This window comes from Thermobia domestica, chromosome 3 (assembly GCF_964235325.1).
Source record: "Thermobia domestica chromosome 3, izTheDome1.hap1.1, whole genome shotgun sequence".
Taxonomy (NCBI): Eukaryota; Metazoa; Arthropoda; class Insecta; order Zygentoma; family Lepismatidae; genus Thermobia; species Thermobia domestica.
Window position 1 is genome coordinate 250,809,216 of NC_137456.1, and position 72,089 is coordinate 250,881,304.

At 35.2% G+C, this 72,089-nt stretch overlaps 1 protein-coding gene across 1 annotated transcript; it reads left to right on the forward strand.

The window, feature by feature from the left end:
* Window positions 1–22,491: 22,491 nt before the first annotated feature.
* Window positions 22,492–42,482, forward strand: LOC145682191 (uncharacterized). Its single transcript, XM_081753775.1, has 4 exons — window positions 22,492–22,611; window positions 38,461–39,906; window positions 40,444–41,024; window positions 41,921–42,482. The coding sequence occupies exons 1-4, from the start codon at window positions 22,492–22,494 to the stop codon at window positions 42,480–42,482; spliced, it is 2,709 nt and encodes a 902-aa protein (XP_081609901.1).
* Window positions 42,483–72,089: the final 29,607 nt, after the last annotated feature.

Genomic DNA, 72,089 nt, shown 5'->3' on the forward strand with positions numbered 1-72,089 from the left:
ATTATATAAAATAATTACATTAAAATACGTCAGTTGTATATATATATATATATAACATACAATCATTGCAGAACAAAGTGATTATTATGTTTAAAATATAACAGGTGTTCACAGTACGTTGGTATTCTATGATATATGTGAATGTTAAATACAAATTAAGAAAATAATATCATCGCAATAAATAAATTATGTAGTGTATTTATTTGCAGCTATTTGTCATATAGGGGTTACTTCTGAACATTCATATTACAGCATGTCATTGATATTTTTGAAAAATTATCCGAGGCATAAAAAGAGGGTATAAACAGAGAATCCAAAGTCGGAACGCCCGCAAGAAATTCATGAACCCCAAAGGTCACGTGAGCAGACTGGAATTGTCCTTATGAAGCATGCCACAGCAGAAGGTCTTTACATAGATTTTCAATTCAATACCTGATATATGCTTTTGCAATGTGGAAGTGGTGATGCCTTTGGTCGCTCTCTCTCACTTTCTCGCTCGCTCACTCTGTATTTATATATATGAATGTGGATGTATGTGTGTGTTTCGACATAATTCTGATATGTCTAGAGCAATTTTAACCATATTTCTTACAATCTGGAAAAGAGTACTGTCGGGATATATATAAAAAATCCTAGAAAAGGATCGATATTAGTATCGAATCCATAGTTTCGTGGTCGCTTAGGTAAACAGTTCTACTTTCAATTCAAGTCCAATTGCAGCTCCCATTAGCACCCAGGGTGGTTACGTAGCGACAAAAAAATATCGTAATCAACCAATATTAGAGTCGAAGCGTAAGTTTTCAGTGCCGCATTTCCCATTAGTCCAACTAGGCCCATGCCTAGAGGGCAACATATTTGAAGAGCGCAAAGTTTAAAATTTTAATTTTTTTCGTATGAAAAAGTTAAAAAAAATCGAGAGCAAATATACTATTTCATGAGCAGTCCTCTTTTACTATTCTAATATATTTAATGATAGCGTAAGAAATCTGAAAATAATTCAGAACATGTTTCCCATTTATTTTTTGTTACGTAATTGTAGCTGTAGCATCTAGTGAGTTGTATTTAACTGCAATAAATTCACTAATTAAGCATATTCGAATTAAGTTTTATTTGTAAGTTAGGGATGAAGGGACGGAGAAATGTGTAGTTATTGGGGGCGCCGAGAGCAAAAGTGCGTAGGGACGCCCAGCTTCTAAATGCAGCACTGTTCGCTAAATTAATTGGTAGAAATTTTAATGCCATTTAAGACCAAATTTAGTCCTAGCAGTGGCAGTATCCGTTTGCTGTCCTAGGAGGAATGAAAGGGACTGACATCAAAATTATAAAAAATGACCTACATTAGTGTCGAATCCATAATTTTGGGGGTCTCTTAGGTAAAGATTGGAACTTCAGATGCCATGTAAGTTAAGCCCTCATTAACACAATGAAGGAGTTTGTGAAATTTGTGACATGTAGAAATAATTGAAAATAACCAATGTTAGTATACAACCCATATCTTTCGCAGCCGCCAAGTTCATTGGGAGCAGTTCTGATGACCTTTAAGTTTAAGTTCAACTTTCAGTAAGAGTAAGATCCCCCAGCACATCTAATAGAGAAAGCGTAGTTCTGGAATGTCTGGGACAACCTTTCCCAAACTTGGGGGACATATTACTTTCAATCTAAGAAGAAAATATTGTGGTAGTATGAAGTTATGGAAGTTGGAAGGTGTGACATGTAAAAATAATGTAAAACGACAGATCTTAGTGTTTTATCCATAATTCTCTCGGTCGTTGAGATGGATAGTGATGCTCCCAATGGAGGTTACATCCAAATTCATCCCCATCTTCACAGGATGATGGCGTGGGAGAGCTAGAAATAAAATCTCAAAAATTACTTAAATATTTTTCGAATTCATAGTTTTCGGGGTGAGAAAGCGTTTCTAATAACTTTGGAAGGTAATTTGTACCTACGTCAAGATGGGCTTTTTAATCATATCAATTTCTCACCTTAAGAAGAAATTACCGTTACAATTATGATATTAAGCCAACCTTCGCAATCGATGAAAAAATTATGTGGATGTATGTTTCGTCTTTTAAATGAAACAAGACATGTTAAAATCAAAGATGGAGTGGGTCAGTGGGTCGGTTGGTAAGTGGGTGAAATGGGTCAATATTTGTGAGTGGATCAGTGGATCGTGGGTCGAAAGGACGTGACCTACTACGAAACACCGTGACTCACACTGGCCCACCCGGTGGCCACCCTTTTAGTCCAAAGATATTTCGTCCAAAGAACATTTCGTCCAGAGATATTTAATCCAAAGACATTTGGTCCAAAGGACAATTCGTCCAAATGACATTTCGTCCAAAATACAATTGGTCCAAAGGACATTTCGTCCAAAGGAGAATTGGTCCAAAGGACATTTCGTCCAAAGAACATTTGGTCCGGTAACGCTTGGGGGTCAAGGGTTTGTTTCTATTAGAAGAGTAAAAGTGATTCATATAACATTATGACTCAGTAGCTTCTTATTTCTAAAGGAAATTTGAAATAGAGATTTATTCCGCAATTTTCATTTTGATAGAACAAATAATGCTGAGATATTCAGAAAAACGTAAACGCCTGAAAACAACATGGCCGAACAACAGGAGTGAGGGAAAGGTTGTAGTGTGAAGTATGTTGTTGTAATAACTGCTAACATGACATCTAAAATTTTCATGTTGTGAATGAAATAGTTCAAAATAAGTACCGGTAACTAAAATTAATGGAGTTTAAATTTGAGTAAGTTAAATATTAGGTATTCAAACCCTTGTGTTAGAAAAGTGAAAAATTATGTGTGAAGTATCTTTGAAGAAATACTGAGAATAGGAAAATACATATGTGTGAAATATATTCTTAGTGACCAAAGATAATACTCTTAAACCGTCACATTCTTGGCTGCAACATTGTGAAAAGTGATTGACAAATATAAGATGAAAGTTGGAACATTTCGTGTAGAATATACGTATCTTTTCAGGTTAACCACAAGTCTGGTTTCTATTTGTAGACTATTGATAGTGTGTAACTTCGGCAGACGTTTCTACATAATTAGTGAGTTGTATGACAAACCAGAATTGTTAACTTGTCTTGTATTTTTATTTCAGTGTTACTCCTTATGCAAATATAGTATATACTTTTGCTTTCATATTAATTTTCTCGGTACAGCACAGTACATTTAAGATATCCATTGCAAAGTCTCAAACCAAATACAAGATTCGCATGACCATGCGGAGGCAATGTTGTCCGCAAACGAAGAGGGAGTATGCTCTTCAAAGGGTTGTTTATCATTTTGGGAGGTGAATTCCTTAACCAACGAAGCTACAACTGTATTTCTGCGAAGCTAAAACTGTATTTTTGTAAAATTATTAATGAAAGCAAAGAAAGGTGGCCATTTAGTTTTCAGGCGTTTACGTTTTTTCTGAATATCTCAACATATATTTGTTTTATCGAAAAGAAAATTGCGGAATAAATCTCTGTTTCAAAATTTCCTTTAGAAATAAGAAGCTACACAAGTAACACTTCCCAAGTGTAACACTTCAATTTTGATAAAAATTTGGCAGGCAGATACTACACATAAAATAAGTAAATACCTGTTTTTTAATTTTCTGCGGAAAAACGGTTTTAGTGGGAAAAAGCCCTCACCCAAAATTTTGAAAGTTGTCGCCCGAAAGGCAAGAAGAAGTGGACCGAAATGAATGAAATCGTGCACAAATATTGTAGACGAAAAATGAGGGAATACGGGTTTCGTGTTTTTCTAGAAAGAATGGTTGGGTGGGGCGCGGACCCCTCCAAACCTTTGCTCATGAAATATCAAAAGTGCTAGTAACAGTATGTCAGAAGTGCCTAAATTTACATGAAAATTGCAACGAAACTTTGTGAATGGACAATATGCAAAAAAAATAAATGAACACTGCGAAAAAAATTTCTGCGAAAAAAAGGGTTATAGGGTGCAAAAACTCCCACCCAAAGTTTTGAAAGTTGAAGCCCGAAAGCCAAGAAAAAGTGGACCGAAGTAAATGAAATTGTATGTAGATATTGGATACGCAAAATAAGGTCTTTCGTGTTTCACAAGTGTCTCCATCTGATTTCCTCAAATTTGGCAGATCAACAAGCACAAACAGTATAGTGTATTTTATAGCATTTCAGGAGGCACCTTTAACCCTTACAATGTTTTTCCGCATAAACAAAAACACGTGTCGATTAATTTCCTGTTTGCTGTTGATGTGCCAAATTTGAAGCACAACGGATAGGGATACTTCAGAAACACGAAAAACCTTATTTTACATAGGGTCTCTAAAATGTCTACCCACAATTTTTTTTTTAATATTTTATTTTAGTCAAATTTTTTAACACATTTTGATATAATTTTACATATGCTATATTACATTTTTCAGTAGGGTTTCATATAATCTCAAAAATATTGTACATAATTGATTATTAGAAAACAAATTTTGTTTTAATTCTAACAGTCAAATTTAATTTTTTTCCTAATCATTGTATTATAAACAATTTCACTTGCTTTGGTCCACTACTTCCTGCGCTATTACGGTAATATTTACTTTTTTTCGGAGAAGGCCTAGGTCCCAACACTGTTTTCCGCACAAATTAAAACACGTTTCGTTTATTGTTTTGCGAATTGTCCCTATACGAGGTTTCGTTGCAATTCTCCATACTCTTTAAGAACCTCTGACGTATAATTATTTGCACTTTTGACATTTCGTAATCAACAGTTTAAAAGGTCCGTGTTATACGCAACCGTTTTTTTAAAGGAAAATACGAAACCCAATTACCTCAATTTACGTCTACAATATCTGTGCACAGTTTCATTCAATTCTGTACACTTCTTCTTGCCTTTTAGGCCTCAAATTTCAAAATTTTTGGTGGGAAGTTTTGTCCCTTAAAACCGTTTTTCCTCAGAAAATAAACTCGCATTCGTTTATTTTTTTGCGTATTGTCCCTACACAATGTGTCTTTCCAATTCTTCATGTTTCACGATCAAAGTTTTGTAGGGGTCTGTGTCCCACCCAAACCTTTTTCTTTTTTTCAGGAAAATACGAAACAAGTATTTCCTCATTTTATGTCTACAATATCTCTGCACAATTTCATTCACTTTGGTTCATTTCTTGTGACCTTTCGAGCCTCAAGTTTCAAATTTTTGGATGGGGGCTTTTGCCCCCTAAAACCGTTCTTTCGCAGAAAATAAAAAAACGTATTTATTTATTTTTTGCGTATTGTCCCTACTCAAAGTTTCGTTGCAATTCTTCATGTTCTTTACACACATCTGACATACTGTTATTAGTACTTTTGATATTTCGTGATCAAAGGTTTGGAAGGGTCTGTGCCCCACGTAACCATTTTTTCCAGGAAAATACGAAACACGTATTCCCTCATTTTACGTCTGCAATATCTGTGCACAATTTCGTTCACTTCGGTCCACCTCTTCTTGCCTTTCGGGTGTCAACTTTCAAAATTTTGAGTAGGGGCTTTTGCCCCCCCTAAAACCATTTTTCCGCAGAAGAACAAGTATTCGTTTATTTTGTGTGTAGTATCTACCTGCCTATTTTTTCAAAATCGGAGTGTTACACTTGGGAGGCATTACTTGTGAGTCATAATGTTATATGCATCACTTTTACTCTTCTAATAGAAGCAAACCCTTGACCCCCAAGCGTTACCGGACCAAATGTTCTTTGGACGAAATGTGCTTTGAACTAAACATCCCTGGACGAAATGTCCCTTGGACCAATTTTCTTTTGGACGAAATGCCCTTTGGACCAAATATCTTTTGGACCAATTGTGTTTTGGACGAAATGTCCTTTGGACCAATTGTCTTTTGCACCAATTGTGTTTTGGACGAAATGTCCCTGGACCAAATGTGTGTTTGGACTAAATGTGTTTGGACTAAATGTCTCTGGACGAAAATCCTTTGGACGAAATGTTCTTTGGACCAATTGGCTTTTGGACGAAATGTCCTTTGGACCAATTGGCTTTTGGACGAAATGTCCTTTGGACGAAATGTTCTTTAAACCAATTGTGTTTTGGACGAAATGTCCTTTGGACCAAATTTCTTTTGGACGAAATGTTCTTTGGACCAATGTCTTTTCGACAAAATGTTCTTTGGAGAAATTGCCCTTTGGACCAAATGTCCCTGGACCAAATGTGTTTGGGCTAAATGTCTCTGGACGAAAATTCTTTGGACGAAACGACCCCCAACTACCCACCGTCCCATTCTGTTCTGCGCATTGTAGACAGAATCTTCTGAACACTGGTGAGCTTGTCTACGTTTTACTTTCAATATCTCCATTTTTCTTCTTCTGAATCTCCATTTCTAATGAAAAAGCTCAGGCATTTTTGGATTTTGATATTTGCAATTGTAAGAGTGGCAATAGCAATAGGAGTTCAATTTTGAGATACAGCTTGTGAGCTTTTAGAGGAGCTAACTGCTGGAAAAAATTTTTGAATCACCTGTAATATATGAATTATTATACCTAGTATAAAAAACTGAAAGTAACTATGTCTGCGTGATTATCACGGTCAAATTGCAAAGTCAAATGAAATGACATTTGGTATATAATTAGGCCCCAATCCCAGCTGGGAAGTTATCATACGCATATCACTTTCATTATAACACATATCCTTATTGGGGAGTAGGTGTCCGAATTTTTGCGAAAAACTGAGTATCTTACAAGCCGTTCAACTTAGAGAGCTTAAATTCAGTATATAACTCTTTACTAAAAATAAACAGAACGTGTCCTGGTATTTTTAAAAATGTGTTTTATGAGCGGGGGGGATTTTCTATATATTGGAAATTGGTAGTGGGTTGATTTGTAAAAATTATCGAAAACGATTGATATTAGTTGAGAAACTAACTGAGGAATGAAAACTACAGTCCTTTGCATTTTATACCCACTGCTTTCTAATATAATAATTGCTGAAGCTGGTGTTTAATATATGGATCGTTCAGAGCATAAGGCAATCAAACCATAAAGTTGTGAGAAAAATAGACATAACATTTGTATTCCAAGTTTAATTTCATGAGCATTTTAAATTAGTACGGCATGCTTAATTATATGGAAAACTAGTTTTTCTTTCTTTTCTTCTTACGTTGGTCTACTTTATCTTGATTTGATACTTTCAAATTTCATCCTGTTTTCTACTGAAATGTATATGTAAGCCAAGAAAGAAATAATTATATATGATAAATTTAAATTCATCTTAATTTGGAAGATGAGAAACACTTTACCATTGTATATCGTAAAGGTCAGATCCACCGGTATTGTAACAGAGCGGTGCTTGAGCGATTGACGGTAGGAATTCAAACTCCGATAAGTGAAAATTTCACAGTCTTGTTTTATTTCAAGTGTAACCTCTTTAGTCAATGTAGAGAAAGACGTGGATCATGGATCAGAGTTGATTACGTTGGTGGGTCGGAGTTGGTCACAATGGTTCAGAGTGGTTCATAGTTGGTTGTGGGTCAATTCTGTATTCTACCATTAATTTCATAATTCGCAATCACCCTGTCCTTTAGCTTAAAGACACAATCGTGGAACGTAGAATTTAATATTAGTGATGTAATAAACCCATAATGGGTCGCTTCTTGTTTTACCTTGGTGCATTATACTTTTGCAATGGTAAGACAAGTGTTTACCTCTTCTGGGTAGTTTCACAGTTTCACATTTGTAGAGGTGGTCAAGGAGTTTTCAATGAAGGATTTATTACCATCTTGAACGCTCGCTATTTTGCACAAGTTAGCAGAAAGACTCGGGACTCTTACCATTTTTTTTAAATTGTAGTAATACTTTTAAATGACATACTACTTGATTCCCCTTACCATTTTCAAATTTTGAGTTGCACCCCTCCTGACAAGTAAACCTTACGTTTGGGTGAATCGAGTTGCTGACTGAGACACATATGAAAAAGTAGTAGTAAATGTGGTCAGTATTTCAGTCAAGTTTTAGGTGCGAAGCTCCAGGGGTTTAGGAGATACAGCTACCAGAACATCACATGGAAGTGCAGAATAGTCTTCATACAGTTGGAGGTAAAAGCTCTGTAAGACCTCTTGTAACGACAAAAGGTAAATAACAAATATATGGGTACATATTAGGACTAGGGGGAAGTCATATAGTAAGGGTATACCTGACGGCGGCCATCTTGAAATCCGCCATTTTGAATTAAGGTTAAGTTTTTAAAATAGGAATAGGGTCATATGATATATGATTTAAGGCGCAAATTTAATCAGAAGAACAATGGTGACGTTAATTTTGATTTGCGCGCAATTGGTAAAAAGTTACAGGGAAATTAAATATTGTTGCAGCATATGTATTAGTCCTTTACCCCACCTTGTAAATTTTGTGTTAATGATAATAATTAAATAAAAAGCAGATGGATAAATATTAGGTCTATGGTAAGAGTTGCCTTGATGGCGGCCATGTTCAAATCCGCCATTTTGAATCAGACAAAAGTTTTAAACAAAACGCATAACAGTGACACCTTATTAATAGCAAATTTTACCATTACTCGAACGGTATAACCATTTTTGCTTTATCATTAACCAGCACAAAATTAAATGGATCGCTCCTTACGACTACTGCTTTGACGGAATTGTTAACGACAAATGTGTCAAGTGTAACTCGATTGCCTTTGTCAGGTGTGCTCACTGTGAGCAGAGCATTTGTGCAAGTCATGCACTCTTTTCTGAACTACATATTGATTGTACTAATTGAGGACTTTTCTGGAAGAAAGACTCAAGTTCAATTATGACTCAATTCCACTTTGGTCATTTTTCCTTAAATTAACAACTTGTTTATGCGATAACAAGTGCTGGTTAATGATAAAGCAAAAATTATTATACCCTTGGATTTATGGTAAAAATGGCTATTAATAAGCTGTCACTGTTATGCGTTTTGTTTAAAACTTTTGTCTGGTTCAAAATGGCGGATTTGAACAGGGCCGCCATCAAGGCAACTCTTACCATAGACCTAATATTTATCCATCTGCTTTTTATTATCATTAACACGAAATTTACAAGGTGAGGTAAAGGACTAATACATATGCAGCAACAATATTTAATTTCCCTGTAACTTTTTACCAATTGCGCGTAAATCAAAATTAATGTCACCATTGTTCTTCTGATTAAATTTGCGCCTTAAATCATGTATCATATGACCCTATTCCTATTTTAAAAACTTAACCTTAATTCAAAATGGCGGATTTCAAGATGGCCGCCGTCAGGTATACCCTTACTATATGACTTCCCCCTAGTCCTAATATGTACCCATATTTTTGTTATTCATCTTTTGTCGTTATTAGAGGTCGTACAGAGCTTTTACCTCCAACTGTATGGAGACTATTCTGTACTTCCATGTGATGTTCTGGTAACTGTATCTCCTAAACCCCTGGAGCTTCGCACCTAAAACTTCACTGAAATACTGACCACATTTAGTACTACTTTCTCATATGTGTCTCAGTCAGCAACTCGATTCACCCAAACGTAAGGTTTACTTGTGAGACCCACCGGGGAACCTTGGGGCAAATCTTTTTCCTCGACACGGGGTACCTTTGAAATTATAAAATACATTTTTTTCCGGTGTTGACATCTGTTTCATCGTTTCAGACTTTTATTAGTGTCAACGGGCTTCATGGATACCATGCTTCTTTATTCTATTAGTTTTCAGATACAAGCCCCCATGTCGTAAGCGTCAGTGGACCACCGATGCGCAACTGGCGACATTTCGCCAAAAGTTGGTGATCCCGCAGCTACGATCCATGGTGGCCCCACTTCGGTTTTGAAAATTATACCACCAGCGGCAGAGACTCAACGAAACGCCAACGAACCACAAAATTTCTCCCCCAAAATATGTTAAATCGCCCATATGCTTGATTTGTTTATATTCAGATGAGTGTAAAAAAACACTAGGGGGAAAAAAGCAAGTATCCCAAGGTGGGCGCGACCTTCAAACTTAAGTTTACTTGCCGCATATTCTTCTGACTTCGCCACGGAAACGATGAAGAAAATCTCGCTTGTAGAAGGATAAATTATTGAGGTCTTAATTTAGCCAATCAAACAAATCCCTCTATCACGAATAGTACTTCTAGCGATATATAACGGTATTTAAGATAATAATTACATTCATATCCACTGCAAACGCTGTTTTTGTTCTACTTTGACTTTTATTTTAGTACTCAGGAGAGAATAATGTTCTATGTCTTAACTTTCACCATTCTTTTACATATGGAAAGATTCGTTTACGTATCTAAATATTCCATTAAGTATGGAGAGCAAAATGACAAACAAGCATGTGCTGGCATTAATACAGTTTCGAAATATTGTATCATTAAGTATTTCAATCAATGTTGCTTTTTTATATATATAATTGGTAACAAGTCTTATTATATTTAAAAGAAGAAAAACACATCTGCAAGATTTTTCCCGATTGCAAAGGTTGGCTTCGAGGTTCGAACCTAATTTACTTTTTCCCGAAGATACCCGAAGTTGGACTTAGAAAATTTTTGCCTCGAAACAGCAATAAAGAATGCGCTCAACCTTTTTGAGACAAGGTGTACATGTTAGCTACTGGATCTACAAGAGTACCACCACATAATCACTGGCAACGATAAATGAGTGTGCTGTTCGAAACAACGACAAAAAAGCCCACAACACATGCTCCCGGATTTGGGAGATATTTCATATTGCACGTACGCACACAAGATAAATCGCGCGTCCACATCATTGTGGGTGTGGGCTACCCTTGGCTTAGGCCCCGAGTTAATTCTGCAAAGGCATCGGCTGTCGTTTGCCAGGGCATGGCTTGCACGTACCCTCCCGGCATTCGCTTGGTGTGACTAGACACCCTCGCACCATCTGACTTTCACCTAATAATGCGACCGTGTTGCTGCCAACGAGGGAGAAATATGCCAATGTGTTTCCCCTCGACGTTTCTCCCGTTGGACACAACCAACCCTTGTTTCCATGTCAAATTTTGCAGATGACTCCCGTTGGAGATATTCACGATACGCCACTCTGTCGCTACTATTTTTATTGACGTCTACACATACGATTTGGTAGTTCAATTGTTTGTTTGACGGCTCTATGTGCATTATTAGCTGAGATAAAGGCCTGCTACGGCTAGTCAGATACAAGTCTGCAACAACGCCTCTAGCGGCTAAATGGGAAAGGATATGACAAAGTTTGTCCTCTAAAATTTGCATGACATTTAATGTCCTTGCGGAGGATTCCAACAGTTATACCACTTTCCATTTCAAATTTTCAAGTTGCCCCCCGTTGGAGGTATTCACGAGACGCTACTGGTCTCGCTACCATTTTTATTGCATTCTACACATACGATTTGGTAATGCAATTTTTTGTTTGAAGGCTCTACATGTAGTATTAGCTGTGATATAGGCCTGGTACGTTCTTATTGAAAATTTATTGAATGACCCGATATATATATATATATATATATATATATATATATATATATATATATATATATATATATATATATATATATATATATATACACCAGGCTTCGATGAATTAGGTGGCGAAAGAAATAGCCAATCAGAGAATGAGAGTGCCCTTAATTTTTTAAAAGTGGTATTTTTGATTAACTGCCATATGTTTACCGTCCTTTCGATTAATTGCTTAATGGAAGTGAACTATTATGAGAGAACTGATGAAATGGGAATGTGGGTCGAAGCGGAAGAACACCGAGAAAACGCGAACATTAAATTGTCCACTGCAAACTCAAATCACCTGATATCGAACCAGGGAACCATCGCACCAGACGTGAGCGATATACCGCTAAGACTAGCATATCTAACACCTGACTAGTGAACAGATTTTTATGTTTTAGTCATTGTTTTATAAAGGCTATACTGACTGAAAACTAAGTAATTTTACGAGAACTAACAATTACCGAAAACTATACAATCACAAATGTATGCAACATTCTCATATATATATATATATATATATATATATATATATATATATATATATATATATATATATATATGGTAACAAAATTGTCACTACAGAAATATATTCATATGAACCTTGTATAATGTATGATAAAATTGTGCAATCGAATGTATGCAGATTATGTATGCATGCTAAAAGTACTGTTTGCGTACTAAAATTAAATGAAACGGGTTTTAATTAAATCTGAAGTGTGGAAAACTGGAAAAGAACTTTCAGTCGATGGTGGAAAGTGAATATGAATTGGCAATAATAGATTGTGAATGCAATACAGTAAACGGCAATTGAACGGCAGTTGAATTGCGGATTCTCCTCTACATATTGAAGTGAATGCGCCCGTACAATTTTAAAAAATAAATAAAATATGACCAAGCTGCGTGATGCATGATAAAAGATCATTTACTTTTGGTTCTCGCTAGTATCAAGTGAATATTCAAATACAATCTTTGTTCGCATGCAACACTGTTTCCTTATATCCCTACACTTTGATCCACACATCCCGTTCAGGTGAAATTTCACTGGGTTTACTGTACTACGTAATAACTCGCTGTATTATTAACAACTAAGGACTCATATAATCACTTATGCATTAACACAACAAAATGTGCATAACCCAAATACGCTTAATTTAGGAACTAATGTCATCTAAGCGCGCTGAAAGATCGAGTTCAAAAAACAACGAGAGTGCAGTGCACAGTATGAGATGCAGACTAGCTTACCTTACTCGCTGCCTAATTACAACCTCTGAACATATCGTCTCTAATACTTCTTTCTGTACAATTTATAAATGCAACTAAAATAAAGCTTTCATTACTTTGTTAAACCGAAAATTGAATTCATCAACATGTAGTTAGTAAATACAGGAGTACACAAAAAATCTAAAAACACTTCATACAGGACACGTAAGTTTGGCCCTCCAATGTACACACACAATTCCACACACCACAATTCAGGAGCTGTATACGTCCATTCCACGTTGGATCCAAGCTGTTAAGGACGCAAAAGCAGGCCCCACACTATACTAGGTATGATTTTCACACTTTTGCAAAGGTTTTAGAATTTTTGTCCAATCCCAGTATATAGTTCGAACATAAACATACTCCAAACATGGTCTTAAAACCTTTATAACCTTTCCTGATATTCAAAATAATGAAACACCACGATATCGACACTTCAATGAAATATCTGTAAGATAAGCACGCAATGAGAAAAATAAACATATCTATATAAAATTGCAAGTGATTTTCCCCTATTTGACATTTAGCTACATTTTTAACCAATAGAACTCATAATTTTTATCCCTTATAAAAAAAAAACTGTTTCAAGACAATTTTTGCAAATATTCAGAAGTTCCATTTCAAAATATAATAAACTATATACATACTTTTCCATAATTCGTGTAATATTCAAGAGCACTGGAAGAGATGAACTTTCCACACTATTAATGTGAAATATGGCATTCTTATTGAAAAATGTCTGAATTTTTTAAATTTTGAAACTTCTTTTGGCGCGCAAACACAAAAGTTAATTTTCCTTATGAGAGATTCAATGTTAAATTTTGGAAGCAATTTTATCCAATAATTATTGCTAAGAATTTCGTTGCAAATGAGTATTATTTGTTACAAAATGCAATAATACTCATCCGCAATGCTAGTGCAGTTGTCTCAAACAATATTACGGGTAAGGCCCCCTCTTTGGGGGAGCAAGGGGCGTAAAAAGGAAGAGGATGGAGTATTACCAAAATCCAAAACCTTAGTTTGGAATCGGCTGTAAGCGTCAGATTGATCACAAATGTCACAGAATTAATATTCCGATGCTACTTGTATGTGCCAGTGACAGATATGAGGGCTACAGCCCCCTCCTAAAATCACATTAAACATTCAGCATACATATTCTTAGAAGAGATATACCGGAAAAAGCTTCTTTTTCATCAATTAACGTGAAATTTGGTGTTATTGTAGTAAAATGCTACGTCCTTTTTTATATAGGATGTTATTTTGGTAACGCACCATCTTAGGGGGGCACAGAGGGCGAAGTATAAGATAGTGGATATTTATTTAAAAATCCACATTTTACTCTGAAAATGTCAGTGAGAGCCAGAGTAATGACAAATGTCACAGAATTAATATTCTGATGCTCATCGCATATACCAGTGACTGATATGGTGCTACAGTTCCCTTCCAAAAATCACATAAAAACCAGTATAAATATTCTTAACTGGGACATACGGGAAGAAACCTCTTTTTCGTCAATTAATGTAAAATTGGGTTATTGTAGTAAAAGGTATGTGATTTTAATATGGCATGTTATTTTTTAACGGACCGCCTTAGGGGAAACACAAGGGACAAAGCGCATGATAGTGGATGTTTATAATAATTTCAAATTTTACTCTCGAAATTACAGTGAGCGTCACGTTAGTGACAAATGTCACAGAATCAATATTCCCATACCCTTTGCATGTGCCAGTGGCTGATATAGGGCTACAGCCCCCTAACAAAAAATCATAAAAAAATACGATAAATATCCTTAGCAGGGAGATACAGGAAGAAGCAATTTTGTATATCAATTAATTTGTGTGTCATTGTAGTAAAAATGTATGGGTTTTGAAATCTGGAATGCTAGTTTGGTAATATATCGCCTTAGAGGAACCCCGGGGGGGATACCACAAGAATTTGGGGCTTGATAAAAATTCCAAATTTTATTCTGGAAATGCCAGTGAGCGTCAGATTAATCACAAATGTTCCAGAGTTAATATTCTGATGCTCCTTATGTGTACCAGTGGTTGATGGAGCTATAGCCCCCTTCCAAAAATCACAAAAGTTTCACCATGCATATCCATAGCAGGGACATACCGGAAGAAGATTTTTTATTGGTCAATTAATGAGAAATCTGGCGTTATTGAAGTAAAACGGTACGAGTTTTTCAAATCTATAATGCTATTTTGGTGACAGGGGGCATAGAGCGCAGAGGGTAATTTTGTGGCTTTGGAGGGCACAGTGGCGGGGCAATAACAATTAGGAATTTTAATTTGGAAGTGCCAATGAGCGTGAAATTAATCACAAGGTTTACAGAATTAGTGCGTCTATGCTATTTTCATGTACTAGTGACTGATATGGGGCTAAAGCCAACTTTCAAAAGAAGAATATAAATCATGATGAATGTTCCTACCCAAGGATCTAGTGGCAGAAGCTAAATAGTTTTCATGCTTAATGTGAAATTGGACATTTATGTTGAAAAAAATGTTTGATTAGAAAAAAAACGTTGAAGCGAGAATAGGATAATGCGTGGATCTCTTTTAGGGACGTGAACTGAAAATTTCATTGGTCTAATTGGAGTTTCAATATGAAATGTGGAAAGCAATTTTCCCTAATTATTTATAAGAATTTTGCTGTAAATTAGCAGTTTTAGTTAGAAAATACTATAACATTCTATTCCTTGTTGCTCTCATTCTTTCTGTGATGGTACATATCTCTCTAATTTTACTATAACCACTCCTCCGTATTGGGGAACAAAGGAGGCAAGAAAAGTTCAAACTTTTCTTTATTTCCCATGTGCGTAAAAATAATTGGAAATTTCACAAAAGTAATGCTCAGAAGCTACTTCCATGTGCTAAGAGCCATTTTGCCTCTTCAGTTATTCCTCCTTGGTCCCAAAATCACTTTAAAAACTACATAACCTTTTCTTATTTTCTTCTATTCTTCTCTTGGCCCATTCAAAATGAGTCTAAGATTCGTGTGTTTAACAAGTATTGGAACACTCAATTTCCATGTGCGAATCATACGTTGAGGTCCCACTGTAAATTGATTGCAAGCAATGTCAACCATCCTTTGCTTTGTAAAACACACTTTAATTCATGACTCAACTTCTTGTTCATCTGGACTGACAACAGTTTCATACCTTTTCTTATCGCAACGTACCAGCGATTTACGACTTACGTGTTGACAGTTCAATAGGAGTTCTTGTCTCTAACCAACACCTGGATTAGATCGACTTCTTCCAAATGCACATTACATAGCACACGAATCTAGGAGGCAGACTAACTTAATCGTTTGTGAATTATTTGTCATTTCCACTACATTCCGCGACAAATTTAGGTCAAACTTTGATCGCTTAAATTTAGGTCAAACTGATTAATTATGGATCATGCAAGATAAAGTACCGCCACATTGCGAAAATAGGACTGTAAATCTTTTGAGAGAGAATTTGGGAAAACTTATTTCCATTGTGTGAAGTATCGAATGGCCACCAAGAAGTCGCGATAAAATTTGGAATATTTATAGACATCCATCACTTTATGCTTCGCCACCTGTGCTCTCCTAAGGCGCTTCGTTAAAAAAATGATATTCCATGTGTATTAATTCTACTTTTCCCATATTTTCCTTTCTATCGACGGAAATTAAGTACAAATTCATCACGATGAGCTACTTTGAACTTTTGACAAGTTAGAATGAGGCATGTCACATGGATATACTTGTCAGAATACATGTTTTGAGAATATGCTGTAAACAACGTGCATGATATAACTATACATATTCCTCGACAACAATTCTTGTGTTGCCCTAACTAAACATTTGTCTTAATATAATACAAACCTAGTTCGCATCGTCAAAATTAGCATTTCCATCTTGCTTTATAGTAAACTATTAAAATGTTTAGGGTCTACGTTATAAAGAATCGTAAAATCAATGAAAACACGGAAAGAATACTTTGAGTGGGTTCGAACCATGCTCCTTCAGATTTATAGTCCGCTACTTGACCCATTAACTACTTCACCCTAGATGCGTTGTCATTTGTCTCTTTACGGCATTTGAATTGTTCAAACTTCGATTCTTTTATTGCGATTTTCTTTGTTTCATAGATTCTTTCATATTTATGTTATGTTGCCGTCATTTATATACACTATGCATTATTTGTATTTACCTAATGTATTCCAGACCTTCATATTGCCTTAACACAAAATTCTAACTTTGACTAATTTATTTCTTATATTCCTCAAACCAGTTAGTACAGGAATCCCAGACTTACAAACCGGTATATGTTTGCTTCCTTGCCGGATAGTAACGTTTCCGAATCAACGGCAATTTATAAGCAAACATATGTGTTTCAGTGAAATTAAATAAATTATAACTTCTATATTTATAACAGGAACTAGGGAGCTGTTATAGGAAGAGATCAGAAGGGAGCAAGAATAAGTAAAGTAGTAAAGTAAGCAGTGGCGGCTAATGTTAGTGTTGCAGCGTTGCGCAACGACCAAAGTATTTCAAGAAAAAAAATATTATTAATAGTAGTAAAGAACAGAAAAATACTTTTTAATACTCGCATATATACACTTTAAATAACATATTTTTTTACTTCTGTAACTGTCCGTTCCGTTAATCCGTTTTAAAAATAATCCATCACAGAGTCTCTAATTTATATTGTGTTGCAGCGAGCATGCAACGACCAGATTCCTTCAGCGCGGCAATTGGAGCAAATGTTAAGTCTCCTTTCTCCTATCTCGGAAGTTAAAGGGACTCTTCGTTGCAGTGCTTCTGCAACACAGCACGGTTTCCAGTGAACGAGAAGGTTTTCCGCGCTAAATAAGATTTCTGAATTTTCTTTCACTAGCAATTAACAAATGAAATTTGTTTTTATGCATTCATATTTTTAAATTACGGGACTATACTGAAGCAAATCAATATAATGACAATTAAAGAAGTGATTGCAGAATTACAAAATAAGAAAGAAAATATCTACTAGAGGAGAAAACAGTTTACAAGTTAATTCTTAGTTTATATTGATAATGAAGGCTTCTTCTACAGTAATTTGTGAATCAAACATTAATAAGTCAGTATGTAGAATCGCTCCCCCCTCCCCTATGGGGACAGTATTTTAGTATAAACATATTTCTTTTATAAAATAATTGTATTTTATAATCTTGATAACTTTCCACACAAAACTGTTTGATGGGGAACGCCAGATTGAATTTGGGACTAGTTAGCAATGCTCAGGGGCGTAGCCACGAGGGGGGTCCACCGGCTCCGGACCTCCCCAAAATTTCGAAACTCGACTAACATTTGTAGACTTTCTTAACGAACTATACTTGTTTAATAGAGAAATGATTGATGTACGATAAATATTTTATTTTACACCTCATCATGTACCCTTTCTTTTCTTATAAAAATAATCATTCTATCATTTTTTCTAAAAATATACGTGACAGTAAGTAAGAATTACTTATAGTCTTTTGGGGTGCAGTATAAGACAGGTTCCATATTATGTAGACGTATTGGACCTCCTTCAAATACTTTGGACCCCTCCCAGTTAACATTTCTGGGCGTAGAACTGGCACAGGTGTTTGTTTTGACGTTCTTTGATTTTTGGCGGGGGCTCAGTGGTAGAGCGTTCACCTCCGGTGCTTGGGGTCCCTGGTTCAATCCCAGCTCGCGCCGTGTGGGCTTTGTGGTGGACAAACACCGTGCTCGTGGGTTTTCTCAGGGTTCTCCCGTTTCCTCCCACTTTCTTCATTCCACCATTTCACTCATCTCTCATCATGACCGTCTTCTTTAGCCTACCGGCATAAGCGTGGGACGTAAAACTTAAAAGATTTCATTTTATTTTATTTTTATTTTTTTAAAAATTATTTTTGGCTTCTGTTACATGCTGATCCTTCATCTGGCGGGTTTTCGAGGTTTCCTTTCCAGAACATATCACATTTAATCCAGCAGCTAGGAAAGTCCTGTTGGGAGTTTGAGAGCCAGAAGGTTTGTTTGTTTTATCGAGTTCTACTATCTTTAGTGTTTAAAAAAAAATTGGTCACATGTTCTGAATCATGGTCATTATTGCGCAATGGCCGCCATCTTGAATATTCCTTTCGTATTCACTACATTTTTCTTAAATACATCTAGCTCAAGCTGTAATTGTCGCAAAGTTATCAGTTATACCTCATTCGATTTGCAATAGTATAGGCTTTTATGTAACGTTATTCACTTGTCAGTAATACACACAAGAGGGAAGTAAAGAAGGGAAATTTTGAAAATTTCCCTCAAAATTTTCCCTTTTACCGATTTTTTGCTATTGTTATATGGCAACGCTGACTTCTAGACGAGAAAGAAAAATTACATACGTTTCCTGTAATGTGATAAATATATGCTGAAAGTTTTGTCTTGGTTGGTTCACTAGCAGAGGAGTAATAAAATATTTTGTTAGAGCGACCAAAATCATAAAATACAATCTTTGGATTTAATGAAAGTACTTTTGTCACATAGAAAGACCTCCAGCTCAGACTGTAATTGCCGCAGAGATACAAATAATATCAAGATCTACTTTTAACGATATAGGCCTTTAGGTGGCTTGCCAGAAGTGCGTATGGGAAGGATCAAAAAATGTGGAAAATACGCTTAAAAGTTTCTATTTTTCTCTGTAGCACAGTAAATACAAGAGGAAATTTCTCTTGCGTAGGTTGGCAGCACTGTTGGACTCTTGACTATGATTAAAAGTCGAGGTTAACGTCGAAGCCATCAATAGAGCGAAGATTAATGATTTAAAGGTAAGTGATTCAAGATTTTCTTCCTAAGCTGCAGTTATGATGATGTACTATGCTGCAGTTATGATGACGTAGTATGATGATGTAGTACGTCAAGATCAAATGCTAGCAAATAGGACTATTATTAGGGCTAAAGGACACCGTGTTCCCATACCTCCATCAATAAAACCCAACATTCCTGTTCGAGGTGCTATGGACAATTTCGACAGAGAAGAAGCTACATTTTTAGGAATACATGGAACACACGACACAGTACTTGTCTTGTTTCAAGACCTTCATCTGAGTGATAAACGTAACGTCTCGTTAGAAGAACCTGATAGTCCAGAGAGATACCTGGGAACGTTTGGCATTGATGTCACTTCATGAACTCTCACTAAAGATATAGATGCCCAAAAACTATTGTACTACACAAAGCCAAAAACAAGGTGCAGTATCCTCAGTACTTTCGTTCCTAGCAATGACCTAATTACAGCAAATGAAATAAAACAGCCAGACAGAAATTTAGATCTCATATGGTTTCTTTCAAGATATTTTAAAAAATCCAACGTACCTCAATTAGATTTCCCTCAGGAAGTTGAGATTCCCTCTAGAAACGCTTTTATGAGTGCACTATCTGAACATCCATCTCACAGAACCATTACGGGATATACTCCAATACTACCCTATCCTGCAACTCAGTATGACTCTATTTATACAACAATGTGTAATTTCCAAGATATCTTGCACCAGTTAAATGTCGAAGAGAGTTCACTGTGGTGTGACGAAGGCGTATATCATATAGCTAAAGAAATTCAGCTCCTTCAACCCGGAAAGTTTTCCAACATATTTCTTGGCCTTGGAGGATTTCATGTTCAGAAAGTCGTGCTTGCATGTATTGGTCTATACCTCAAGAGCAGTGGAGCTTTGTAAATTCTTGTTCAGACTGAAACCATGGGTCCACACACTGCTGAAAGCGCTTTAAAAGGAAACCACTATAGCAGGGGAGTTAGAGCAATAGGAATGCTTTGTGAAGTAATGGAAACACTGGAGTGGAAGGCGTTCATGGAACAGATTAACATAACTAAATACTCCGAATTGTTCTCAATAGTAAAACGCATACAGTTATCAGTGTATGAAGAACAAAGTTTATCTAAAGAAACTAAATGTGCTATAGAAAACCTGAGTGCCATCAGAATGGACTTTGAGAAATTTAGAGAAAGTGGAGCACAAAAAAGTGAAATGTTTGCTTATTGGGATCAGTTTGTCTACACACTTACTCCTCTTCTCCGAGACTTAATTCGAGCGGACAGAGAAAATAACTGGGATTTGCATGTGTGCAGCCTAAGAGAGTGTTTGCCACTTTTCTTCTCATTTGACAGAACAAATTGTGCACGGTGGTGTACTCTATATTACCACGATTGCTTAAAACTAGAACAAGAACATCCTCTGATCTATAATGAGTTTAAGAACGGTCATTTCACAGTTCAACATAGTAACAATAGATTTAGCAGCGTTGCATTGGATCAAACACTAGAGCAACACTACAATAAGCCAGCCAAGTGATCTGGAGGCATAATCGGAGTAACCAGACGAAAAGAAGCCGTGACAAAACACGATCTTATCAAACATGAGCAAGAAAATATAACATACTTTTTGAGACGGTTTTGTGGCCTTAATGAAGACGATGAATATGCTCTTCATCATGAGTTTTCGAAGTCTTTAACAATTCAAGAGCAGCAAAATATTTCAGAGATGATAACTCTTGTGCTTGAGAGAGGAAATCCCTTTTTGAAAGTTGATAGTTGTGGAATTTCTAACATTATAAGTGGAACAAAAATTGATCAAGTAATAGCTGAGTACTTACTCTCTATACAAGGAAAAGGAAAACTAGCTACAAAAACTTCGTTCAAGAAAGGCTTATTGACAAATCCAAAGGTATTTTAGATCCCATACATAAACAATTTCCAAAGACAAAGAAAGACATTTATGCAACCGAGACGGCACTCCAAGAAGCAAATAATGCTATTCGGTTCATAGAAATAGCATGTTCAAGAAATTTCGATATTGAGACAGTACTAAAATACGAGCTTACATCTACATCGTATTATCTAACAGATGATGGGTTCTTAAAGAAAGCAGATAAAGCACAACTCAGCGAAGAACTTGAAAAACACTTTTTAAGTAAGAATGATGTAGTTAGTCATCTACCAACGCAGGAAACGAGAGCAGCAATGGTGATTGACTTTATGGTATACGCGCGAAAAGTCTATGTCAAACGACTTATGTGTAAGACGTTTGGAGACTACTTTGACTATTTGGAAAATATTTTTAAAACTTTCCGAAGGTTATTTGCGCACTGACATAGTGTTTGACTTGTATCAAGATAAAAGTATCAAAAACTGGGAGCGACTGAGGCGACAAAAAAATGTTGATCCTATTGATGTGATTCCTAGTAACCCAAATGCACCCCTTCCTGTCAACATGCATACTTTTTGGGCTTCAAGCCAAAACAAAGCACGTTTGCAAGAACTCTTCATTGAGTGGATTGTCGATCAAGGAAATTCTATAAAATCTTTGTATTTGGGAGGAGGTCACGAACGTAACCCAAAGCTATGCCTGAAATTAACCGAAGAATCTGTTAGTTTGGTACCAGATCTTTACTGTGAATGTGAGGAAGCTGATAATAGAATCATGAAACACATCCAACACATGGTCGAAACTGATTCCATTGAAAGAGTTATGATTGCCTCAGTAGATACAGATGTTATGATTTCCGCACTATATCATTTCAAAAAGAGTTATAAAAAATGTGGCCTGAAAGAACTGTGGGTTGTCAAAGACACACGACCCACGACCATCTATGAGGTACATACCACTTCACAAAATGACGGAGAACATGGATGACACACTTTTATATGTTCTTCCTGCTGTTCCCAGTTTAACTGGTTGCGATACCACAGGTAAGGTTGGGACAAAACTTATGGCACTTAAAACAGCAATGACATCAGGAACCCTGTTGAAAAATTTTGGGGTTGCTCCATTGGATGAAGGAATGATACAAAATGCCGAGCTTTTTATCACAAAAGTAGTTGGTTCATCAAAAACAAACTGTGATATGGTACGATTTTAACAATACCACAAAGCAAAAGCTATCAACTTTTCTCAACTATGTCCACCATCATCAACGATAGTCTTTCATATAAAGCGTGCATATTTTCAGTGCTACATATGGATGACTCTGCAGGATGAAGCCCAACCACTGAATCCACTAGAGTATGGTTACATAGAAGAAGCAGGATATCATAAGCCAATAATAACGATTGGATATTTCAGACCTCCTGAATTTCTCTCTCCTTGTATGTGCAAGACATGTGCAAAAGTTAATGTTTGTCCTTGCAGAGTGAAACAAATAGCGTGTTGTCCATTCTGTAAATGTAAAGTGAAGAATATGTGTGTAAATGTGGGATGAAAGTGTCAGTTTATCAGACATTTGTGGACTGTTATGTAAGAAGAAGAATAAATTGCTGTTTGAAAATATCACTTGATATCAAATTTGGAACACATTTCTTAATTACGAAACATGAAATGTTACGATTTTTTTTAAATCTATGTCTTCACTTGTGAATTAAATATTGGGTATTAATGTTTAGTGAATTTCTAGTACTTCCACTTCTATCTTTTAGTGTTTCCACATCATTAAAGGAAAATATTTCGTATGAATTTTATTTTTATTTCCCTTATACTTCCTTGTCATAAGTTATAATGGCACATATGTTAGATTAATCCACACCATTTGTTACTCTAATCAAACAAATTATAAAACGAAATATTATTTGTACCTCTGTGGCAATTCCAGTCTGAGCTGAAGGTCATTCTATGTGACAAAAGTACTTTCATTAAATCCAAAGATTGTATTTTATGATTTTGGTCGCTCTAACAAAATATTTTATTACTCCTCTGCTAGTGAACCAATCAAGACAAAACTTTTAGCATATATTTATCACATTACAGGAAATATATGCAATTTTTCTTTCTCGTCTAGAACTCAGCGTTGCCATATAACAATAGCAAAAAATCGGTAAAAGGGAAAATTTTGAGGGAAATTTTCAAAATTTCCCTTCTTTACTTCCCTCTTGTGTGTATTACTGACAAGTGAATAACGTCACATAAAAGCCTATACTATTGCAAATCGAACGAGGTATAACTGATAACTTTGCGACAATTACAGCTTGAGCTAGATGTATTTAAGAAAAATGTAGTGAATACGAAAGGAATATTCAACATGGCGGCCATTGCGCAATAATGACCATGATTCAGAACATGTGACCAATTTTTTTTTAAACACTAAAGATAGTAGAACTTGGTAAAACAAACAAACCTTCTGGCTCTCAAACTCCCAACAGGACTCTCCTAGCTGCTAGACTAATTGGTAAGCATTGTTTCGCCTCATGTGGAAGTATATTGTGTTCATCGTGCATTGCGTAACAACCAAGACGGATGATTTGGAATGTAGTTTATTCTTTTACGCACATGTGTGTGTGTTGATGTATGAATATGTGACATTCGGAATTCATATACCAGTACCACTTTCGTATCAGCTGTTTTGTTTTTTAATTATTAGGTTTAATTTTATTGTGTGTGCTTTAATTCTGTAAATAACCTACAAATTCTGAATAAATTGTATACCATGACTTCTGTAAATCACTTACAAAAAACATTGACTAGCTTTCAACTGAGGAAAAATTTGCAATTAAGGCTTAGACAAAACAAGCAAAGGGCAATTCAGGAGAGTGTTCGAAAAAAAAAATCCAGTTTAAATTTACAGGATATCTTATGGCAGTAATGTTGTTTGCACCAGATACATTTCCTCAATTTATTTTAAATTTTCCTGGATAAAGTGTGAAGAAAGTGTGTTCAATGTACATTTTTTTTATAACACTAATCTCTGCTACGAACTCTCTTCAGTCAACACTGAAGAGAAATTCGGATCACTGTCAGGGACTGAGTTTGCAAGAATGAATCATTCGCAATAATCTAGAAAAAAATATTTATGAATCTACAAAGCTTCTGAAATTAATATTAACTGTATCTATGGTTTCGGTAAAAGAAGAAAAGTTTTTTTTTCCACATCAAAAAGAATTGACACTTTCAAGAAATTGAATGTCCCAAGAAAAATTATCACCATTGGTTATGCTTTCCATCGAAAAATAAGAATACTAGAGTTCAACCAGCATGTATTAGACAGATTTGCTCCAATCAAAGAGAGGAGAATGAACTTACTAATTAATTAAGGTGATTAATCTGGTAAAATGTTCTGATGTGATTGATCGGATAAAATCCGAGGTGATTAATCGGATTTTTAAACACAGAATTTTATTTAATTTAACATGTCACATATAGCATTTGCATCTAAAGTTATGCTGATTAGTCAATGAGTCAACTTTATATCTTCTGTCTCTTATCGTTTGTACTGCAACACCCGAAACCACAATCCACCGGCCGCCACTGAAAGTAAGGATGTGGACTTCTGCCTCTCCTGTTCAACGTCTATATAGAAGAGACTATGAAAAAATTCTTTGATAAAAATGAGATAGCCTAAAAGTAAATGGACAGGTTTTCAGCACAATAAGATTTGCTGATGGCATAGCAGTGATACCAGAGAACGAAAAGGACTTGTAGGAAGCACTTTCAAACTTGAACGACCAACTGAAGAAAACATGCAAAATGAAGACAAATAAGAAGAGAACCAAGTTAAAACGTTCTCCTATTTAGGAAGTTTATCTATGAAGTCTAGTACGGACGAAGTGAAAAAGATGTTAGGTCAAGCATAGTGCAGGATAAACAAGTATTCAATAGGAAGAAAGGACTGATAACATCAAGAAATGTGTCGTCGGGCGCTCGAAAACGATTTATTAAGACTCCGGTGTGGAGCGTGGCGCTTTACAGATTAGAGACGTGGACATTGAGAAAAGCTAAAATATTCAAGCTGGAAGCATTTGAAATGTGGTGTTGTGCAGAATACTGGGCATATCATGAACCGAAAGGAAAAGGATTGAAGACTTAATAAAGGAAACTAATGAAGGACGACAGATCATGAAGATATTAGGAAAAAAAAGAAATAGCATCTTGGTCATCTTATTCAGCACTCCGATTGGATCACGGTGTTGATAGAGGGAAAGGCAGAAGCAAAACCAGGAAGAGGAAGACCAAGGATAGAATATCTAGAGGCAGTTACGAAGAAGAGACCTTATGAAAGTATAAAACAGCTCTCTTAAAGGAGATAAAAATTTTGAAATTTCGATGTTGCCCATCAACCTATGGTTGAGGAGAGAAAAAAGAAGATACTTATGCCGCCACCAATCCAGATATCCTTTGTGTTTCATCGAGATTTCTTAACATCACTAATATATAATATTCCAAATTGTATTTTGATCTCTTCTGCGTCTGGTGTTGTAGAGTCACTGTCATGGTTCAATCATCTTGTGAGAGTACTTACTATATGTTGTAACTCAATACCTATAAACAGGGGCCGCGGTGGCTCAGTGGTAGAACGTTCACATCTTGTGCTTGTGGTCCCTGGTTCAATCCCAGCTCACGCTAAGTGAACTTTGTGGTGAACACACACCCCGTGCGTAAGTTTCCTCGGGGTCCCCGTTTCCTCCCACTTTCTTCATTCTCCCATATCATCGGCGCAAATCTGTCTTCAGCATTGGGGGGACGGGTAAGACCGTTCCCATATTTTATATATATAAGCGATGTTCAAAATATTTATGAAGTTGAAAAACAATGCTGTGGAGGATAAGGGGAGCAGAATCGTCTTCAGTGGCGTATTTAGGGGGCTATCGGGCTCAAGGTCCCCCTAAATAAATTTGTTAGTTTCTCGCATTCCACGTACAACAATACTCCTTCTTACCATTTCTAAGAATGTCATTGACTTTCCATTTTCTTATGCTTTTTGTTCAAAAATAATACTGTATTTGTCAAATTTCATTCCATGTAAGAACTACATTCTTTTGTTCTTTCTTTCGTCCTTTCTACTTTTCTGTTTCTTTTTCTTGATGTTACTTTCTTTCGTTTTGTGTATCATACTTTATCGACCGTTGTTAGTTGTGATTCAAATTGGCCGTCATCAGTAACACTAAAACTAAGAGGATTTGATAAGCGTAACTGGTGTTCCACACCAACTTGCACGGATATCAATATGGCGGGACTTTAGTTATTATACAAAAAGAAAAATTATATTGTTTAGTTATTTTTAAAAGAAGGAAATGTTTGAATTAAAGAAAACCAAAACGGGGGAATAATTAGTGTGGCGATGTGCAGGTCTCTTTCTGTTTACGAAGCTCGTTAAATTCCACATTCATTAGAGAACTGCTCACGCTAATTCTTTAGCGGTTGTCACAAAAGAAACATAATTAAATTACACCATGATTTTCATGGGAAAAGTGGATTAATCTAGGGGAATGACAACATAATTTATAAAAAGTAAGTTTATTACATAACTAAAATTGTTATTATACAACAACATTTTAATTCAGTGATTCAACAAGAATTATTTTTTATCTGACAGTTTAATTGATAGTTTGATACTTTAGTATAGATCGATTAATAGACAAAATATTGAGATAATTACATCATTGGAGATGAATGATAGAATGCAAGTATGCGACAACAGTTCTTAATCTTGAAAGTTTTACTGTAGGTACACAGGACATTTTGAGGTACTGCATGACATTTCTAAACTTGAAATTGCTGTTGTAAGAAGTGCTCATACATACCTTGCAGTAGTAGTCTTGTAACTCTTAGAAATTTTGACGATGATGCTGTCAGCTCACAACCGACGACTCGAATATCTAGAATCTCTGAACCTCTCAACCTCTGCGCGTCTGAACTTCTGAACTTCTGAACAACCGTTTGAGTCCTTGAGGTCCTTTTATATTAATTTCGAGGGACACACCCAAGCCTCGTATCAGTCAGTTCATCCGTTAGCATTAGATCCACAAATATGGATACTTATTGCTCTTATGCATTCTGATTGGCTCTTAGAGACTGCCCCACCCAGGATACATGGCGTAACACACATGCAAACACGTGTACTGTCACAGCCGGAAGAATTCAATAGCATGATTTCTAGACTTATTAATCGATTCTTAACTATTTGCCAATTTCCGCACATTAATGCAGGGTCACGTTGTCAAAATCATGATTGTGTATCCTGTATGATGAGTAGTATAACCTTCAAGAAGTAAACTTCCTACAAAAATTGCGCAGTAAAAGTAACATTAGTCACTTTCAGAAAGTTTTACGCATTTCCTTTCTCTGTTGCTAACTTGTGGCAAGTCAAGAGAGAAAGATGTCTTTTAAAATGCATATTGATCCATAATAATCTTTTCAATTCCTTCAATAAAGAGCAATGTAACCATATTTTTGGACCCAGCGTCACATTAGCCCGGAAAATTAGGTAGGCCAAGATCATGCTTCCTTTTTGTTGTATGAATAGAATAAAGATTTAGATTTGGATTCACTCCTAAATTTTTGTATCATATCATATTGGATTTATCAGTCTGCAATTCTTACCATTATAGATTCAATTTATGCATAAATTAAAATATATTTTATTCTCAAACTCAGGTGGGCAATTGGCCACTTCCTTTCCTGTGTTGGGCATAGCCCCTCGAAACAAAATCCTAAATACGCCATTGGTTTTCTTCAACATTGGGAGGTGGGCAGATTTGAGGCTTATTCTAGGGAAGTGAGATGAAACTCATATTACGGTAGATGAATCTGAGATTTCTGAGGTGAACCTGTTGTAGAGTATATTATATATTACGCATGTAGATGAAGTAGTAGTACATATCAGTATTACAAATCACTGCCGTGAACACATTCTGAAATCTGAATACATGCATATTTATAACTGGTATGTTTCTAATTAGACATCAACAAAGATACGCGTTAACATTGTTTTATAATAATACAATAATATAAATAATGACTTCCCCAAAGCTATGAAGAAAGAATATCAATTATGGATGACACAACAATACTCTCATTTGAGCAAAATGATGATAATCTCAATAGCATTACAGGAATCTTTAGAAAAATCTGACGCATGTCATATACTCTTTACTTAACAGATGTAACCTTAAAATTATGGAGAAAAATATTCCTGCAATTAAATTCTTTTCTTTGCTTACGAAGCACCCTCTCTCAAAAACATTTGGAACACGCGGAAATACGTAAGAACGAACTATGGTTCGACCATGAATTCATTAAACTAACAGAGAAGAGAAAACAGGCAAATTACGTTGGCTACAAAATCCGAATGAAATAACTACACAAAATTTCGTAGACATCAGGCAGGAAACTTCCAAAAATTTTAAAACAAAGAAATGCAACTTTTTGAAAGCTAAAATTAAGGAACTTGAAGATAATAGTAGAAATAAAAACATTCGAGACATGTATAAAGGGATCAACGAATTTAAGAAAGGGTAAAAACCTCGTGCTTATAGTAAAGAAAGCTGACGGAACAGTTCTCACTGATACAGATAGCATATTAAATAGATGGAAAGATTTCTTTGACGATTTGCTGAACACGTAGCCAAAAACTAATGTACGTGGAGAAAGGGAGATACACATCGCAGAACCGCATATTCCAGAACCCAACCAAATAGAAGTAGAAATCGCTATAAAGAAATAATTAAAGAAACACAAATCTCAGGGTGTAGACGAAATTCCGGCTGAGTTAATTTTAGCGGGAGGCGAAAAATTGTGGAACAAGATACACAAACACATCCTCCTTATCTGGAACAAGGAAGAATTGCCATAACAATGGAAAGAATCAATCATTGCTCCAATCAACAAGCAAGGCGACAAAACTGACTGTAATAATTATCGAGGCATCTCTCTTCTGTCAACATCCCATAAAATCCTTTCAAACATTCTATTATCAAGATTGACCCCAAAAGCAGATGAATTTATTGTGGATTATCAGTGCGGATTTAGACAAAATCGATCAACTATCGACCAAGTACTCGAAAAGAAGTGGGTAATACAATACCCAGGTACATCAACTATTTATTGATTTTAGAAAGAATTACGACTCGGTTAGGAGAGAAACATTATACAACGTTCTTACAGAATTTGGAATACCGTAAGAGCTAATTAGATTAATTAAGGCATGTTTAAATGAATCCCAAAGTAAAGTCCGAGCAGGAAAATTTTTGTCCACGAGCTTTCACGTCGAGAATGCCCTAAAACAAGGAGATGCGTTGCCGCCATTGTTATTCAATTTTGTCTGGAATACGCTATAAAAAAATCAAAGATAACAACCAGGACCTTGAGTTGAACGGTCTTTACCAGGTTACGTCGTACGCTGATGATGTAAATTTAATAGGGGATGATAGGAGAACAATAGAAAGAAATGCAGAAGTCTTATTAAACGCTTGCAGGGACATGGGTTTAGAAGCAAATGCAGAGAAAACTAAATACATGGAAGTGCGTCGGGACCGTAACAGGGCAAATTATGGATGCGTCAAAATAATAAACAATACTTTTGATAAAGTGGATACTTTCAAATATTTAGGTTCAATATTAACAAACGAAAATCATATTCAAGAAGAAATTAAATGTCGACTAAAACAGGAAATTCATGTTATTATTCAGTTCAAAATCTCTTGTCGCTAATTCTGTAGAGGAATTTGAAGCTTAAAATATATAAAACGGTAATCATGCCTGTTGTTCTGTATGATTTCGAAACATGATCTCTTACTCTGAGGGAAGAACATAGACAAAGTATTTGAGAACAAGATGCTCAGACGAATATTCGGACCGAAGAGGAACGGGAATGGGGAATGGTGGAAACTTCACAACGAGGAACTACATAATTTATACGGATTACCAAACGTTGTTAGGGTCATCAAGTCTCGGAGGCTTAGGTGGGCAGGTCATGTAGCTAGTATGGAAGAAAGTTGAAACGTTTTTAAAGCCTTGACTGGAAGACCAAAAGGAAAACGACCATTAGGAAGACCAAAGAGCAGATGGGAGGACAATATTAAGATGGATCTCGCAGAAATAGGAATCCAAATTAGAAATTGGATCCAGTTGGCTAAAGATAGAAGTCAATAGAGAGCTTTTGTGAACGCGGCATTGAACCTCCGGGTTCCATAGGCCATAGAGTTAGCTTACGAAGCATGAATAGATGCCTAGGCTGATACTACAAATGGATGAAATGCGCATTTACTGAAAAGATGGGTTCTACTGACATTGAGTAGTTTATATACTCTTCGTATGCTAGGGCCTAGGGGAGAGGAGGAGATAAGATTTCACATGAAGTTATGTCACGCATACTCGCATACCTTCATTTTCATTAAAAGTAGAAAAACCAAGAGAACCCAATTTCATCTCACTTTCCTTTGTGGCAGTCCGACACAAGTCATCATACTGATCAGCAAAAAGCACTTTTCAAATCGGATTATTGGGATAACCTCCAGTTCCAATGTTGGGGGGACATGTCCCCTATTTCCCCGGAATTTGTGCCTGTGCCTACAGCTGAGACATCTTTCCAGCATGAGGAAATGAGCATATCATCCTCGGGCATTTATTGCAATTTGTGTCCAAGTAGCGGAAGTGGAATTAATACATATTGATGAGACTACTAAACTCACTACAGCGAGAAGTTCAGTTTGAAAGATGGAAAAGCTAGGAGTAATCAATTTCATCTTATATTCCTTTGTGGTAGTCGAACACATATCATCACACTTATCCCAAAAAGCACTTTTCACTTCAGATTATTGGGGGAACAGTCCCCCTCGTCCCCCGGGATTTGCGCCAGTGTCCCATATAATTCATTTCTCATCATCACCGTCTCCTTTACCCTAGTCGGCATAATTGTGGGACGTAAAACTCAAAGATTTCAATTCATTTAATTTATTTCAATACCTGTAAACAACCAACTGCATGTACGTATAGCTATTTTCTGGTGTTACACTATTTGCTTTTACACTGGCTAGCTCTGCTACAAAATTTTCCGATCTGCAACTTACATTTGGTGGTTCTTTTTTCCGGAGTATGCCATATTTCCTTTCAAAGATTTGGGTTGTGGTGTGAGAGGACACTGTCCGAGGCAGGATTGCCTTTATGTTCCAACTTCAAGCAATCCAAATCACTTTCTGCGTTCTGTAGTGATTTGGAATCATTATCATTATTTTCAATGGCTTTATCAACTTTTGGAAACATATCTACTCCAGAATGTCATTATCTGAAGTTTAAAGAATCTACCTAGCTTCCACCTCTGTATGTGTACATCAAAGTACAAAGTATCCAGGAAGTTGATTAAAAATAGTAATAGACGCAAGTATAGTAAATATTTTCCACAGATGACAATATTTTTTCAACGAATTGTAATCGCTCAAGTGAACAATGTAGGAAAAAGAAACAAACAAGTCACATATCATACGATTTCTCTTGAAAGTAAGGAAGTTTCTAGGAACTTGTCGCACAGTAGCCACAAGTGGTATCATCCCGGCAAAAATTTACTGTGTGCAGGTAAATATTGAGTGGCTTCATATGGAGTGGATTAATCTTTAATTTTCTTTCCTCGAAGTTACAAATGCTTGGTTATGCTAGAAGGAAACTATAATCTATATATTTTTGCTAGTAACAAATCAGTTTTGTTATAAGTACATATGTACAATTCGAAATTAAATGTGAAGTTTTGCTGTGAACGTTAACAATAAGTTATTTGATAATAAAGAATCCGTCACTTTGTTGCAGAAAAGAGATTTTCGTTAAATTACTTAAACATGTGTTATCTTGATGCTTCACTTTTTCCTGAATGTAAGTCATAATGGACAGGACTCCTGTAAAGCCTTTATAAATGTAGAACGGTTAAGACTACTTAAAATTTAGTTTTCTTTCTTATCATTCTGTTATTGTAAAAGAAAAGGAATTATATGATTATATACCCGTGCTGTTTATTTACAAGAGTATATAGAAACTTTATAAAGAGGAACTTTTTGTTTTCTAGTTTCGTTTTGTCAAAAAAAGACACATATTATTTTTATAAAAATAGAAATAAATTATGTACTTGTTTCTATCCTGAATTCATATACTTAAACAAGAATTGAGTTAGCTTCCCGTGTTTTCTGTCGTTTATCTGTTTTTCTCACGATAGCTCGTGTACGTTTTCCAACATTCGATCATTTAACCATTTATTATCTGGGATCTAATCTTTCTGCATGCATTATATATCAATTTATCTCATAATCATATATTTTTTGACCAACCAAACATCTAACACTTTATTATTCAATCATTGATCCATTTATCATCCAATCATTCTCCATCTATCATCTGCTATTCACCCATTTATAATGCAAAAACTCACCATCCGATCATGCTATATAATCCTCAATACTGAAATTAAGAGATTGATTTATATGAAATTTATTTGAGAATTTAAAAAATGCTTCTTTGGAGGTTGAGTCTACAATGTCTTGTGCTCAGTAAGATGTGAAGAATGGAAATATCATGTATTTAAGCAATTTAACGGAAGCCGCTCTTCTATAACCAAAGTTCCAGATCCTTTCTTATATATCATAATAATAATAGGAACATTACATGTAAAATGACTTCAAATATTGATTGCTGAATGCAATTTGTGAGTAACTCGAGTGGTAAATTATTATAAAATATCTAGTGCAAATTGCAATCCTACTGAAACCACTAGGAATCTTCAATAAATTACCATTTATTTATGCATGTCTTGCAAGGTGTATACTTACATCTCCAAACATGAACATGTGTTCCTTCTACTGTATATCTATCATGGAATATATACTGTGAGTTCATAATTTTCATCCCCAATTTTCAAATAGCTGTCTCTTAATTTAAGATCTTTCCTTGATGTATATAAGACTTATGATTTTCTTTAAGGAATTGAACCATAGACGGCGGGGAAGACGTGTATGGTTACCTTTCGTATACAGTAGTGGGCCAATGATAGGGTTGATGCCATTCAATGATGGTTTTCTTTCAAATATCCAATACAGTGGTGATGTTGAGCTAAATACTAATGTAAATCGTATCAGTATTTTGAATTGTTCTAATTAATTCCCAAATATATTTAACAATCATAAAAGAGAGTCAAATCATATATTTACCAATGATGAGAGAGATTCACTCTTTATGTTTAATGTTATCAACTGGCTGTAGAACGATTATCATTTCCAATTTTATATTCTTTCTTCATTCTACGCATTCAGTATTATTATTGATATATTAAGCCGTAAAATATGCCGTAAAATGAAAAGTGGTAACACGAAAATGTTCGCCATGTTTTAATCATGTACTATGAAGCTATTACTAATTCTGTACTGAACAGACATAAAATATATAGCATTAAGACAATAATATTAAGATTAATAGTAAAGAAAGCGTTCCAAGAATTGATTACTTGAGGAAAATGAAAAAGCAGAAGCTATGACGTACTGAATGAAACAAATATATATAATTATATATTGTGTTTATTATTTATCACATTTAAGTCTACAATTATAAATTAATTATTTTCGAATTGTATTTCATAACATTATTTCTATTCACGTTATGAACGCATATATAAGTTAATACATTATACAGTAATCAGGTTAAAGAGAACTATTTTTTTGGTAACTTCTTTATGCTGAGTACTTATTCATTTATAATTACGATTGCTATAATGTGGTTCTGCTTAGATCAGGGAGCAAAATTTCAAAGTCAGTGGCAATCGCCAATCCAAAAATGATGATCGCTAGTATTTCTCACGTACAAATTACGAGAGGTCCCCCCACCCACGGAGACAAACCATTTCAATTGAGGGTGGGAAAGGATGGTCGAATTACAACGTTGTATAGGCTTCATATTCTGCGTTTTCTCTTTCTCAGTGACAATTATTTTCGTGCGGAACAGAAACTGCGATGCCCTGTGAGTTTAGACAGAAACCATTCCTACTAAACACTGGTCGCCAGGTCTAAATTTCTAGTCACCAATGGCGACCTGGCGACCATAATTTTGCGCCCTGGCTTAGATAATACTAAAATATAAAGTACATTAACTGTAATATTTAAGAATGATTTTGAAGACAGTGCTCATTTTTCATTACCATTGCGAGATTATTAATTTTGTCAGTATTTCGTTTAATATGGAAATATATATTAAAATAACTAAAAATGTATACCTACAATATAAATGCATTCTCTTTTGTTTGGACCTTATATACAACACTATTAAAAAACTAAGATTAATTTTATTAGTCTCTGTAAGTAGTTTAATGCTAATTGTTGGAAGTTTTCCCTGGCTATTACCTTCGGTATGAACATTGTTTTGGAAAACTTACACTTTATTAGATTTACGCAGTACGAAAATAATTTAATAAAGTAAATTTAACATACATACAGTATGTGCTTCCGTTTGCAATTCACGTCACAATACAAATATATTGAAGAAACACGAAATAGAACGTTCCATCGATAAGTGGTGTTTCATTTGGAAATTTACTGTACATTAAAGTATGTGGTTTTCGCTTTTCCGAAAAGGTAATATTAACAACTAAAGTATATTAGTTAAGACTTCTTACCTATGATCATAAAATAACATGGAAATAACACTTTCTAAATGTTAAATCGTAACATACGTAGCATCGTATTACTTAAAGAGACTACAATGGACAAAAGCTTACTTAGACTTTTCAGTTACTTTGAAATTACTTTCAATAACAATTTACAATTTATAAAATTATACTTTAACGTCTAAGTAATTCACGTTAAAGAATCCTGCCGAGTATAAGTTATATTTAAAATTATATATATTACGAAATTTAAGTTTAAAACTTAATAGTAAAGGAGGTTATGAAAGTGAAAACTAGACTTAACTCTTTGTCCACTATGGCCGATATTTATATTGATGTCTATTGCAGAAAATCATTTTGTCACTTTATCAACAGTTACTTTACGATCCCTAGATCATCTGTTGCAAAGATTTAGTGGAATAGACAGTAGATAATAAAATAGATTTTCATATAAAAAATTTTCTTAAGTATTTGCACATTTACAGAATTAATATTATGTCTTAACAAACAAACACAAACACATACACACGTACACGTACATACATCTACATAATTGGACAATATACTTATCTAAACACTTTTCTGACATAAAGCTATCTGGAACAGATAAAGCCATTTGGGTAATTATAGCGTTCTTTCACTTGGCGTTGTAATTGTTGTAGAACCCTCCAGAATCCGCTTTTTTCTACGTTTGTGATACTTTAGCCTCCTTAATTTGCAACACTGTGTAATATTTCTGATATTGTGTGTTTTTAATTTTATATGTAGATTTGAAATCTGTAATAACCTCATAAAGCGTCGTTTGAAAATATGGAACTTGATAGTGTGTTGTTAACAATGTTAATCTGTTTGTATAGTAGAGCATACCAAATCATGCTCCCCTCTCATTGCATGGTAAGAAATTTCAGCGTTCTGCATCTATTATTTTAAAAAGTTAGAAGGGTGTATCAAGATAAATGATCCGCCCTGTATATAAATGTATATTTAAATAATTAATATTTATCTGACCAGAGTATTCACTTCTTTATTAAAAATAAAGTATATGTATCTTCCTCAGAAATAGTCTCTTATTACCCACATTAATATGAACATACATATTATCGTCTTAGGTAGACAGTATTACGTTATGGAAGCTGTTACGAAATACTATATTTTTAATAGAGAAGTGAATACTCTGGTCAGAAAAATATTAATTGTTTAAATAATAATTCCAAAGTCAACATGGAGGAAGTTATAAATGTATATATTTGGGAACCCTTAATATTCAACTTCAGAGTTTGGATAAGCTTGCATATGTGCATTATTTTTATTCATATTAGTTTCATTTTTTTGTATATAGTTTAATGGTTTTAGTGAATTCTTTGTGTTTCTTTTAGTGATTTTTGGTGAGTTTTTTAGTGAGTTGTGTTTGCATTGGCTGGCAACAGTGCCTTCAGTGTGCTATTCAAGTTGTGTCTGTGCATCGACAATGTGCCGTGAAGTGCAACTAGGCAAGGATATTCATTCATAGTTTCAGAAAAGCATATTTATTCATAGGTTTTAGAGAAACACTCATGTTCATTAATAGACAAGATTTACATGTTCTTAACGGTGTTTTAGAGTGTCAGTTTATGTGTGACCGAAGACAAAGTATGATGGTAGCAAGCAGCCATGTGGTTTAGCAGCAAGCAAGCAACAATTACTGCAGAAACAAGTTAAGATAAGTAATTCATTGTACTAATATTTAAGTATTATATCATTATATTAACATATGAACAAAGCATGTCATATTTATCATTATTAACACATGTATCTTTAAATAAGAATTGAAGCAAGTAACATCTAAAATATTCGTCAAGTCTTATTTCTCGTTTCTCCATGATATCTGGGTGAATCAGTAATATGGGTTTAATCATACAGTTCATTAGCTGTGGTTGTGATATGCGTGATTTGTAAATAAGTACATAAACATATCACCCCTTCATAAGCATCATTTTTTTTGGTCCTCCGTCCACCGGATATCAGAACGAGAAACGTGACTGCATTCTTCGTTCTCGTGTGTGTTTGTGTGGGTGCTGGCTGTCATAGGCAGGACAGAACTGTTCATATAAGTACATTGGTGTGTGTGCATTCAACCCAGCTGAATTCAAGGTTACACGTTTGTAGGTCATTCAGAAGTAAAAAAAAAGAAAAATATATTGTCAGCGCTTTGTGTAGTTAAAAAAGAAGGACTGAAACAATGGCAGAAGTGCAGTTGGGTCAATTAATTAAGAAACGTGCTTCGGTCAAAGGTCAGGCAACAAGAATAAAGACATTTCTTCAAAAGCTACAGAATGAAAATAAACCTAGCATACAAGAAGCAAGAACAAGGCTAGTTGCACTTGAAGGGGTTTTTATTAAGTTTGATGAGATACAGTCAGAAATAGAGCTCTTGGATGAGACGGGTGAACAAGAAACGCACAGAATTACATTCGAGGAACTGTATTATGATTCAAAGGTTAAGTTACAAGAATTTATTGATAGTTTTGAACAACAAACGGATTCAGGGACAGCAAATAACAAAGCTACAAATTCTAGCAATTCAGTACAGTTGCCTAAAATTTCTTTGCCCATATTTTGCGGTAAATACGAGGAGTGGACATTTTCATTTCCATTTTCATTTCCCTTATTCACAATAACGAATCATTAAGTACAGTTTGTAAATTTTAATATTTGCGCACATCGCTCAAGGGAGAAGCGTTTACATTAATAGCAAATATGCCAACGGTAGAAGTAAATTACGAAATTGCATGGAAGCTTCTTGTTGAACGCTACGAAAACAAATGGTTGATAGCTTCGACGTATGTACGAGGGTTGCTCAATATCAAGCCAGTAATGAAAGAAAACGCTAAAGACACGTAGTAATTTTCAAGCCCTTGAAGCATTGAATTTGGACAAACCTTTGCATGACGTACTACTAACACAACATTTAGTAGAAAAACTTGATTCGGTAAGCAAAAGGGAATGGGAAGCTGAGCAAAGTAGTGACTCCTTTCCATCGTTATCAGAATTATTTTCATTTTTAGAAGGTCGTTGTCAAATGTTAGAAAACATTCGTCCTACTCAATCTGAAAGTACTTATGACAACAAAAGTGTAGATTCCAAAGCAAAAAGAAAGAATAACAGTCAAGTGAATGCGTTTGTTACTGTGCTTCCAAATGCATGTAATATTTGCCGTAGCAAAGAAACGCATGCTGTTTTCGCTGCCCAGAATTTCTGATTGCCAACATTAATCAAAGAAAGGAGCTCGTGAAGCAAAATAAATTATGTTTTAATTGCTTAGGTAATAAACATCAAGTAAAGGCATGCAAATCAAGTACTTGTAAGAAATGTAATTTTAAGCATAACACACTGTTGCATGAAGATACTACTCAAGAGGCTACTAACAAAGACAGTTCAAGCAAAACAAATAACAATAATACTAACGTACCTAAAGTTAAGGAACAGAAGCAGGTTAAAATTCAACCACAGGACTCTTATTGCTCATTTAAGATTAATTATGGTCAGCAAATCTTATTAGCAACAGCGTTAGTTAACGTAACAGACACTAAAGGTCGTTTTCAACAATGCAGAGTGTTATTAGATGCAGCGTCTCAATCGAATTTTGTAAGCGAAGCTTTAGTTCATAGATTAGGTCTCAAGAAAACGAAAAATCGTGTTCCCATTAGAGGTATCAATTCTGTAACCTCCGAAGCTCAGTACAGTGTTGAAGTTCATATTTATTCAAGAACATGTGATTTTAATGCAGTGGTCGATTGTTTAGTATTGCCAAACATTACAGGTTGCATACCTTCTAAGGATGTTGATTACAGTAATTGGAACTTGCCAAAGGATATTTGCTTAGCCGATCCAAATTTTAATCGCTCGTCGTCAGTGGGCATGCTTATTGGTGCGGGGTTATTCTACAGTCTCCTTGAGCCAGGCCAGAGGACTAGAAAAGGACATTATCCAGTTTTGCAGGAAACGAAGCTAGGATACGTTGTCGTCGGAAATATGCCTTCAATACCCGAAGAAGCCAACCAGTCGGTAATTTCATGTTTTGCTCAGATGGAGACAGACTTGGATACACAATTGAGAAAATTCTGGGAACTCGAAGATCTTCAGACTAAGATTTACACGCCGGAAGAAGAAAATTGTGAGAAGCATTTTTTACAAAATACAACCAGAAATGAAGACGGAAGATTTATTGTCAAATTACCAAAGAAGGAAGAGAATGCAGTTTTAGGAGAGTCTTACAACATGGCACTACAAAGATTTAAGCAGCTTGAAAGAAGATTGCTACAAAATCCTGAGTTTCATAAACAATATGCCGCCTTCATGGATGAATATTTAAGTTTGGGTCACATGCGAAAAGTTACAGAAGAAGACGTGAACAGCAGCAGCAGTTGTTATCTTGCACATCATCCTGTATTCAAGATGGACAGTACAACATCTAAATTAAGAGTGGTTTTTGATGCAAGTGCAAAAACGTCTAATGGCAAATCATTGAATGACATTCTTCAAGTTGGGCCAATTGTTCAAGATGACTTGTACTCCATTATTTTAAGGTTTCGGTTGTATCCAGTTGCATTTACAGCAGACTTAGAGAAAATGTATTGCCAAATATTAATTCATGATGAGGACAAGTGTTTACAACGCATCCTTTGGAGAAATTCAGTAGAAGAACCGATCCAGTCGTATGAGTTACAAACAGTGACGTACGGGACTTCGTCAGCGTCCTTCTTGGCAACAAGATGTCTGAAGCAAATAGCGGAGGAAAATTCCAAGGAATTTCCAGAAGCAGCAGAAGTAATAAAACACAATTTCTACATTGATGATGTGTTAAAATCAGTACCAAACGTGTCAAAGGCCTTAGAACTACAGAAGGATCTTATTAATATTTTAAGCAGAGCAGGTTTCAAGCTTTGTAAATGGAGTTCTAACAAAGAAGAAGTACTTCAAGGAGTTCCCGAAGACTTCAGGGAGAAACAACAGCCAATCATACTTGGTTAGCAAGACGGTGTTAAGACTTTAGGAATAGCATGGATTCCATTAACAGACAAACTTATAATTTCGAACAAAATTTGTAAACATGGAATTGCAGTAGAAAGTAATGTTGCAATGACAGAAAGACAAGTCGTCAGTATAGTGTCATCTATCTTCGATCCATTAGGTCTAATCGCTCCAATTGTCATCAAATACAAGAATTTCTTACAAAAGTTGTGGAAGACAGGAATGGATTGGAATGATCCATTAGACACAGTCCTACAAGTTGAGTGGAATCAATTAATGTCTTGGTTACCTGCGATGGCGAAGATACAAATTACAAGAAACGTAATGTCTTAGGAAAACGTTAAGGAAATACAATTACATGGTTTTTGCGATGCAAGTGAAGAAAATTTTGGAGCAGTAGTGTATATCAGGGCTACAGACGATCAAGGAAACATTGAAGTCAATTTACTTTGTTCAGAGTCGAAGGTTGCACCACTGAAGAAGCAAACCTTGCCTAGATTGGAATTATGTGGAGCACTGTTACTTTCGAAGCTAATAGACAAAACACTATCCATATTGAATATAGAGGTCAGTGGTATACACCTGTGGACAGACTCGACGATAGTTTTGTCATGGATCAAATCACCTCCCAATCGTTGGAAGACATTTGTATCCAACAGGGTGGCTCAAATTCAGAGAATCACATCAACCAATCAATGGCATCACGTGCCTAGTAAAGAAAATGCGGCAGACATAGTTAGTCGAGGAGCGGATCCCAACACTCTTATTCAGTCTCGAGAGTGGTGGCATGGTCCAGAGTTTCTTCACACAGCAGAATGGCCATGTCAAGAACAAAATGAGCCAGCTAATATTCCAGAAGAGACGAAAGTCATGAGAAGTTTGGTGGCAGTTCATGAAACAAGCTTTATGAAAAGGTATTCATCGTTAAACAAAATGTTGAGAGTAGTAGCATATTGTTTGCGATTCAAACATAATTGTCTTTCCAAGAAATCAGAAAGAAAAACTGATAGTCTTGACGCTTCGGAACTTCGTTTAGCGTTACACAGATGTATCAAGATAGTACAACATACTACCTATCATCGAGAAATATTGAACTTGCAGCAACAAATGGAAGTTTCAACAAAGAACCCAAACAAGGATCTTTTTCCATTTCTGGACACGGAAGGAATGCTAAGAGTAGGAGGAAGATTGGAACATTCAAACTTGGAGTACGACAACAAGCACCAATTCATCCTACCTACAGGTCATCATTTCACCCATCTGATAGTCAAAGAAGAACATAAAAGGTTGCTTCATGCAGGACCACAGCTTCTTAGTGCATCTTTGCGTACTAGATATTGGATTCCAAGAGCTAAGAAGATGGTCAAGGCAATAGTACACAATTGTTTGGTTTGTTTCAAGTGGAGATCAACAAGTTCATCACAGTTAATGGGACACTTACCCAAGGAGAGAGTAAATGAAGCAAGACCATTTGTACACGTGGGAGTGGACTATGCAGGATTCTTTTATGTCAAGCCCACAATTCGCAGAAAAAATCAAAAGAAAGTCTATGCAGCGTTGTTCATCTGTTTAGCCACTGGAGCAGTTCACATAGAAATAGTTTCAGACTTAAGTTCTCAAGCCTTCATCACAGCATTGAAGAGATTTATTGCTAGGCGAGGAAAATGCTTATCTATCTGTAGCGACAATGGTTCGAACTTTGTTGGCGCCAATCGAGAATTGCAACATTTTTTGAATCCAAGACTAACAGAAAGCACATCCTGGAATACTCAGCTCAAGAAGGTTTAGAATGGAAATTCATTCCCGCCAGATCTCCTCACATGGGGTCATGGGAAAGTTCAATAAAATCCATGAAGTACCACCTACGGCGTGTAGCAGGAACAGCAAGTCTGACATACGAAGAGTTGAACACGTTACTTATTCAAATTGAAGCTATTCTAAATTCAAGACCATTGACAGCCATTTCTAACGATCCTACAGATCCAATGTATCTCAGTCCAGGACATTATTTGATGGGAGCTACACTTCTCAGCCTTCCGGAACCAGATCTACTGGAAGCACCTATCAACAGACTAGGCAGATGGCAACGGATTCAACAAATGAAGCAGCATATTTGGAAACGTTGGTCAAGGGATTACCTCAACCAGTTACAACAAAGAAGAAAATGGAAGTCAGCTCAGCCTAATCTACAACCGGGCATGGTCGTATTGTTAAAAGAAGACAATGTTCCTCCTCAAGTGTGGAAGTTAGGTGTGATTGAAGAAGTTCATCCGGGCAGTGATAATTTAGTGCGAGTGGCAACTGTGAAGTGTAAAAGTGGAATTTTTCGACGCAGTGTTGCTAAATTAATTCCTTTGCCCCTAGAATATTAATTGATTGTGTCCAATCAAGGAGGGGGAGGATGGATAAGCTTGCATATGTGCATTATTTTTATTCATATTAGTTTCATTTTTTGTATATAGTTTAATGGTTTTAGTGAATTCTTTGTGTTTCTTTTAGTGATTTTTGGTGAGTTTTTTAGTGAGTTGTGTTTCATTGGCTGGCAACAGTGCCTTCAGTGTGCTATTCAAGTTGTGTCTGTGCATCGACAATGTGCCATGAAGTGCAACTAGGCAAGGATATTCATTCATAGTTTCAGAAAAGCATATTTATTCATAGGTTTTAGAGAAACACTCATGTTCATTAATAGACAAGATTTACATGTTCTTAACGGTGTTTTAGAGTGTCAGTTTATGTGTGACCGAAGACAAAGTATGATGGTAGCAAGCAGCCATGTGGTTTAGCAGCAAGCAAGCAACAATTACTGCAGAAACAAGTTAAGATAAGTAATTCATTGTACTAATATTTAAGTATTATATCATTATATTAACATATGAACAAAGTATGTCATATTTATCATTATTAACACATGTATCTTTAAATAAGAATTGAAGCAAGTAACATCTAAATATTCGTCAAGTCTTATTTCTCGTTTCTCCATGATATCTGGGTGAATCAGTAATATGGGTTTAATCATACAGTTCATTAGCTGTGGTTGTGATATGCGTGATTTGTAAATAAGTACATAAACATATCACCCCTTTATACATCATCAGAGTTGTTATTTATTTTGTATTAGTCTCAACAAATATAATTATTGCATATCAGATCGAAGTAACTCAAGAGAAAAAACTGACAGTTGAATAATGTTAAATGTTGCCTCAAGGGACCTAAAGTTTTGAATGCATTTACCGCATACAATATGAAATACAGGTATGTAATATACTATTGTAAATTGCGAACAGCTGATGGGAATCTATTTAAGCCTACACATTCCTCTACTTTGGCCAATTACTTTTGAACTTACTATAAGATAGTCCCACATTTGCCAGCGTGTTAGTTCGCTCCCTTTTATTATTATTATTTTATTTAGGATGTCTCTTTTATTCAGCTGTCCATTCATTAGCAGGTTGAGAAGCCAACTTTTATAGAATGATATATTAATACAAGCGGCGACACAGCGCAGCGACTTCATTCACCGAACTTTATTGTCAGAGGTTGTATTTAAAGACATGTCCTTTTTTATGAAAACCTTTTATTGTTTGTTTATTTGCTTATTTGTTTGTTTTTATTATAAAAGAAGAAAACCCTTAAAGGAATACAGACAATATTTGAGATAAATTGTTCCTCTTTTTCATTAGTAATCAATTAATATTTTCCATTGGCTGTAGTATCCAAACCAGTTTCTTCTTCAACTACTTGAAAAACAAACTAAAGTACATGAACGTGAAAACTTATTTTGTTTGTGCTGTAAGTTCTTTTTTTAAATCTTAATCTTTTGGATTGAGTCCCTTTTTCTTATAGTCGCATTGAATGAACACAAATAAGACAGATATAGTAATAAAACTAAGCACATGAAGTGAGCTCAAGTTTCTATTTCGGATTTTACCGTTAAGTTTTCCTTGTTTATTGATATACTTCTGTATGTTGTTTGTTTCATTTTAGTTTAAATTATATTTTGTGGTCTTACTCTTCTGTTCCCTTTTCTTCTATTTCACATATTTTTGCTATATATTTTGTTGTGAGAATTTTTGTAATTTTGTTTTCTCAAGTGTAGCTATCTTCCATGTATCATTTTTAACCTCATCCAAAATATTTTTATCTTCTTTGTTATGAAGTGCATAGTTGACCATGTTATATATACAGGGTGAACGGTAACTACGTGGACAAACTTGGACGGGTGATAGTACATCTAAAAAGAAGCAAAATGTCCTAGTGAACATGAGGGAAATTCTTTCCCGTTTAGGAGTGACAGAGTGTCGAAACCGTGGGAAGGCCAACAGCTTAAAAACAATACACCGTAGAGAGTACGGTTAAAACGTCATTTAGAGAGTCATACCTACTCTATTGTAAAATGCATGTCTGAAAACACAGCTACGTGTGCGCACGGGATTAACAACGTGTGACACTTTTTTCCTTTACAGCATGTCCTGGAATCCCTTCGTTCCTTTGGGGAATCCCGTGCGCATGCATAGCTGTATTTTCAAACATGAATTTTTCAATAGAGTAGGTATGACTTTCCAAGTGACGTTTTTAACTGTACTCTCTACGATGTATTGCTTTTAAGCTGTTGACCTCTGAAGTTCATGTTCCCATGTTTTCGACACTCTGTCACTCTTAAATGGGACGGAAAAATGAAATCTGTGAGTTTTACGTCCCACGGTTATGCCGGTTAGGCGAAAGGAGACGGTGATGAGTGATGAATGAAATGGTGGAATGAAGATAGTGGGAGGAAACGGGAGAACCCCGAGAAAACCTACGCACACGGTGTTTGTCCACCACAAAGTTCACTTGGCGGGGGCTGGGATCGAACCCGGGACCCCAAGCACCAGAGGTGATTAAACGGGACGGAGTTTCCCCCATGTTCACTAGGACTTTTTTTCTTATTTTCTGATGTACTATCATCCGTCGAAGTTTGTCCACGTAGTTAACGTTGACCCTGTATATATATTTTTTATATTTTATATTTCTTGTATTTTCGGTAAAAATTATCATCGGAGTAAGATCTATTTTGGATACAGGTAATGGAAGTAGACTATGTAATAATGTTATGGCGGCCATCTTGAAATTTGCTAATTTGGATCGAGGGATAAAGTTTTTGATAGGAAGTCGGTTATGTAGCACACCATTTTGGGGGTAGCGTTTCCCCACAAATGCACATCTGACGTTATTTACGTCTCATTTCTAACTATATCTTTGAGAAACAATAACGAGAAAAATGCTGCGATGTGAAATGTAGCGCTTTCTTAGCAAACCCTTTACGAATGACAGACCTTACGAAATAACTACTACTAATACTAATATAAGTCTAGCTAGTCTAGTTCAATCTAGTTCAATTTAGTTTAACAGATCCTTGTGACAATTTTTCTACTTGAAAATGAATTGCTGGTATTAATATATTAACTAACAGTATAAATGAAGAATGAGCGGCTTATTTATTTATTTGGAAGAAGGAAGATCAGTTTCTGGTCAGAGAACATTGTAAACGCCTTCAGATAAGAATAGTTCTGTTTTGTTTCCCTGCTCCAAGGTTGCTATCTGCATTAGAAAAGAGCAAAGACAATGATAGAAAATCCGTTTGCTGATAGTAAACTTCCTATTAAGAATAATTTGGATACAATCTCTATCAGAGTTAAGACAGCTTAACAACAAACAGACTAGCAGCAATTATTTAATTTCAAGGGAAGACCAAGCCTCTTGATGTACAAAAAAATTGAAGAACAACAAACTAACCCTGCATTTGACACGCTGATTGAAACGGAGTTACAAGCAAGGTATAGGTTATGTGCTGTGATGATACTGTCTCCAATACAGGCAGTGTAGTTAGAGTTTGTGTTTCGCTCGATCAAATAGTGGGACATGATTAACTTCATCTTCCTTGCTAGTATCATGTTTTAGGAATATTTTGTGGAGTGTATTCCATATAAAGAAGAATTTACCTACAACAGGTTCAGATATTTTGATCTTCAAGAGGTTTCAAGAAACATGGGCTAAAATTGATAATACAAAATTCAAATCTGGGTATGATTATATTAAGGTGCGGATAAAAGAGGAGAAATATAGGGGCTATATAGTCCCCCCTTGATGCTCACGTATACACTGGATAAAGTGGGCTTCAATCCTACTTTCTTCACACTGGATAAAGTGGCAAACTATGGTTTAGCCCCTCCCTTGATCATATACTTGATCCGCGGTTGATTATACTTATGTAAGTCTCATGGTATCCGTGACCAGACCATGGAATTCTGGATAAATTCGTAAAGGATAATAGGATTCAAAAGATTAACGGAGCTACTGAATCTATCATTAATATATCTTGGAGGAGGATCACCTATCGGGGTTGCTTTCAGCACCCTTCAGGAGTATTTCAGCATTAACAATAGATTACCAAGGCTATGTTTTCTTAAGTTATTTATCTTAAGAAACAAGATATATGCAATGTGATTATCACTAATTACGTGGAAATATAGTTTAGAGGTCCTACTGCTATTGAAGCACCACTTAGTGTTTTTTCAGACCCATAACAGCTCTTGGAATATTTTGTGGATATCTCTGCTATCTTTCTCCTGAAGTAGTACGTAGCTGCTGCGTTATTAAATCAACTTGATTTTAAAGATATAAAACAAAAATGATTAAAGCTACAAGATCATACGGAAAATCGAAAGAATCTACTATTAGAACTATTAGAAAATTGATGTTAGCTTAAGCAACATTAGGAGCATAGTATCTCAAGATGGAAGTATACTTATCAGACACGAAATATTGCGCTTGTCTCAATATTTTATGACACCACTGACTCCTTGTAAACAAATCCTGACAAGTAGGTAAACAGAAATTACTATCAGAAAGACTTCTAAGTTGCATCAAATTTGTTTTTAGCAAATGAACGAGGGATCAAATTACTTCAAGAATACAATAACTTTTACAATAGGATAAATATCAGAAACAAATTTTGTTACAGATTATTAGCGACTATCGCAAGAACTATCCCAATAGCAAGAAACTAATGTAATTGGACAAGTAGAATTCTATTGTCAACTCACTTTTATGCTTGTATTGTAACAACAGTTGTCTTTTTTACTGAAATTTACACTTCATATGATTACATGTTTCAATAAAAGTTACTAGAAAATATTTATTATGTGTCATCACTGGTATTTCTAGGTATACATGCATATGAATTTGTTCTAGCATTCTGGATGTTACATTTTCTTTTAACTTTACACTTACAAACTCTTATATAATAACGTCTTACATTGATTTATATCTTTGTTCATATTTGTTTAAATAGTTTTGTTAAAAAAGTAATTGGAAATTAATAAACACGTACTCTGGAAAAATAATTACTATATGATTAATAATAGGTTAGAAATAACATCGAACGTGAAATAACATCGAACGTGCATTTGTTGTAGACAACTTCCACAAAACAACATATCACACGATCCAATTCCTATTAAAAAGTTTGACCCTGAACCAAAGTAGTGAACTTAGATATTATCGGTATGATTGTAGTACATAGTAATATGGTTCTGTTTACAATTAGTCCTATCCAAAATATGGTATCACTACCTTCAGTCGTTCCGAACTTACAAGGATATATTATAGACCTGTCCCTCATATTGTATACTGAAAATGTATTGAAGATTTTAGGAGCTTGCGGCGCTATTAACAATATTCAATCGTGCTACTTTTTCTCATGGAGTATTTTGGTCTGATATGGTGGATGATAGTGGAGAAAATTTAGAAGCCGAAAATTAGAGGTGACTCTAGTATATACATTCATATATATACTCGTGTGCAGACCTTAAGGATGAAGAGCAAACATTTTTGCCATACTTGTAGTTTTCTCTGGAATGGAACTGGCTCAGCTGGAGCTTGCTATTTTGCCACCATCTATGTGATAGCCTTATTGTTCTTTCTCAGAGTTCAAATTATAAATTACAGTAGTGAATTTGGAATGTGTGAAATTACTTACCCCGATCGTGCAAGGTTTAGATATCTTCCAAATTATGTTTTCCTTCCGCGACTGTGTATCAAAATATGGCATAATCCTTGAGCGTCAAGGCTTGCTAACAATATCTTTTGTGTGAAATAATCGGAGAGATCCATTGCATCTGATTAAGTTTTAAACATTTCATTCAATAGCATGGCTCGTGAGCAACACATTATTGATAACATCGGACACAACTAGTCTCTAACAAGGAGACTTACGGAAGTGTCACTCACAGATTTGAATGAAACTTTCCTTACTTGTAGAACATCGAAAAATAATCGGCTCGTATTTTTTATTTCGGCAATGGTGCGGGTTTAAGGGTAGAAACCACCCTTTGAACGGTAGGCAGAAAACAATCATTTAATGTAGAAAAACATACTGCCAGGGAAGCTTTTAGAACAGCTAATGCAGAATCTGACGTCAAAGTTACAAAATTCAAAATGGCGGATCCAATATGGTGATTACAATTACAAAAATGTCTTCTGGTTTGAAATGCTCTGTAGTTAGGCAAGAACAATCACAGTTGGCAGGGGATACTGCGAGAAGGTTGCTGATCGATTTGAAACCCCTTTCCGTACGTACTTTAAAGGGATGCATGATTTAAGTGCGTCTCTGCAGCTCTCACTATTAGGGGTGCTTATGGAAAGTGAGTCCTCTCACCTTTCACTACAGTCCAAAGCAATTTCTTTAAATCTAAAAATGTCCGTGTGAAAGCATCAAATTAGGGAAAATGTACACGTCTTGTGAGATCATGGTTTCAAGAGGGCTTTTCTCCCTACATCTAATGCAAAAGTCCATTTTGTTTTTCGTATCGTGGAGTAATCGTATTTGATCACTTTTGAACTTATTTTAAGAACAAAATAGTGCCTGAAAATAGAAACCCTATCTGGAGGAACAACTGGTAAGATTCAGGCTCTTGGTTTGTTCTTCTTTAGCCCGTGGGAAAACTTGCTGAGACATTTTTGTGACATTGTCCTTCTCTACAACTATAACAAATTTACATCTCGTAATACTATAATAAAGATTCAATCATTAATTCATAATCAGTTTTCTTGTCCCTGATTTGCAAATCTTATTAGCTATGCGTGCTACAAAAGCGGTTATTTAGAAGAAAAACAACCTGCGTTTGAAAATCCCGTAACATTTAGTTTCAAAGATTCTGCAGCATTTGGCAATTCATTTACAGTTATTTCCTAATACGTGTGCGTGGTATAAACAATGTTTATACATCACACACGTTTTTTTGCGAAGTATCATTACTGCAAAACGTTTTCTCGATAAATTCATAATTATAATAATGGAGGATATTTGAAGTTCTGACGTGGTGAGAGGCAAGGGGAGTCACTTTAAATAAACGCACAGACTATGAGAAGCGAAAGGATTCACTTTCAACAAACACTCCGAATGGTGAGACACGAGTTACTCACTATAAACAATCACCCTAATAGTGAGAGGTGCAGAGACGCACTTTAACCAAGCATCCCGTTAAAGTATGTACAGAAAGGAGTTTCAAATCGGTCAGCAACCTTCTCGCAGTAATCCCTACCAACTGTGATTGTTCTTGCCTAACTAGAGAGTATTGCAAACCAGAAGACTTTTTGTAATTGTAATCACCATATTGCATCCGCCATTTTGAATTTTGTAATTTTGACGTCAGATTCTGCATCAGCTGTTCTTAAACCCCGCTGGCCATATATTTTCTTCTACATTAAATGATTGTTTTCTGTCTATGCTTGGAGACCATCCCCACCGTTCAAAGGGTGGTTTCTACCCTTAAACCCGCAGCATTGCCGAAATAAAAAAAAATAAGTGTGGATTATCTTTTGATGTTCTACAAGTATGCCAAGATTCATTCAAATCGGCGAGTGACACTTCCGTAAGTCTCCTTGTAAGATTAACAACATTAATATTTACTAATTTCAATGCGAAAGAGTACTACAAAAATTAAGTTTGTTTAAATCACACATTGAAAATTAATATTTAAGAATGAAACATCAATTATAGTAATAAACCTACAGATATTTGTTCTCTGAAATTAGATCTTTCATGCACAAGATGAAAACTCATTGAAGTTTGTGCCGATTTTGAAATACCTAATTTCAGAAAAAATCAATTTTTATTTTACAACCTTAGATTATAATACATAATTGAAATGAACTTTATTTAAATAGACTTAAGAGTATTTAATTCATAGTACTCTTTTAGTCCATTGCAGTTAATGTGTTAATATGACAAATTTGTTTCACCTGATAGTTTTACAACTTGCATTGCACCCATCGCGGTGGAGAGGTAACATTATTTGACATTTTTCTCTCAAGTTCCAACATAAATGGATGTCAATAGACTTTTAATTTATCCTCTATATACACCCATTTATTATATATTCATACACAGGAATGTTTAAGTGCTCGATTTGAAATCGAGACTGATTTTTTCTCAACATATGGTGCAACAGTGCAAATGGTGTAAACAAAAATGAAAGTTTTATGAGTAACTGACACAAAGATCATTGATCTACACTGACAGTTACATGTGTGAGCGTGGTGAGTGTAGATAGGTGTTGCTTAGCTGCCCCGTGAGTTCAACATGAAACAAAGAGCAAACATCAAATTTTGTACGCGAATGGATAAGAAAAGTACAGAAACTTTTCAAATGTTGCAACAAGATATTGGATCACTTGTTTATCTCGTACGTGTATATCTGCATGGCACAGGCGTTTCAGGAGGGACAGGAGTCAATTGAATATGATAAAAATCTTGGTGGAGCAAGGATAGTGAGAACACAGGAACTGTTGGAGAAAATGAGAACCAAAATGCACATTGTGAATCCTTGCTGAGAAGTTACACTTGAAAAAAGAAATTATACTGCAAATAATAACTCACGATCTCAACAAGGAATGAAGCACAAGGTATGTGCCCATTGCGTGATTGATTCCTTAACAAATAACCAACAAAGGGACAGAATTAATCACTGCAAAGAACTGATTGCTACAGCCAATAGGGACTCTAACCTCCTTCTGAATATCATTACTGGGGATGATACATGGGTCTTTCAATATGACCCGTCGACAGAATAACTACCAATTCTTCACAAACCAAAATACTAATCCAAAATCAAGCTTTTATTCACTGTTTTTTTAACGATAATGTAATTGTGCATAAGAAATTTGTGCCTACAGGACATACAGTTAATGCCTCATTTTATCTTGAGAAATTCAAACGATTACTGAAAAGTATCAGACGTATGAGGCCCAAGTATCGGGATGATATTCAGTGGCGTCTGCTCCATGACAATGCCACAAGTAACAAAGCAGTGATTGTGCAAGACTTTTTGTCCCAAAAAGGAATCTGTGTGTTGTCCTATCATTCCTATTCACGATATCTGGAACCATGTGATTATTTTCTATTTCATAAACACAAGTTTGCAGTCAAAGTCTAATACTTTGATGACGTAACAGCTATCAAGAGCTTCGGATGATCCAAGGTAAGACACTTTCTAGGTTTACTGGCTCTTTTTCTAGAGCTTCAGTCTCGATTTCAAATTGCACTGTGTACATATTCATCTACAACAGACGAAAATAAAAAGTGCACATGTATGAAAATATCACTCATATAACACGGAACAAAGATTCCTCTCAGCGCTGAATGTTTAAACTATTTTTCCCAAAGCTTAGACACAAACGCAGAACGAAATAGTACACTATTTCTACAACTGTCATCATTGTGAATCCGATGAAGAGAGACATGATACCACCCAGATCGGCTGTAAAGGAAAACAAAAACATTTGATTATGTGGCAGTTTTACGAATTTTACATAGTAATACCTACGTCTAGTTCCCAACACAATCTTTTCTCACAAATTATATGTGCCATTTTGTATCCGAGTGTTTTTAAATATTATATTTTGCAAATGTTCACATTGAATTTAACCCAACAAAGAGAAGCAATAGCAGTTTTGGTGTTGAAATAGAAATCTAAAAGAAAAAGTCAGCTTACTAAGACTAGTCTACGCAAACTTAAATTATACTACACGAAGTAATTGTATGTCTGTTCGTCTGACAACTACTTCCTTAAAATTTTTTAAACAAATAAGCATCAGCTAACTTTCAAACTTTCGACAACTGCCAGTTGCTTGGGGTGCTTGGGAATAGTAAATTAAATCTACCTAGGTATATTATAAAATTGAAAGTGACTATGCTTGTGACTCTTAATCTCTTAAACCGCCCGACCGATCTTGATCAAATTTTTGATGTAGATGCAGTTCTGGCCTGAGAGTATTTTTAATTATTCATTTGGACGGTAGATCATAGAAGAGGAGGAAATAGAAAACAGATAAATAACTTAATAACTCTTGAACTTAACGACCAATCTCGATCAAATTTTCAACATAGATGAGGTTCGAGCCTGGAAAGTCTTTTGTCATTTCACTTTGACGGGGCAACACAGGGGTCGAGGAGAAGGGGAGATATACTAAAACCAATATATATAATAATATCAATATAATATATATAATATGATTGATTAATTTGTATTTCATCGAACAGACAATGTCAAACTAAATGAATTGGCATATGGAACCGAACTTCAAAGAGGATAGGATACGTGAATGAAGAAATGAATGAAAGCAATGGTAGACAGTGGATTCAGTGGCAGACACAGAAGAAATATAGCGAACCAACAAACCAAGTACGGTCGACTACATCAAATGGGTGCAAGTTATAGGAGTAACTTTCGATACAGCGTTGACCCAATTCGTGAGGTCAGAAATATAGAAACCGCTCATAGGCCAAATTTCTTAACATATTTTAGGTCAGAGAAGTTGCTTTATCCATATTATAAAACTTCATACTAAAGGCATGCCATAGAATTAATTTAATCTTCGTTTAGCAGTTGTTCGGACAGGATGAGTCAATCTCGATTAGTTTTGCTTCATTGCTCACAAGGTTAAATTGCAAGAAGTCTTTATTCTTCCACGGAAACTATTTTATTCTCGTGTTATTATGGGTGAAGTATATAATACCGCAAATTATAAATTTTCTCATGTCCACCTCCTAGATTCGGTCCGAGGACCTTTGCCTCAGAAGTTCGATGCTTAGACCACTAAACTTACTTTCAGTAGTATGTAGTTAGAGGGAAAATCAATTTGAAATTCATGTAGGAAATGGAGCTCATTGATTATGGCTGTCCTAACGGAAACATTTTCTAAATTCAAATTCGGGTATCTTCGGGAAATATTAAAGATGCCAAGTTCAAACCCACAAGTCAACTTTCGCAATCGAAAACATTGTTCGTTTTTCTTCTTTTAAGTGTAGTAAGATAAGTTGAAATATTTCTACTGGGTAGTGTAAAGGAAAAGTAACATTCGTCGTAATACTTAATGATACAGTATTTCGAAACTATGTATACTTGTGAGCTCTTGCTGGTTTTTATCATTCCATACGTAGAAGCAGTGGCAAAGCGTACTATGAGACCCTGAGACCGGTCCTACCCTGTTTTCTACCGTATATTTTCTTTACCTTTGGTTTCATATAAAATAATGTCAATACTTCAACATTTCGGTTTTGTCGGTAAAAAAATAGTAGGTTAGAAACACTCTGAGTCCCATCCGTCTGTGCCTCACCAGTTCGCTAGACAGGTTTACGAGTTATGCTGCTCAGTGAACGAAGCTATTATCGCTGGAGTTGGCGTGCATTGTTGGGGAGGTGCGATGGCTCGCCTCTGCGAGTTCAGTTTTAACGTTGAAGGCATCTTTCAATGCTAAATACGTTATAAAATAATTTCCTTAACTCAGAGTAAGAAGTTTCTGTGTAGAATTATGTATCTCTATTAGTGATAACTTGTTTAATTTAGGTATATACTCCCAGTAGTTATTCAGAGTAGCTCTTCATTTTTCACATGGGGCTGATCCATAATAGCTTGTAGAATATAAGTCTGATACATTAAACACACACACACGCATATATATATATATATATATATATATATATATATATATATATATATCGGGTGTTGCAAAATAAATGTTACAACTATTGGGAGGTGACTCCTGCCACTGAGACAAGAAAAAAAGTTCTATTGAACTTTCGGCTATCGGACATAGTTTCGGATCTATTAGATGCCGAAAGCGTGGAAAAATGACTTTCGAACGCCAATAGTTCGGAAACTATCCAACGTAAAGAGGGAGGGTTAAAAATTCACTGAAGAAGTCATACCTGTTGTATTAAATTTTGCATGTTTCACTATCATATCATGCATGCGCAAGGGATTCCCCAAAGGAACGTAGAGAGTCCCGGATAATCTGTCAAATGAAAATTGGTTTAAATGGATATGAGTTGATAGGGTTTCTACCAGGTAACAATAATTCGTTTGTATTAAGTCGATATCTGAAACAAATACAAAATGGTGGACACCTTCATGCCCGTTGTGTGGTTGCTTAAGCACCAGGTACGAATGCTGGCCAACAGTGACGTTCTGAGTATTAAGTGTAGCGAATTTGTACTCAAATACTCTATAAAGACATCTGGACTGTCGGTAGAGCACAACAGATGAAGCAGGGTGATTCACGTGTGGAAACACAAAACGAAAAATGCCCAGAAATGCACTCATACTCAGTAAACAGGAGTTCAAAGCTTCGGTAATGTAAGGATTAGCGTGTAGAACATGAAAGCCATTGACAATTCACCAATAATATTCCCTCGAAAAAATGCAATACGATGTGCATGGTTGCATACCAATAAGGATGCAACAATTGAGGCCAAGTTGAAATTGTGCAAAGGGACTCACTAAGAAACTGGGGAAACTAACTGAATGTCATTAGTGGGATCGCATGATCGATACTGAAATGTGGCCAATGTGTGTATTAATATTGACATGTAGCTACTGGACAAATGTCAACATGTCCCACTACTGCTGAGACACCGTCCCACGTGCGAAAAATAGGAAAATAACTACTCGGGTCTTAAATCTGAGGGCGTGGGCTCCCAGTAGAATTGGAAACTGTGACCACGCGAAAGCAAGCGCTCTAGCCCTGAGGCTCGGGGAGCCTCACTTTCTCTGTATTTGTTTCTTTGAGGAGTACCCACTTTGTTTGGCAAGTGCTCTTGTACAGCCTTCCGACATGCTTGTGTGTTTCATTTTGTTACTCCTTCTGCACAGTAGTAAACAATTAGAGCTTTAAGACGTTTCTTCCTATTTCTCATGTCACTTTATTTTCCATATGTATGGTGTTCCAGCTGTAGTGTTACATGTGCCAAATTGGTTCATTTTCGTCTTTGTCTTGGCATATGCACTGTGTGTAAGATACTAATTTCTGGAGGTATTTTCCTATATTTCGAGTACGTCATATGTCCCAAAAGACGTGAGACATGATATAAGTTTGTTATTTTCACGTTCTATTAGAATTTGAACCAGGGATTAAGAGATTTATTTTCATATGTGTCGACTGTGGGACAATGTCCCAATCAACGAGGGACATTGGTACAATCGTGTTCTAGTTACGTTCTACCAAAAACTTCACAACATGTAATAGCATAATGTACAACGTTATTTTCCTAGTTTTCGCACGTAAGAAGGTGTCCCAGCAGTAGTGGGACATGTTGACATTTGAACAGTAGCTACATGTCGATATCAACACACACATTGGGCAAATTTGAATATCGATCATACGATCCCACTAGTGACATTCATTTAGTTTACCCAGTTTCTTTGTGAGTCCCCTTGCACAATTTCAGCGTGGTCTCAGTTGCTGCACCCTTATTCGTATGCAAAATTGCATAACATATTGCATCTTTTTGAGGGAATATTATTGGTGAATTGTCAATGGCTTTCATCTTTTGGATGCTAATCTTTACATTTCCGACGGATTGAGCTCCTGTTTACTGAGTATGAGTGCATTTCTGGGCATTTTTCGTTTTGTGTTTCCACACGTGAATCACCCTGCTTCATCTGTTGTACTCTGCCGACACTCCAGATGTCTTTCTAGAGTATTGGAGTACAAATTCGCTACACTTAATACTCAGAACGTCACTGTAGGCCAGTATTCGTACTGGCGATTATGCAACCACACACAACGGGCATGAAGGTGTCCACCATTTTGTATTTGTTTTAGATATCGACTTAATACAAACGAATTATTGTTACCTGGTAGAAACCCTATCAATTCATATCCATTTAGACCGATTTTCATTTGGCAGATTATCCGGGGCTCTCTACGTTCCTTTGAGGAATACCTTGCGCATGCATGATATGATTGTGAAACATGCAAAATTTAATACAGCAGGTATGACTTCTTCAGTGAATTTTTTACCCGCCCTCTTTACATTGGATAGTTTCCGAACTATTAGCGTCCGAAAGTCATTTTCCCACGCTTTCGGCACCTTGTATATCCGAAACTATGTCCGATAGCCGAAAGTTCAATAGAACTTTTTTTCTTGTCTCAGTGGCAGGAGTCACCTCCCAAGAATAGTAACACTTATTTTGCAACACCCGATATATATATATATATATATATATATATATATATATATATATATATATATATATATATATATATATATATATATATAATTTACCAAACGCTACCGTACAAAATAAAATAATTATATTTTTTTGTATTTTAGCTGAGTTTTCCATTTCATAGAATCAGTGGGGTATTTACAACTTTGCTTCGGAGGGCTTTGCTTGTTTCGCCAGGGGCTTTGCTAACTTTATTCCTGGAAATGTTAAACTTCTATAATATATATAAAAGAATTAAAGTTGCGATAAAATTTCGGTGAGAGCTTAAGAATGGAAGCCGCCCCCTTAAATATGCCACTACATAGAACACAAAATTAAGTATTTTTCGTTGACACAAATAAAGTTAATTCTGAGCATTAACATTTCTAGTGAAGACATTATCACAGGATGCATTAATTAAATGCAGTATTGTAGTTAGTTTAAAGTGAGAGATGCAAGTAGGAAACATTTATCCAAGAAATTTGACAGATAATTATAAGAATGTGCTTTCTTTTTCTCTCGTTCCATTTTCAAACATCCAAGCAATGAAAACAGCAACTTCCTAATTAACCTGCAAATCCTAGACAGAATAAAGTATGAACTGCAATTCAAATATTTGTAATGGAGCTAAATGGGATTATTCCATTAATACATATTGCGTGTTTTTCTCATGTAAGTGTTTAAGTAATAATAATAATAATAATAATAATAATAATAATAATAATAATAATAATAATAATAATAATAATAATAATAATAATAATAATAATATACTTTTCGTCTACTTTTGCTTATATATTCATATTTTCTTGTTAAAGTAAACAACCACAACAACAACGGAAAAGGAAGACGGAAAGTTATATTAAAAAGTTTAAAATGACTCATTTTTCGTGTTTCTAAGCCATTTTGATTTTTGTCGATTACAGCGCCATCTATCACGCGACAAAAAAAAATGTTCAATACAGAATTTACATCTTATTTTTTAACAGAGAATCAGAATATGCAATACAAAATGGGAGTTCCTATTTAAGATTTCAAAGTTGACACCTTCATCCCCCAGGGGAAGAGGAACGGAGGTCGAGTGTGGTATCACTGGATGTCCCCCTTGGAGATGAACGACTTTTGTCACAACTTTTTAAAAATCCGAATTGTAGTTTTCAAAGTATTTGCAAAAACAGTTTTAAATGCCTCGCCCGGTGGCCCAAAAGTAGGTATACACACCTGCATTGATCAAGTATAACATTCTAGCTTATAAGTTTATTTTCTTCAGCTGTTCCGAGCTTAAGATGTATGTAAAAAGAAAATAAAAACAAATAATAATAAACAAACTATGTCTAACTGATGGATAACAATAAAAAATGATATTGAATGCAATGAGCTGAACAGTACGGTACTGTATACCTACTTTTGAGCCATCCTATATATATATATATATATATATATATATATATATATATATATATATATATATATATATATATATATATATATATATATATATATATATATATACAGGGTGGTAGGTAACTCCACCGACAAACTTTGGGAGGTTATTCCTTATACGAAATGAAAGAAAAAAGTTCTAATAAACATGGGCCGAAAAATGTCTCCTTTCAGAGTTATGATCCATTGAAAATTCGAAAAATCATTTTTCAAAACTCCCTAACTTAGAAACTATAGGACCTATCCCAAGCGGTTTAAGGAATTACACAGGAACTAGTATGTTCTCTATCTAAATATCCATGTTTTACCATCTTCCGTTATCGGTGAAAGGAACTGTGAAAAGGAACTATAGGGATACTCCTTTATGTACTAATGGTGCGTTCGTTTCGCTGGTACCGGTGAATTCTTAAACATGGATATTTAGATAGAGAACATCATAACTCTGCAAGAAGGCATTTTTCGGCCCATGTTTATTAGAACTTTTTTCTTTCATTTCATACAAGGAATTGCCTCCCAAAGTTTGTCGGTGGAGTTAGCTACTACCCTGTATATGTTTTGTATGTATGTAGATAGATAAAAATATCACACAACTAGATACGTATACACAAAAATACCCTGACGATACAAATAATTGATGGAGAAATGTCCCCAATGAATCCCTTCAAATTCGAGGCATTTGATGTCTATGGAATAAAATACATCATTGGTAGTGATCAGTAAAACGGCGAAATTCGTTGGGTTAAGTTTTAACCACTTAATTGCCTATTTTACAGCTACTTCAAGTCCGAAAATGTTATTATTTCCCCTTATTTACCTCTATTTTTAATATTCCCGTGTGTGTGTTTTCTTCACTTCCCTTATTTTCATACCTTCATTCTCACCACCTTAATTAATCTGTTTGGGTAGAAAGCGTGATTAACTGATAAGAAGCAAACTTATCATCAAAATGCCGGACACGTATTAATCGCCTTTGATTTTCAAAACAATCCTGTGCGCAGTATGTCATAATTCGACACGTTGTATATCACATCGTCATTAACAAATCTTATATAATAGCTTTCTTTAAGTAATAAGTAAAAACTTGTTGTGGCTTATTGAAACGTTTGGATTGCGAGCCGAGCGAGGAAGAAAATTTTCAACAAATCTATTTATTTCTAAACCGACAACAACATTGATTTAATAGGGCGCCAATACTTTTCCGGGGCCAGCGTCGTTTACTCATTTCCAGCACTTTTCCTTTTTCTTTATTCTTCCTTCCTCGGCGCCCTCTTGCTATCAGCGCCCGGAGCAACCGCTCCGCTCTTCCTCCCAGCCTACGGCTCTGCTCACACTCTCTCTACATATACACCTGTATATTGCAATGGGCATCAGGTATCAAACACAAGAATAGTAGAGAAAGATAGATAAGTAGGGTAGGGTAGGGGCAGGTTAGCTAAGGGTTCGGGAAGTTCGTACCCATTTTTGTTAAAATTAATAGTGTGTAAGTTATCATCTCTGAGTAAGGATACCAACTTAAGTGTCTCAATATACTTGTAGCCATGTTCATAATGCAAATTTTCGTTACTTTTCCACAATTCAACCATTCTGTAAGCTGGCGCGAAGTACTTCCATCCGCTTGCCTAATAGTTCCATGATTATATCCACTTATATACAAAAATAAACACCAGTTACGCTCTCTTTACATATTTCCATGCACACAAACCAGCAAATTATCCATTTCTTCCTATTAAAGTATCAAAGGTTTCCTAGAAATGGACGACCAACTTTGGACCTTAATCCTAATCTTAAATTTTCATGTGTATCTATTAGTTTATGTGTTAATACGTGGAATTGTATGAAGATATTTGCATGCGCTCTTCTTTACTTTTTTATGAAGGCACATTGAGATATATGATGCTACAGTTATTCTCCAATTTAATAGTCAGTTTCTAGTTTTCTTGTACTTTGGTTAACTAAACCTATGACTATGGAAGATAAAAGATCTTGATAATATTAATGTCATACTACTACTATCACGTGATAATAGTAAACAAAATAGTAAGCTTTAATCGTCCACGTCGTATCATTTGTTTGAATGTGGTCCATGGATTAATCAGTATCAATCTATGCAAGTTAAATGCCGATGCCAGAACGGCGTTTCCTGCTATTCTGCTTTGTGTACTCAACTTCCCGTTAGATCGTTTCAAAAAATCAATTTTAATGCAATATATTAATTATAGCTGAAATCTGATCTAGTTATACACCGTTCGTAAAACCCTACTTAAATGAAATAGTCGAAATTACGCTTAAATCAAATTTTAAATATACGCAGCGTACTACGCCTGAAAAAGCAGAATTGGGTATAAATTAGGAAGATTAGTCTGCTTAAGAATCCTGATATGAATGTAAGCCATATTCTGGTGAAGAGCTAATAGATAGAGACGAATGAATGTAAACGCGAGTTTAAGTACAAATCACTTATTTAGTATAATACAATATTGTTTGAGTACGTAACAATATTTTTAAGCATCGTAATTAACCAAATAATTATTGCAAACTTTTTAATTGAAATATTACAATTCAAGACTTTACTGTCCATTTATATGAAAATGGCAATTGAATTTATAAAACAATTCAGAATCACCGTTTAACTGCAATAACGATCAACATGAATTTTAAAATTGCACTAACTTTTTCAATTTGATGAATTGGTTATTGATTCTGTTTTATAAATTGTGAGCGTGTGGCCCCCCTCACTCCCATTCCATTTTAAATTCTCCCAGTTTTCCTTGGCTGAATTGGAATGAGGCTACATGGATTATACGTCGACGCAAACTTTGTGTTAGTTTTATCCTTTTTTATGAGTTGGCAGTGTTGTGAGCAGTAACTTGTATTTCCGGTTGACCGAACAAAAAGGACGTGATATGGTGATGTTCCAAAAAATAGTACCGCAGTTTCAAAAGCCATCCTAAGTTGTTTTTATTGATTTCAGAATTTTAAGTATTATATGTTAATGGCAAGATTATTTAATACCCGTGATCCATATTTTTGTTAACAATACTGCTTATGGATATTTTTTTTAAAATAATCCTTTGGTGTGATTGGAGTAAGCTAACCGACGCTAGAGGAAGAAGGCGGAAAAAGTGCGCGCGAAAATGGATGCAGTAATGAATAGAAGAGGTACATGGCACAGCATCAAAATCCTCAGTCAATTTACTAATCCTTTGTGAAATCGCACCAATATAAGTCGGAGTGGACTGCAGAAATTGTGTTATTTTATAATTCACGTAAGTTTCAGTGAAGTTCTACGAAAATAATACAAAATGCCTCAAATTAGCTCAAACTAAGTACGAGCACACCTTTTCAGTTTTGTGACAGCGTCGTTGTTCAGCCCTAAATAACAAGTCTAATGTTGAGTTTGACTCATGTTTATGATAAAGGAACATAGGTAAAACAAGAGATCAATATATTTTGTAAATTGTCAATCAGTGGAAACATGAACAAGTACATTGCCAACTACACAGCTGAATAATGAAAATAGAAACTAACTTGGAAAACAGGACATCCCTTTGAAGAAAAATGGAAAGAAGATTCTAGAAAACAGCCTCCCAATACATCTATTGGCCTCCCCCTCCTTTTTTCAAAATCTCCAAATCCCCAGTGCGTGTGTGAATTGGTGATTTGTTAAGTAATTTGCCGGCTTCGTCGTTATAGTTCAAAATTCAAATTCAAGTGTTCTAAATACCTTTTTTTATTATTTTTAATTTTCCAATAAAATTCATGGGCTTGTATTCAATATGGTAAATGACAAAAGAAAATCCTAAAATATAAAAATTACAGAGGTATCAAACTAAAACGTTGAAGTAAGTATGTATGCTGTATGTATAATACTTGTGTTTAAGTAAATCGATATCATACATGCATTATGTTTCAGTTGCTCCATACCAGTTTCTCACGCAAATCACTACTGGAACGGTAAGAATATTTGGTTGGTGTAGAAATTGTACGGATGTGTATCGGGCGTGTCACTGAGCGTGGGTACGCGCATAAACTGATTTGGATCGAACCCATCTTAATTAATGACTACATGCAATTCATCCCACAATCTCTAACCACTACAGCACAAAAGAGAATCTTATACTCCGTTCCATCATTCACATTCATTACAAATGGAAATTCTCAGTGTCTAAATAAAATAATTACACTTATTGAAATCGTAATACAGGCGTACCGATCAAGACACGAGTCCCACAGGTCGTAAGAATACCTGCCCCGAACTGGAACCGAACCCAACACAATCCAATTGTGTTACAAAAATGTCATCCCGAACAGGGACCAACGAGAACCGAACCCTGCGTGTTACAAAAATGGCGCTTCGAAACAGGAACAGAACTCCTTCACCGTTTATGTAAAAAGTAGTGATTTATGTGTAGAAACGTAAAGGTATAAAGTATCTGACTCGTACTTAGAAATTTTCTGTAATTGCGAAAAATGGATGAAAGTAATGTTAAGTTAGTGCTGGACGCACTTAAAGCCAACAAAGAGGAACTCATTGAACAAACTAATAAAGAAATGCAAAATTTACGTGAATCTTTAGAAAACAAAATTGAAAAAGTTAATGAGTCTTTAGAAAGCAAAATTGTTGAGATCAATGACTCCTTAGAAAACAAGATGTTAGAAATTTCAGAGGCAACAAAACAGCAGATCAACGATAAACTCCAGGCACAAATAGAAGTTGCAAAGAAAGAAATCTGGGGTAAAAGTGAAGAAAAGGGGGTCCAAGCACTTGAAAAAATTGAATCAATTGAAGCTCCAATTGAAAAGGCTAGTTGTGCAGATGTAGAACAAGGGTGCCAAAAGGTAGTAAATGAATCAGTTTTTGTTAGCGCTTGCAATGGTAAAGAAACAAGTAGTCAGCCAGTGTCATACAAATGTAAAGGTTTAGTTAGCCAAACTGTTACGTCATGTAGGCCTAGTGTTCGTTCGAAGTTTAAACAGAAAGTAAATGCGTTGAACAGAAAATATTTGTCATGTTACGGAGGAAAGTGCACTGATAGGTTTTTTGCGTGTAATTGTACTAATGTAGTAGTATTAATGAATGGAGGCAAGAGAATGCGCTCTTTACTCATTAGTCATATGTTGAATTTAATGGAGCTAGGATGCGTCCAAAGCACGTCACAAACAGATAAGTTAGCATGTATTCCAAGTAATGACATATGTTCGTACTTCGTGAACATAGTTAGGGTTCAGATTGACAAGAAGGAAAACAGTGGTAACAGGTCTCACTTGGTGGTGATAAATATGTATGTTGTAAATTTCAAGCGCATGAGGTTTTATTGTTTTCTATGCACCCAAATATGTGTAATGAATGATGAAATCAGTTCAGGCACTAGTAACATCAATGAGAATAATGTTAGTGGAATATCATGGCACAAACAAGTTGAAAGTTGTCAAAATGGTTTTAGTAAGCTGCAGTACATATTGAGTAAATCCGTTAGAAAGTACAAATATTGGTCAAAGCGTGGTAAGCATACGCACGGTAAGAAACAAAAGTTGAGGAAACTGAAACGAAAAATAAAAGGGATGCACAAAATATTGCGATCTTTTGAAAGAATGTCAAAGTTTGTCCGTAGGAATTTTAAGAAAACCCAATGTAAGCACAAAGGCAATTGTATGGTGGTAAGTAGTAATGAAAAAAGCAATGTAGTCACTCCAGAAAAAGCACAATCAGAAAATGTAAGTGAAAAGCAAAATGAAAAGTTGAAACCTAGTAAGCGTTGTAAGTTGTTCAAAAGGTTAAAAGTCAATGCAAAAGGAAACGACATGCAGGAATTAGTCGTTAAAAATTATGATGCTGTCCGTGAAAAATGTGGAAATCAGGTGAGAAAACCGTGTCATAGCCAGGCGTTGAAAATTCAAAACAAATGCGGGAAAAAGGCAAAAGTTAGGTTAGTCCAACGAACTTGTGCTAGGTGGCACGAGCATTCAGTAACAGCACCTACGCGTAAGCATACAGGGAAAATGAAAAACTGGGTTGATCATAAAAGCAAATTCAATGCTTCATACATAATTAGGCAGAAAAGTTCACGCAACAAAATTTTGAACGAAAATAAATGCAGTAAACATAATTACAAAATATGTGGAAATTGCATGTTAGTGAAGCAATGTGGTAAGTCGAAAGTCAAAATTTCTGCCAATATACGATTTGTTGTTGCTGCTGATCGTGAAAAATCATACGCGTATGGAAAGCCAGTGTTTACCAAAGTAAATATTTGTCGCAGAAACCACACAGGCGATTACGAAGATGTGTTTATTAAACGTTTTGGAATAAAATTCAAAATTCTTGTTGTACTTGAAAAACCAAGAGTAGGAATTGGATAAAAATATGCTCGCGAGAAAACTGGACTGTATACATTTTGGAAATTTGACCGTAGCAATGTTTAATATACTTGAATATTACAAAAAAAAAAAAATGAATGCATAATATTGATGAATGCAAAATTAAATATTTCCTTTTGAATCGTATGAAAATTAGAAATTAAGAAGATTGGTAAATTGTTAGATCCTTTAACTGGTAAATCAATTGGTTCACATTCAGTGGATAGACTTAAGGTGTGGAAACCTACGAAACAAACTCGTAAAATCTGGCTAAATCTCGCAGTAAAACATAGTTCTGAGAAATACCATGGTGTAATTTCAAGCGAATTTAAAAATTCAGATCTAGAAAGTAGTGTTGAAACTGTTCTTTGCAATGCATTAACCACAACACCAGTGTGTTTATCTCAAAGTGTTCAATCCAGAAGTAATAACCAACGAATACATAAATTTTAGAGAAATTGCTAGATGTTGACAAGTATTTGAATTTTCTGTACTGTAAAAATCTGTGTTCATCTGATGTGTTGGAATTTGCGTTGATAAACTTACAAAATCCTTATGTGTTATTGAATGAGAGAGTATAGGGAATGTAAAAAAAAAAAAAAGGTTGTTTCCTTTGATATATGGAGGCATCTGTGATCAGCTATGCGACTTCCAGATGGCCGTTGATATTTCTTTTCCAAAGCAATGGAAAAACCAGCAAAGAAATATGCCAAGTCGTGGAGATGAGGTTCCCCCCCTTATATGTGTATTGGGTAATGTAACATGTTTTTAATGCTCGGAGTAAGCTATTTTGGTAAATCCCATTCTTTATTATTTTAAGTTTTTAACCTTGTATTCTTTAATTCGGCCTCATCTCGGGAAGGTAGAACAAATAATTCATTGTGGGTAGGTTCCTTCGAAATTTAGCCAGGCAGATCCCGTCGAGTGATTAGAGAGAGTCATAACTAAATTATTACGTTGTAAAAATTTAGCTGTGAATCTTTAAGGCGCCGATAAATTTAATTAAATCTCGACAAAACGTATATTACTCAATATTGTGTGAAATAAAGTTTTTAATATGTAATATGTTTTAAAAATTTGTTTACGAATGAAAGATTTCATTTCATATATTCGTGTTACTGTATTATTGTATTGTGTTTGAAGTTAACTAACTAATTAGTAGTGCTGTTTAAATGTTGTATTTTAAAGGTTTGAAGAATGGAAATATTATATTATTAGGAGTTATTTTGAGAATTAGTTATAAGGAAGCATATATTAATGAAAAAGGTTATTTTTGCATTTCATGTGTCATTTTTCTCAAAATATTGAAAATTTCATGTGTTTAGTACGATAAGAATATTTAGTGTAAGATGTTAAAATACGAGTCAGATACTTACAAAAAAAAAAATTGAAAATTTTGATTTAAGTAATAGTGTAAGAAATATATTGGTTTGATGTTAATAAATAAAATATGAATAAGATATAATATAAAATGAAAATGTAATAGATAATCAATATTATTCAACTTGTATAGAAACATTATATTATGAAAACACATGTAATCTTATATTTACACATACAAAAGAAGAGCCCATTTACAGTATATAGCCCATGAGATAAAAGCCCATCTACGTTTGTGTAAAATGTTAGTGAACCATAATGGATCAAATGTTAATAATGAAAGAAAGAAGAGGAAAAATAACTCTAAGAAGAGGAAACCCAAGGTCCCAGGGTTCTGATAATCTTCAAAGAAGATCATCGTCCATGTCGCACGCCATTTGTGAGCGTGTGGCCCCCCTCACTCCCATTCCATTTTAAATTCTCCCAGTTTTCCTTGGCTGAATTGGAATGAGGCTACATGGATTATACGTCGACGCAAACTTTGTGTTAGTTTTATCCTTTTTTATGAGTTGGCAGTGTTGTGAGCAGTAACTTGTATTTCCGGTTGACCGAACAAAAAGGACGTGATATGGTGATGTTCCAAAAAATAGTACCGCAGTTTCAAAAGCCATCCTAAGTTGTTTTTATTGATTTCAGAATTTTAAGTATTATATGTTAATGGCAAGATTATTTAATACCCGTGATCCATATTTTTGTTAACAATACTGCTTATGGATATTTTTTTTAAAATAATCCTTTGGTGTGATTGGAGTAAGCTAACCGACGCTAGAGGAAGAAGGCGGAAAAAGTGCGCGCGAAAATGGATGCAGTAATGAATAGAAGAGGTACATGGCACAGCATCAAAATCCTCAGTCAATTTACTAATCCTTTGTGAAATCGCACCAATATAAGTCGGAGTGGACTGCAGAAATTGTGTTATTTTATAATTCACGTAAGTTTCAGTGAAGTTCTACGAAAATAATACAAAATGCCTCAAATTAGCTCAAACTAAGTACGAGCACACCTTTTCAGTTTTGTGACAGCGTCGTTGTTCAGCCCTAAATAACAAGTCTAATGTTGAGTTTGACTCATGTTTATGATAAAGGAACATAGGTAAAACAAGAGATCAATATATTTTGTAAATTGTCAATCAGTGGAAACATGAACAAGTACATTGCCAACTACACAGCTGAATAATGAAAATAGAAACTAACTTGGAAAACAGGACATCCCTTTGAAGAAAAATGGAAAGAAGATTCTAGAAAACAGCCTCCCAATACATCTATTGGCCTCCCCCTCCTTTTTTCAAAATCTCCAAATCCCCAGTGCGTGTGTGAATTGGTGATTTGTTAAGTAATTTGCCGGCTTCGTCGTTATAGTTCAAAATTCAAATTCAAGTGTTCTAAATACCTTTTTTTATTATTTTTAATTTTCCAATAAAATTCATGGGCTTGTATTCAATATGGTAAATGACAAAAGAAAATCCTAAAATATAAAAATTACAGAGGTATCAAACTAAAACGTTGAAGTAAGTATGTATGCTGTATGTATAATACTTGTGTTTAAGTAAATCGATATCATACATGCATTATGTTTCAGTTGCTCCATACCAGTTTCTCACGCAAATCACTACTGGAACGGTAAGAATATTTGGTTGGTGTAGAAATTGTACGGATGTGTATCGGGCGTGTCACTGAGCGTGGGTACGCGCATAAACTGATTTGGATCGAACCCATCTTAATTAATGACTACATGCAATTCATCCCACAATCTCTAACCACTACAGCACAAAAGAGAATCTTATACTCCGTTCCATCATTCACATTCATTACAAATGGAAATTCTCAATGTCTAAATAAAATAATTACACTTATTGAAATCGTAATACAGGCGTACCGATCAAGACACGAGTCCCACAGGTCGTAACAATACCTGCCCCGAACTGGAACCGAACCCAACACAATCCAATTGTGTTACAAAAATGTCATCCCGAACAGGGACCAACGAGAACCGAACCCTGCGTGTTACAAAATATTCTTTTTGTATATTTTTGAGCAATCAGCTTTATTCTGCACACAAATACTGTATTGAAAACAAATTAAGTATCTTACCAATCATATCCAACGGCGAAGCGATCGTCGTTTTGAGGATCTTTTTGGACATTGCGTTGAACTTTATTGTACTTCTATTTAACTTTAAAGTATCAAAAGTAGTTCTGCAAATAAAACAATTTAAAAAATAGACGGAGAATAATACTTTAGTTGTTAATCCATTGATATCAAACCTGGTGCATTTTTTTCTGTCATGCATACTTTCGGTTTATATTTACAGACTTATATATATTAGTTATATATATAAGTTACAGACTTATATATATTTGATATATTGGTTATTTCACATCAAACTTTCGGTTAATATTTACAGACTTACATATATTAGTTATATATGGTACCTTCCATTTCAACTCAGGCAAAAAATAAATAAATAAAATAATAATAATATTAATAAGTTAATAATAATAATAATAATAATAATAAAATTGTACCATCACCATCTCAGACATTGTTAAAACTGTTTTATAGCAAGTAGACATGTTTTTAAGAGACCCATATTTTTTTTCTCGAAAAAAATTTTCCCGCCAAGTAATGGGCCATCAAAGACGGGGAGTACAATTTATGAATTGTAAAAGACATGGAAAATGGTCACCTTCGGAGCCCCACCATTCAACTACGGAGACAGGTAGAGTTATAATTGTTGTTGTGGTATGTAGATAGGGATATAAATAAACTATATTTTATTATAGTTTGGTATGCGCATGCGTATCTTTTTGTAGATACATTAACAAATGAACGTCAGTTTATCTGAAAAGTTGAAGTTTTCGAATTTTTTCGAGCAATTCCGGTTCGAATTTTAAAAATCTGTTTTCACGGTTGGTAAGACCTAGTTACCCGCTTTCCGAAAGAAATTTTGTATCGCTTCTGTGTGCAACCGTTTTGTCGCAAAAAAAATCAAGAATTTGTAAAATTTTCAAATATTGCCATTTTTGGGCGCCATTTTCTCGAAAACACCATTTTTTAAATTATGAAATTTTGTCATATGGTTCAACCTTACATGAATAATAAACACGCCAAATAACATTCTCGACCAATGCTTCATTAATTAACTATAGGCTTTTGAAGTTAGCGAAGTTTCGTTAACTTTGATGTCACACTTAGCAACACTGGAAACAATAAAAGTGCAATGATTTGATGATGTTTGTGATTCACATTCATTAAGTGAAGAATAAAAGGTTTTCTTGAGTGGTTTCTTTTTATTATTTTGATGAAAAAGGCTCTCTAAAATAGTAAAATGAGTGTCCCCCTACTCCTCTGTTTTCTTAAACCGAAGTAATCTGAGATGGAAATTACGATTACGAAATACACAAATTTGAAATTCACTTACTTAAAATGGTCTTCGGAGACAAAATTGCACTGATTTGTTTTTTACATGGACCAATCTACACTTTGAATTGCAGAAGCTCGATTTTGGGGGAAGCACGAAATTAGTTCATGGTGACCCGTTACTGCCATAAAAACTTCGCCATTTTCCGAAAGCCAAAGGTGACTTCGTTGAATACCAGTTACCGGTCGCATACTTTCCCATTCTTGCTCTTTTTCCCTTCTTCTTCCGGAAGTTGTCGAATTCAGTTGCAGGCAACAAAACGAGAGTAATACCCAGAGTTTGTACTTGCACTATACTCACGAATACTTCTGCGATTTTAATACTGTGTATCTATTTTCGCCTAAGGTTATGCCGCGTTACCCCATTCTTTACAACCCCCCCCCATCCAAATCCGTCGCAAAGACCATTCCGTGTCCGGTTTTACTGCAAAAACACTGCTTTATCGGACCTGTCTGCATTTCGATCATCTGAAAGCGATTTTTAAAGTGGGATGCAGCACCATCAGAAATCACTTGACACGGTTTGGGAAATTGTAGACACTTATTTTCATGTATTCTAATCTTTTTATATAACCTATATTTTCGCTTTTCTTCGAGTATTTTAGAATCTTGTCTAGGCTATGAGTACATGAGCTGAATCGTGTGTTTTGTCGTCCCTTATTACAACAATACTGTCAGTTGTTTCATATTCCAGTAGATATACCCCACTTCGGATGGCCGAGTCAGCGAAATTTGATCCTGTTTTCCTAGAATTCGGTATCATTTCCTGGAATTGGGAGGCAAGTTTAGACAAGCCTTTAGTTGCTATGGTCATAGCCTTTTACGGCTACCACAGAAACCCGTGGGAAAATTTTGGTTTATTTGACCCCCCGTCACCCCCTACTCCTCTTTAGTAGCTATGTTCATAGCCTTTTACGGTTACCACAGAAGCCCGTGGGAAAATGTTGGTTTGCTGTTGCTATGCTCATAGTCTTGGACGCCTACCAGATGTAGAAAACAAGATAAAACATGCCTTTTTCGTGTTCTTGTCGTTTATTGGCTAATAATTTGAATCCCCAAACCCCCCAGCCCTCTTGCGAAGAGCGTAAGCGGAACGTATGTGCTTGTGTAGATCATTCTGTTAGCAGCTGTTGCAAAGGAAGAAACGTCAAAAAATTTAAAGATGTCATCGTCAATGAGTTTATTAGATAAGCTTAATAAGCCATCAATGGTACCCTTTACAAAAATGCGAGATTTGGAGATTGGAGTACCATTTCGTATTGTAAACTGTGAGATAATTACAACGGTATATGGTAGGAAGGCATGTGTGAATTTGAAGGAGGTGAAAAAGTGATTTTACCTGGACGTTGTACTGAAAAATTGGAAGCAGATAATAGTGTATTATTAACGTATTTACAAAGTGGGAATGTCTGTTTAATATATAAAGGAATGAAGATTAATGTATCTGGACGTAATATGCACGATCTTGAATTTACTGAACTGGTTTACTCATCGTAAGTGTATGGTAGCATGTACAAACAAGATGAAACATGAATTTTCCTCTTTGCCCCTCCTCTTCATGCATACACAGTCATCTGTATGCATAGTGTCGTTATTCTGTGCTGATCAGCGACTGGAGTAACATGTCTTTGAGTGCTTGTACGTCAACGACTGGATAGTGATACATTTGAACCAGTGATTCGTGTTGGCAAAGGACTTGTGTTTGGAGTGGAGGTAAATTTGGCAGAGTGGGAGAAACTTGTACATTTAACCCCATTTGTTACGGACTATTTAAATTCTCAAGTGGAAATTACATTTATAAAATCTCTTGGTCGAAAAAACGAACTGGTGGTGCGAAAACAAATGGGTGAAAAATTAGTGATGTTAGAGAAGAAAGGAACACTTCATGCTCCTCGAAACACTGTGTACTTAACTTCAAGTGATTGGCTTTATTTCTTGGAAATATTACCGTGTATTGAACATGCTGTGAAAAACAGTAAAGTTTGTAGTGTTGTGCTACGTGAATATTTTGACTTGTGTACAGATACTATTCGTAATCATGTACAATCGCAGTGTCTTACATGCAGAGGACTTGCCGGAATCCATACCTGTGTAGATGAACAGAGTATTATTAATGGTATGAACATCAGTTTTCCAAGTGTCTCTCTTGATAAGAACAGTGATGTGAACATTGATGGTGAACGATTAAAATTAGAAATGAAAGTATTTTGCAAACAAAAACTCATAGATTCAATTATGGCTGATTTATTTGATAGTGTATCGACACAGCCATGGTGGGGGGAAACCGATACTCAACCTTCGGAGGGTATCAATGAAGTGAACGACTCTTCATAAAGAAGGAGAAATTGATTTGTTTTTTTCATGTATGCTAAACAACGTAATATCAAATGTAATAAACATATATATAGTGAAAAGTGAAATGTTTTATTAGTGTGTGTTTTGTGTTCGTTTCATACACCTCAATATGATAGGATTTTAAAGTTTTTATAAGAAAAAAATCCTAACATATTTTTTCCTCGTATATTATAAGTGATACGTATAATAATAATAATAATCATAATGAATTCAAATTCTTGAAATGAATGTTAAAATAAACATTAGTATTTGAAATTATTATTATTATTATTATTATTATACAACTTTGTCTTAAGTATAATAGGACTTTTTTTATTTTTTAAAAAAAGGAACTAAAATAATTAATATTAAAATTTTAAAAACAAAAGTCCTATCATAATAATCATAATATTGAATTCACATACTTGATTTAATTTACGAAAGAATAACTGATTAAGTATTTGAATTCATTATTATTATGTAGTTATATGATTACATCATTGAATTAAAAATCAGTT

Coding starts and splice junctions, on each gene's coding strand:
- LOC145682191 (XM_081753775.1), top strand. CDS start 22,492: ATGACATCAGGAACCCTGTTGAAAAATTTTGGGGTTGCTCCATTGGAT. Junction 39,907..40,443: donor AATTTCCAGAAGCAGCAGAA/GTAATAAAACAC, acceptor GTAATGTCTTAG/GAAAACGTTAAGGAAATACA. Junction 41,025..41,920: donor GAAACAAGCTTTATGAAAAG/GTATTCATCGTT, acceptor CATTCCCGCCAG/ATCTCCTCACATGGGGTCAT.